Raw genomic sequence first — 72,089 nt, 5'->3', positions numbered from 1 at the left:
TGCATGGTGTTAGAAAATGTTCTAAAGTCCTTCTGTTAAATGTGGCTGTCCAGTTTTCCCAGCACTATTTAGTGAAGAGACTACCTTTCCTCCAATGTATGTTCTTACCTCCTTTGTCATAGATTAGTTGACCATAGGTGCTTGGCTTTATTTCTGGGCTTTCTATCCTGTTCCATTTATCTATATTTCTGTTTCTGTGCCAGTACCATACTCTATTGATGATCGTAGATTTGTAGCATAATCTGAAGTCAGGGAGACTGATTCTTCCAGTTCCCGTTTTTCTTTTGCATATTGTTTTAAGTATTCAACGTCTTTTGCGTCTCCATATAAATTAGTATTTTGTTCTAGTTCTGTAAAGAATGTCATTGGTAATTTAATATGGATTGCATTGAATCTGCAGATTGCCTTCGGTAGTATTGCCATTTTGACTGTATTGATTTTTTTGATTCAAGAGCATAGTATATCTCTCCATCTATTTGTGTCATCTTTGATTTCTTTCATCAGCATTTTATAGTTTTCAGAGTATAGGTCTTTTGTCTTTTATGTAGGTTTATTCCTAGATATTTTATTACTTTGATATGATGGTAATTTATCTTTCTGATAGTTCATTGTTAGTATGTAGAAATGCAATCAATTTCTGTGCATCAGTGTCACATCCTGCAACTTTACCAAATTCATTGATGAGCTCTAACAGATTTCTAGTAGTCAAATCTGGTACTTTGGGATTTTCTAGCTATAGTATCAAGTCATCTGCAGTGATAGTTTTACTTCTTCTCCAATTTGGATTCCTTTTATTTCTTTTCCTTCTCTGATTGCCATGGCTAGAACTTCCAAAACTAGGTGGGATAACATTGGTGAAAGTGGACATTCTTTTCTTATTCCTGATCTTAGTTTAAATACTTCCAGTTTTTCACCATTGAGGATGATATTAGCTATAGGTTTGTCATAAATGGATTTTATTATATTGAGGTAGTTCCCCTCTATGCCCATTCTATGGAGAGTTTTTTTTCAGGAATGGGTATTGAATTTTGTCAAAAGCTTTTGCTGCATCTCTTGAGATGATCATATGGTTTTTGTTTATCAGTTTGTTGATACAGCATATCACATTGATAGATAAATCCTACCTCATCATGGTGTATGATCTTTTTAATCTATATTTGGATGTGGTTTGCCAATATTTTGTTGAGGATTTTTTGCATCTATATTCATCCATGATATTGGCCTGTAATTTGGTGTGTGTGTGTGTGGGTAGTAACTTTGTCTGGCTTTTGTATCACGGTGGTGGGGGCTTCATAGAATGAGCTGCAATTTTTTGGAAAATTTTCAGAAGAGGTGTTAACTCTTCTCTGAATGTTTGATAGAATTCAGCTATAAAGCCATCAGATCCTGGAGTTTTATATTTTTGGAAGGTTTGTTAATCACATTTTGAATTTCAGTGCTTGTAATTGGCCTAGTCATATTTTCCACTTCTTTCTGTTTCAGTCTTGGTAGGTTGTACTTTTGTAAGAATCTGCCCATTTCTTCTAGGTTGTCCGTTTTAATTACATAAAACTTGCTAATTGTATTCTCTCATGATATTTTGTATTTCTGTGGAGTCAGTTGTAACTTCTTTTTTCATCTCTAATTTGATGGATTTGAACCCACTCCCTTTTTTCTTGATCAGTCTGGCTGTCAGGTTTGTCAATTTTTTAAAAGCTCTTCAAAGAATCAACTTTTGGTTTCATTGATCTTCTCTATTTTCTTTGTCTCTATGTTATTAATTTATGCTCTAATCTCAATGTGTTCTTTACTGCTACTAATTTTGGGTTTTTTCTCTTCTTCCTTCTCTAGATGTTTAACGTGTAATGTTAGGTCATTTATTTGAGGTTTTTTCTTCTTTCCTGAGATAAGACTGTATTGTTATAAACTTCCCTCTCAGAACTGCTTTTGCCGTGTCCCATAAGTTTTTGATTGTTGTATCTTCCTTGTCATTTGTCTCTAAGTATCTTTTAATTTCCTCTTTGATTTCTTCAACCATTGGTTGTTTAGGAGCATCTTGTTTAAACTTCCAGGAGTTTGTGTTTTTTGCTTTTCTTCTTCTAGTTGATTTCTATATCATAGCATTGTGTGTGTGGTAGAGAAAATACCATGCTGTTTTTGTTACCATAGTTTTGTAGCAAAATTTGAAATCCTGGAGTGTGATATAGGTTAAGTTTGTTCTTTTCCTAAGAATTACTTTGGCTAATTGGAATCTTTTGTGGCTTCATATAGATTTTAGAATTATTTCTTCCATCTGTGAAAAAATGCCATTTGGATTTTTTGGGGGATAGCGTCAAATATGGCAATATGTATATTTTAACAACAATAATTTTTTCAATCCATTATCACAGAATATGCCTCCACTTATTTGATCTCCATTTTTTTCAATAATTTATTATAGTGTACAAGTTTAACTTTTTTGGCTAAATTTGTTCTTGTGTATATAATTCTTTTGTTGCAATTGTTTTCTTAATTTCTTTTTCCTGCTAGTTCATTATTAGTGTATAGAAATGCAAAAGATTTTTGTGTATTGATTTTTATATTATGCAACTTTACTTCATTTTGTATTATTTCTAATAGTTTTTTGTGAAGTATTTAGAGTTTTGTTAAATAAAAATCATGTAACCCACAAATAGTGACAGCTCTACTTTTTACTTTCCAATTTGGATGTTTAGCTAGGCCTGCAATCCTTTCTTGAATAAGATTGGTGAGTGTGGGTATCCTTCTCTTGTTCTTGTTCTTAGGGAGATAGCCTTCAGTTTTCCCCATTGAGTATGATATTAGCTGTGGGTTTGTCATATATGGTTTTTATTATATTGAGGTACATTCCTTCCATACCCACTTAATTGACAGTATTTGTCATAAATGTGTGTTGAATCTTGTCAAATATTTTTTCTACAGCTATTGAGTTGATCATATAGGTTTTTAATCCTTCATTTTTTAATTCAATGCATCATGTTGATTGATTGCAGCTATTGAACAATCCTTGCATCCCAGGAATAAGTTCTGCTTGATTGTGGTGTCTGATTGTTTTAATATATTGTTGTATTCAGGTTTGGGGTAATTTTTTATGTATATTCACTAGAGATACTGTCCTTTAATTATTATTTGTGTGTATGTTTCCATGGTCTGACTTTGGTATCAGGAAAATGTTGGCTTCATAAGATTAGTAAGTAGTATTTTTTCTCTTTCAGTTTTTTGGAAGAGTTTGAGGCATAGAGGTATTACATTTTCTTTAAATGATAGAATTCCCCCTGTGAAGCTCTCTGGTTCTGGACTTCTGTTTGGGGGGGTGCTTTTTGATTACTGTTCAATCTCTGTACTAGTGATTGGCCTATTCAAATGTTCTGTCTTTTCATGATTCAGCCTTAGAAGACTTTATGATTCTAAGTATTTATTTATTCTCGGTTGTCCAGCTTGTTGGCATATAGTCATTCATAATATTCTCTTATAAACCTTATTTTTTGGAAAAGGGAAGAGTATTTTAGTAGGCTTTTCAGATAATCACGGATGTTCTTTGATATTCAAATTTTGACAGATCGAATTTTCTTCAACAGTCATTGCAAGGTAGAATCTAGAATTGATGAACTTTTCAAAATTTTGTTACCTTAAAATCCATGGGTTCACAATGCATCTTGGTTTTGGGTTTTTTAAATAATCATACTAATAATCACTATTATTATTATTATTCAAGTATATAGTTGATTTACAATGTTTCATCAAGTTCTGTGGTACAGCAAATTGACCCCATCACACATTTCACTGTCCTGTACAGTAAGGTTCCATTTTCAATCCATTCCATATATAAGAGTTTGCATCCAAAAAACCCCCAAAATGCCCATCCATCACACTCCCTCCCCTTTTCACCTTGGGAACCCCAAGTCTGCTCTCGTTGGCCATGATCTGTTTCTATTTTTTGAGTTTTGGGTTTTTTTTTTAGATAGGGTCATCTGTTCCATAATTTAGATTTCACAAATAAGTGATGTCACACAGTATTTGTCATTTATTTTATGGCTTACTTCAGTAAGAAAGTATGAGAGTTTCTAGTTTCATTCATTTTGCTGCAAATGGCACTAGTCTTTTTTATGGCTGAGTAATATTCCATTGTATGTATGTACCACTTTTTCTAAATCCATTTGTATTTATGTGGTATTCATTTTCACTTCTCTTTCATTTTTGACTTTATTAATTGGAGACATCTCTTTTTTTAGTGAGTCTAGAAAAGGCTTTTGAATTTTTTTTATCTTTTTAAATACAGATCTTAGCTTCATTGATCTTTTGTATTGTCTTTTTAGTCTCTATTTCTTTTATTTCTGCTCTGACTTTTATTATTTCCTTCCTTCTACTGATCAGGTTGTTTGTTCTCTTTTCTAGTTCCTCTAGATGTAAGAGAAGATTGGCATTTTTCTTTTTTGTTTCTTGAAGTCCTTTATTGCTATAAACATCCCTTGAACTAATTTAGCTATATCCCAGAGATTTGGATATGTTTATTTTCATTTTCATCTGTCTTTAGGTAGTATTACTAAATCTCTGATTTCTTCATTTACTCAATTGCTGTTCTGTAACATGTTGTTCAATCTCTTCATATTAGTGATTTTTCTAGCTTTCTATATATCTTGTAACTGATTTATAGTTTCATACTATTGTGATCAGAAAGATGCTTATTATTATTTCAGTCTTCTTAAATTTATTGAGACTTGTTTTGTTTCCCAACATATGCTCTATAATTGAGAAAGTTCTATGTGCATTTGAGAAGAATATGCATTCTGCTGCATTTGGATGGAATGTTCAGTACAAATTTATCATGTTTATCTGCTCTAACATTTTACTTAAGGCCACTCTTCCCTTGTTGATTTTCTATCTGGATGATCTATCCAGTGATATAATCGTTAAAGTCCCCTACTCTTATTGTATTGCTATCAATTTCTCCCTTTGGGTCTCAATAATTGCTTCATATATTTTGGTGCTCTTGTATTAAACACATATATATTAAGCACTGGTATGTCTTCCTGATGAGTTGTCCCCTTTATCATTATATACTATCCATCTTTGTCTCTGTTACATTTTTGGCTTGTGTCTTTGTTTGATACAGGTATTGCTATACCCCCATTTTCTGGCTGCCATTTACTTAGAGTATCATCTTTCATCTCTTCCCATTGAACTTATGTTTGTCTTTAGAGCCAAGATGAGGCCCCTGGAGTTAGCATATACTTAGGTCTTGTTTCCACCGAACCACTGTCTTTTAATCCATTTATATTTAGGGTGACTATTGATTAGTTAGGACTTAGTACTGCTATTTTATCTTTTGTTTCTGGTTGCTGTCTTATCTCCATTTTTTCATTTTCCTTATGGTTCTGCCTAATATTTTAGTTTGGTCATTTTCTAAGATGTTTTCCTCAATTCCCTCTTTCTTTAAGTTTTGTATCTCTGTTCTAGTTTTACATTTTGTTGTTACCATGAGATGTGCATACAATGTCTCATAGATAAAACAGCCATTTTTCCGTTGATGGCATCTTATCTACATCTACCTATATGGGTTCCATTCTTTTCCTCTTATTTTTTTCAGTTTTCTCAAGTTATCCCATTATATGTTGTGAATTTATTAACAAGTAGCTATAGTTATTTTTATTACTTTCTGCCTTTAATATCTGTGCTATAGTTATTTACCAGCCTATTCTAATACAGAGTTGCAATTCTCTGCTCTTGTATGTCTATTATCTTATTCAAATTTTGTATATTTTGCTCTTTTGCTTCTGTTAGAGAGCTCGTTTCAACATTTCTTGTAATGCAAGTCTGTATTGATGAACTCCCTCAGCTTTTGTTTTCCTGAGAAAGCCTTTATTTCTCAGTCGTATCTGAATTTTAACTTTAATGGATAGAGAATTCTTGGTTGACCATTTTTATCTTTTAGTATTTTGAGTATGTCACTCCACTCTGACCTGGCCTGTAGAGTTTTGGCAGAGAAATTTGCTAATAGCCTAATAAGGCTTCCTTTGTAGGTTACTATTCTTTTTTTCCCTAGCTGCCTTTAAATTTCTATATTTCTCATTGACTTCTGACAGTTTTCATATAATATTTCTTGGGGAAGGTCTTCTTGTGTTAAAGTAATTAGAAGTTCTCTTAACTTCATGCACAAGTATACCCAGTTTCTTCCATTGGCTTAGGGAATTATCAGCTATTATTTATTTAAATAAACTCTCAACTACCTTTTCCTTCTCTTTTCCTGCAGGAACTCTCATTACCCTAATGTTGACCTTCCTAAAATGGTCCAATATCTCTCATAGGATTTCCTCATATCTTGATATTTTATGTCTCTTTCCTATTCTACTGTGTAATTTCTAGATGTCTATCTTTGAGCTTTCTAATTCTCTCTTTTATTTGGTCTGTTCTATTTCCATTGCTTTCTGAGGCATTCTTCATCTCATGAATTGAGTATTTCAATTCCAGAACTTCTGTTCAGTTCTTTTTTAGAGTTTCCATCTCTTTAGTAAAGTACTCCTTCTGTTCGTGAATTCTGTTTCTGGGTCCATTGAACTAATTGCCTTTCTGAATTTTCTTGTATCTCATTGAGTTGCTTCATGACAGTATTTTGAGTTCCCTATCCGTTACATCACAATATTCAATTATTTTAAGTTTGGTTTGTGGAGAATTTTCATTTTCTATATGGGGTATAGTGTTACCATGTTTCTTCATGGTGTTTGATGAGTTGTTTCTTTACAGGTGCATTTGAAGTAGTGAACATCTTTCTTATTTAGGTAGGTTTTTATTTGTTTGTTTTGTTTTATTTTTGCTTGATTCAAATGATTCAACAGACTATTAATTAGTCACAGTTTTGGTTTCAGTAGGTGCCACTATGGCTCAGGTTTTGATTTCTCTTACCTGGTCTGCTTCTGGTTGTATTTGAGAATTGCCCCTCTCCACCCACCACTGCCTCCGTCATAGGTATTTCTCAGTGCCTGTGTTTCTGCTTGTGTCTTCAGGGTCATTAGTACCTTGCTGTTGCTGGTGTTGCTGACATAGCCACCAGACGCAACTTGGTGGTGAACATTTTTGCTATGTCTATGGTCTCTGGTTCTCAGGTTCTGGCACTTCAGGGGCAGGATAAAAGTAGAGGGGTAGGCAGGGTCACAGCTATTTCTGTACTGTGTTTGCCAGTTTCACAGGCACTGCCACTATGGGCACAAAGTGGTGGAGGCAGAGTCATGGGCACTTCTGTGGCTAGAAGGACCCACAAGCCATACTCCCAATGCTTCTCAGTTCCTTATAGCCATGGGCTCTGCAGAGACAAGAATACTGGCATTTGGTGTACCTATTTCCCTGATCCTACCTGGTACTCTGGGGCTACAGGCTTAGCTGCACCAACCAGGGGTCTATAGGATCACAGACACCACATTTACTCTTCTCACAGTTCCACCTCCTCTGTACCTTACAGTCTGCCCACCTTTAGATGTACAGATGTGTGAAAATCTCTTGTGTCCTGTTGTGTTGGGAAGAAGTACCTTTGTTGAACTGTGAATATTTTGCTGGTTGTAGGTTGAAGATTAAAGGCAAAGGAACATCTCACCCTTTCATGATGCTGACATCACTCCTAATTCTACATCCTTTAAGATAATATAAGGTTGAAAGCTTCCCTCGCAGCATTGTTTTACTAATTATTGTGACTTTGGGGAGAAAAACCTAGTATTATCACAGCGTCAGGAATCATAGTGTACTGTGTATGTGATTGTGCTTGTAGATATGTCAGTTTTGTGTGTATAAGTGTATTTTGTGGGGAATGAGCAGTTCTCAGGGCAGTGGTGCCCAGACCACATACATCAAAATGTGACCCTTAAAATGCAAATACTGGAATGTTAACCAACAGATGAAGATTTATACTCACAAGATTCAAAAAGTAATAAAGTACAAGGAACAATGCATAAGCTATGTACTCCCTGTGTCTTGAAGTTTCAGCTGTAGCAGGGAGGCCACTCCATTCCTCAACATTCTCTACCATTTCTCACTGCACTCTCTTGCTCATTCCCTCACCACCACACTGGCAAAACTTTCAGTTTTGAATATTTGAAAAAAAAGAGCCTTCCTAAAAGTCTTTTCTCTGGCTCTTTCCCTGACCGGAAATATCTTTCCCCCGACTTCCAATATCTTCCCCCAACTTCCAATATCTTCAAGTATCCAGCTTTCATTTCATCGTTTACAGGTCTTCTGAACTCCCAGTAAAAAAAATAGCATCCCCAACCATGGTTTTTAATACATAGTTTCTCTTTCTTCAGAGCATAGTTCAACATGTGACATGATATATGATATTTACTTTCTTATATTCTTGTGCTATCATTATATGCTTTGTTTTTTTTCCAGCACCCTATACTTTTACCTAGAAGATGGTCAATAGTCAACATATATTCCTCTAATGCATGAAAGCACTTCTCACAAAAACTAATAAATATATGATCCCTTGGGGGGAATCCGAGAGTTTTCTCCTCATTATAATCTATGTAGCATATCTACCTGAGCATTTTGTATCTTTTTCCCACTTTTATCTCTATCTTTTCTGTCTCTCTATAAGAGAATTACTAGCCATAGATGTCATGAAAAGTCTCTTAGAAGCAATAATTTGTACAAAATGCACAGATTTATTTCTTGGATGTAAAATACAAATAGCAACATTTCAACTGTTAGTAATACCCATTCCATTTGTGTAAAAATTAATCGTGTTATCTTTTCCATGCCTAGTAATCACCACCACCATATGGTTCCAGGCAACTATACACAAAATCCAGAATTTTTTCTTCAGGGATTATCAAAGGAACCAGAGTTGCAGCCCCTCATATTTGGACTTTTCCTCTCCATGTACCTCATCACTGTGTTTGGAAACCTGCTCATCATCCTGGCTGCCAGTTCAGACTCTCACCTCCACACACCCATGTACTTTTTTCTCTCAAATCTCTCCTTTGTAGATATCTGTTTCACCACCACAACAATCCTAAAGATGCTAATAAATATACACACCCAGAGCAAAGTTATATCCTATGAAGGCTGCATCAGCCAGATGTATTTTTACATACTCTTTGCAGTGTTGGATGATTTTATTCTGAGTGTAATGGCTTATGATCGCTTCTTAGCCATCTGCCACCCCCTACACTACACAGTCATCATGAACCCCCGGCTCTGTGGACTGCTGGTTCTGGTGTCCTGGATCATCAGTGCCCTCCATTCCTTGTTAGAAAGCTTACTGGTGCTTCGACTGTCTTTCTGTACAGACTTGGAAATCCCTCACTTTTTCTGTGAAATCAAACAGATTGTTAATCTTGCTTGTGACACTTTTCTTAATGATACAATTATGTATTTTACAGCCCTACTGATTGGTGGTGGTCCTCTGGCTGGTATCCTTTACTCTTACTCTAAGATCGTTTCATCTATACATGGAATGACATCAGCTGGAGGGAAGTATAAAGCACTTTCCACCTGTGCGTCTCACCTCTCGGTTGTTTCCCTATATTACTGTTCAAGTCTAGGAGTCTATCTCAGCTCTGCTCCTACCCACAGCTCCCCCCTAAGTACAACAGCCTCAGTGATGTACACAGTGGTAACACCCATGCTGAATCCCTTTATCTATAGTCTCAGGAACAAAGACATAAAGAGGGCTCTGAAAAAAGTCATTCAGATGGCAGTTATAAAAGGCAAGTTACATAAAAAAGAATGACATAATGCCATTTGCAGCAACATGGATGGAACTAGAGACTCTCATACTGAGTGAAATAAGTCAGAAAGAGAAAGACAAATACCATATGATATCATTTATAGTTGGAATCTAATATCCAGCACAAATGAACCTTTCCACAGAAAAGAAAATCATGGACTTGGAGAATAGACGTGTGGCTGCCCAGGTGGAGAGGGAGGGAGTGGAAGGGATCAGGAGCTTGGGGTTAACAGATGTAAACTATTGCTCTTGGAATGGATGTACAATGAAATCCTGCTGTGTAGCATTGGGAACTATATCTAGATAGTTACATCCCAACACAACAATGGGAGGAAAAACTATGTATACATGTATGTGTAACTTGGTCCCCATGTTGTACAGTGGAAAAAATTTTTCAAATAAATAAATAAATAAAAAGGCAAGTCATTCTGAGTCTAAAGAAGTGCCTTTGAAGCAGTCTCAACCATCAGAAGCAGAAATTACTATTCTTTGATCAGATTTGAGGTGTTAAACTTGCTCTTTCTATTTATTTCCTGCAATTTCTCTTTATTTGACTTTAACCCTTTATACAACTTATATAACTCACTTGTTGAAGCTTTCCACTCTTTCTGGTGTATAGGCAGGTTTCTCATTTGTTCATTTCCCTACTTTCACCAGTTTTTCCCAACTTTAGGGCAGAAATACTAAATATATATATCCATTTATTTTATGAGGCAACATAGATTTCTTAAGAATAATTACTTCTGGAAGTTACCATTGTGGCTCTGTGGTTAATGAATCCAACTGGGAACCGTGAGATTGCAAGTTCGATCCCTGGCCTCGCTCAGTGGGTTAAGGATCCTGCATTGCTGTGAGCTGTGTAGGTCGAAGATGTGGCTCAGATCCCACATTGCTGTGGCTCTGGCATAGGCTGGTGGCTACAGCTCCGATTAGACCCCTAGCTTGGGAACCTCCATATGCTGTGGGTGTGGCCCTAGAAAAGGCAAAAAGACAAAAAATATAATAATAATAATTTCTCCTCTGGAGTTTTCTGGTGTCTCATCAGGTTAAATATCTGGTGTTGTCTCTGCCATGGCTCTGGTTAATGCTGTGGCATGTGCTCCATCCCTGGCCCAAGAACTTTCCCATGCTGCAGGCATAGCCAAAGTAAATAGATAACTTCTTCTCACAGACTGTGGTTGCCAAGGGTAAGAGTGTTAGGGGAGGGATGGAATGGGAGGTTGGGGTTAGCAGATGTAAGCTATTATATATGGAAAAGATAAAAACAATGTCCTACTGTATAGCACAGAGAAAAATATTCAGTGTCCTATGATAAACCATGATGGAAAAGAATATTTTAAAAGAATGTATATAAATGTATAGCTGAATCACTTTGCTGTTCAGTAGAAATAAAATAAAAATTTAAAAATTTAAAAAAAAATTTAAATCATATATTTTATTACTATGAAAATATTTCACAAATTTTTCAGAAAATATTTCTTTTTCATGCCTGGAACAAACCTCAGTAGAGTCACATGATAATAGTTACTGAAATAATCTTGAAAAACAGAAAAATCTTGAATTGTGTCTCCAATATCAGAACACTTGGTAAAAAAAAAAAAATTAAGTAACAGATTATTATAATTGCTGCTAATTATTGTGTCGCTTAGCTAAGCTGCAAACAAGTGGTCCTAAATTAAATGGTTAAATATAAAGCCTTTATTATTGACTTAGATTATATGGTAGGGAGTTATTCTGATCTCTGCTTGAATATTCATGAGTCTTTAGTCAGCCATGACTCTCCACATTGTGTCCGTAGCTTATTCATGATGTTGTGTGAGACTACAGTTCCTTTCTGCCTTGAACTAATTTGTGTCAGTTTACTCTATTTATATGTGTAGGTTAATCTTATGGTTTAGAAAAAAAGAAGCTTATCGAATATGAATTGTCTCAATTTAATGCCACTGGTATTATAGTCCACATATGACATATTGCTTTCTATCCAATTAGAAGACATATCTCCCATCCCTATAAACTGTGATGCAATAGAGCCTACCTTGAGTCTTAAATTACGACATCTTTTTAGTTAATTTATTGTAGCATAACAATATGCAAAAATTTCACATGTTAATATACTAAATTTGCTGATGAAACCTTACAAAAATTACGTATACATATTGCTTATTTTCATTGACATATAATTCAAGAAAATGCACAAGAGTTTTAATTAACTGGTTTTATTATATAAAGGGATACCTCATTTTGCTATGGTTCACTTTATCTTGCTTCACAGATACTGCTTTTTTTAACAAATTGGAGATTTGTGGCAATCACTCATTCAGTTTTGTTAGTGCTATCTTTCCAATAGCACTTGCTGATTTTGTGTCTCTGTGTCACATTTAGGTAATTCTCACAATATTTCAAATGGTTTCATTATTATTATGATGTTATAGTTATCTGTGATTAGTGATATTCAATGTTATTATTGCAACTGTTTGATCCATGAACTACACCCATGTAATACCATGAATAAATGTGGGTACTGACTGCCCAAGACAACATATATTCCCTGATCTCTCTCCCTCTCCTTCTATCTTTCTATTTGCTGAGACACAAGATAATGAAATTAGTTCAGTTAATAACACTACAGTGGCCTCTAGATGTTCAGGTGAAAGAAATACTCATGTCTCTCAGTTTAAATCAAAAGATAGAAATTAATAAGCTTAGTGAGGAAGACATGTCAAAAGCCAAGACAAAAAAAAAGTTAGTGTTCTTGCACCAAATACCCAGCGTATTTATTCAAAGGAAAATTTCTTGAAGCAATCAGAAAAGAAAAAGAAATAAAAGGAATACAGGTTTTTTTAAAAAAGTAAAATTCGTACAGTATTTTTCATGTAAAAACATCTAGTTTTTATATTCCTATTTTGAATCAGTGGGTTTAAGAACCTAACTAATATCCATGAGGATGCAAGTTCGACCCCTGGTTTCACTCAGTGGGTTAAGGATCTGGCATTGCCACAGCTGTGGCATAGGTCACAGATGTGGTTCAGATCCTGCATTGCTGTGGCTCTGGTGAAGGGTGGAAGCTGCAGCTCCAATTCAACTCCTACCCCAGGAAGTTCCATATGCCACAGGTGTGGCCCTAAAAGGAAAAAAAAAATCTATTTTCCGCAAAAAATAATTTGGTTGTTTTTCAGATGCATTGTTGATTTTGTAAGCCAAAGATGCCAATATCCAAGCATCTTAAAAGCATAGGAAATGTCTTTCTCAGACAAATACTGTATGATACCACTTATAACTGGAATCTAATATACAGCACAAATGAACCTTTCCACAGAAAAGAAAATCATGGACTTGGAGAATAGACATGTGGCTGCCCAGAGGGAGAGGGAGGGAGTGGGAGGGATCAGGAGCTTGGGGTTAACAGATGTAAACTATTGCTCTTGGCATGGATGTACAATGAGATCCTGCTGTGTAGCATTGAGAACTATGTCTAGATAGTTACATCCCAACACAACAATGGGAGGAAAAACTATGCATACATGTATGTGCAACTTGGTCCCCATGCTGTACAGCAGAAATAAGTAAATAAATAAATAAAAGAAAAAAGAAAATGCAAAACAACCCACTAGCAAATTATTAGAATAAATGAGAAAATAAAAAAAATGTCTTTCTCATCCAAAATTATAAATGCTCTCATCATGGTCTTAATGATATTTTGGGAGTATTGTCTTGCTTCAGAAATACATTAAAACAGATGACAGTCAAAAGATTTCTTGGTACAATGAAACAGTAATCAGTGCTCAATTTATTGCTAGATTTTTTTTGGTCTTTTTAGAGCCACGCCCATGGTATATGGAGGTTCCCAGGCTAGGGGTCGAAGAGGAGCTGTAGCTGCTGGCCTACAGCACAGCCACAGCAATATGGGATCCAAGCTGCATCTGCAACCTACCCCACAGCTCACAGCAATGCCAGATTCTTAACCCACTGAGCAAGGCCAGGGGTCAAACCCATGTCCTCATGGATCATGGTCAGGTTTGTTAACCACTGACCATAATGGAACTAAAAAAAAAAAAAACCTAGATTTTAAGGCACCCTGGTATATATGAACATTTTTTTAATTTTACGTTACGTATTTCTGAATCCATTCTCCTGTGTGTATGTTGTTTTATTCTTTGGTTTATAGATTTGTGCAATATCTGGTACTAATGGGTCATCATCTGGACTAGGGTCACAAAGTAGAGAACACACAGACAATGAAACTTTTGATACAGCCAGGGGCCGGTGACCTCTGTGACCTCAGGATATTAAGCAAATGCTTCCATTACTCTTTGAGTTTGGATGGTAAACTTTTGTTGTGAAAGAAATCTTTGATGCTTTGAAAGAATAGTCTGTCGGTGGATGTACAGTGAGGAAAGGACTCTGCCTTGATATGTGCTATCAGGAGGCGCCATAATAGTTTCTTGCCTGTAGAACAAGTCATCTCCCACAAGTCCAGTGGAACAATGAGTAGGTGGGTCACTTTGTAGATCACTTAATTACTTCCTGAATCCACTTCAGTGCCATGGGTCAGGGAGGACATCAGGGACACTGGCCAACACTGGGGCAGCTGCAGAACTCAGGAGCATGGGACCATCACAGGTTCAGCTCATCAGCTACCAGGCTGGCTCATCCTCTTGGGTTCCTGGCTTCCTGCCCTCTCACTGGCTCAAGGCATCAGTGCTTGTTTTTAAGGAAAAATACTGTATGTGTTGCCTAAGATGTCAGTTTTAAAAACCTGTATTTAGATTTCATTCTCTTTAGGTCACTTTATAATTCATATTTTTTACTCTAAAGACTAAATATATTCTATTCACATGTGTGTCAACTTATTAATTTTTCCCATGAACAATATTGAAAAACCCCAATAGCTAAGAATGAAATGAATTAATTCTCTCCCTTGTCTTAGGGTATTTTGTAGATTGGCTATAGACTTCTTAAACCTGAAATGATCTTTACACTGTAATTCTCATTATACTGATTATGGAGAAACACTTGTTTTGAATTTGTTATGCTTAACTTTATTACATGTGAATTATTTGCACTGCTAAGTAGAAAGAAGTGACATGAAAACAACCCAAATATCCATTGACAGATGATTGGATTAGGAAGATGTGGTATATATACACAATGGAATATTATTCAGCCATAAAAGAGAACAAAACAATGCCATGTGCAGCAACATGGATGGAACTGTAGACTCTCAGAAAGAGAAAGACAAATACCATATGATATCACTTATATCTGGAATCTAATATATGGCACAAAGGAACCTTTCCACAGAAAAGGAAACAATGGACTTGGAGAATAGTCTTGTAGTTGCTAAGGGGGAGGGGGAGGGAGTGGGGTGGAATGGGAGCTTGGGGTTGAGGGATGCAAACTATTGCCTTTGCAATGGATTAGCCATGAGATCCTGCTGTGTAGCACTGAGAACTCTGTTTAGTCACTTATGATGGAGCATGATAATGTGAGAAGAAAAGAATGTGTACATGTATGTGTAACTGGGTCACCATGCTGTAGAGCAGAAAAAAAGTTGTATTGGAGAAATAATTTAAAAAATAAAATAAATACCAAAAAATTAAAAAAAGCAAAGTTGGATGTCTCCCATGTATTTATTTCAAACCACATTACAAAGCTATAGTAATCAAAGTAGCATGGTATTAGCATAAAGATGGAATATAGAAAAAGGGAACAGAATAAGCACCCATATATTAACCCAAGCATATGTGGTCCAATGATATCCAAGAAGAGCCTCAATCTGGGGAGTTCTCATGTGGGTTCAGTGGGTTAAGGATCTGGCATTTTCACTGGAGTGGCTTGGGTCACTGCTGTAGTGTGGATTTGATCCCTGGCCCTGGAATTCTGCATGCCACGGGTACAGCAAAAATAAATTGTTTTGAATCACTCAATTTGAAAAGAACAGTCTATTCAACAACTTGTGTTGTAGTAACAGGGTGTGGGCTCCTACATTACAACATGCACAAACATTAACTGCAAATTGACCACTTAACCACAAGAACTAAAACTATAAAACCCAGAGAAGAAAACAGAGAAAAAGATTCTTTGTATTATTCTTTGCAATAATTTCTTGGATATTTAGAAATGCAACTCAAAACTACAAAGAGATATTATGTCACACAACCTTGTCAAGGATATAAAGAATTGGAACACATGTGAACTGTTGACAGCAGTGTAAAAGGTGCAGCCACTATAGAAAACAATATGAAAAATTCTCAGAATATTAAAAATAGAATTACTATGTGACCCATAAATCCCAATTCTGGATATGTATCCAAAATAATTAAATGCAAGGTTTTGAAAAGATTTCTGTACACCTTTATTCATGGTAACATTATTCACAATAGTCAAGAGGTGGCAGTAACTCAGGTATCTAATGGAGGACGAATGGATATACAAAATATGATATAAAAATGCAATGGCATATTATTCTGCTTTAAAAAGGAAGGAAATTCTGTCATATGCTACAACATGGATGAACGTTGAGAATATTATCCTAAATGAAATAAGCCAGTTAGAAAAGGGCAAATGCTGAATGATTCCACTTATATGTGATATCTAAAACAGTCAAATTCATAGAAACAGAAAGTAGAATGGTGGTTTCCAGGGACTGGGGAAAAGCGGTTATGGACAGTTGTTGTTTATTCAGTATAGAGTTTCAGTTTTGCAAGATGAAAACTATGAGGATCCTCTGTCCAACAAGAAATATATATATACAACACACTTATTTTAAAGTTGTATTTAAAAAAGATAAAACTACAAAAGTAAATGTTACTCATTTATTTTTTTTAGGGCCACACCTGCAGCATATGGAAGTTCCCAGGCTAGGGGTCAAATCAGAGCCACAGCTGCTGACCTACACCACAGCCACAGAAACATCAGATCCAAGCTGTGTCTGTGATCTACACCATAGCTCATAGCAATGCCAGAACCTTAACCACTGAGCAAGACCAGGGATTGAAACCACATCCTCATGGATACTCGTTGGGTTCATTTCCACTGAGCCACAACAGAAACTCTGAAATGTTACTCAGTTGTACTTTATTAAGATGAAGGATTTCTTCGACTCGTCAAAACACACCACTGAGAGTGAAAGAACTAGGATGTAGTTTCAATGCCAATATCCAAAATAGAACACCAAAATACACAAATAACTCCTGTGAACATAAAATAAATACAACCAAAGGGAAAGTTGAGAAAAGCCTTTCTTCACAAAGGAGGATATACAAAAGATCAATATATGTTTTTAAAAAGATGAGAAACATCATTAGTCATCAGAAAAGGGAAAATGTAAACCACAAAAAAAGCTCTAAATGCAATGTAGTTTCTTGTATTTGATTCTGAAAGAGGAAATAAAATCAGTGAGGGGAAATGGTAAAATCCAAATTAAGTCTGCAGTTTACTTAGGAATAACATATTTCCCATGATTTTTATCAATGTTCATTTTATTTTTTTGCTTTTGAGGGCTGTATCTATGGCATATGGAAGTTCCCAGGCTAGGGGTCAAATTGGAGCTACAGTTGCCAGCCTACACCACAGCCACAGCCACAGCAACGTGGGATCCAAGCCACATCTTTGACCTACACCACAGCTCAGAGCAATGCCAGATCCTTAACCCACTGAGGTAGGCCAGGGATTGAACCAGCATCCTCATGGATCCTAGTTGAGTTTGTTAACTACTGAGCCATGAAGGGAACTCCCCAATGTTAATTTATTATTGACAAAATTATTATAGTTATGTAAGAAGTTACACAAAAAAAGCCTGAGTGAAAGACCAATGGGAATTATTTATACCCTCTTTGCAAATGTTCCATACATATAAAATTATTCCAAAATTATGATTATTTGAAACTTTAACAAAATGAGAAGCTACCACACACCCACTACACACCAAAAAGGATAGATAAAATTTTAAAGATGGAATGTAGTAAGCATTAGAGAACATGTGGGAAACTAGTACTTACATATTGATGATAGAAATAAACACTTGTAGGACCTCTTTAGAAAAATGTTTAGTGCATTTACCAAAATTGCATCCACCCTCTCATCAATCAATTTCAATATTTTTTATAGGAGTAGAGTGGCTTTACAACATTGTGTTAGTTTCAGGTACGCATCAAAGAGATTCAGTCATACATATACATATATTAATTCTCTTTCACCTTGATCTCCCATATAGGTCATTACAGAATAGTGAGCAGTGTTCCCTGTTCTATACAGTAAGTCCTTGTTGGTTATCTATTTTATACATAGTAGTGTGTATATATTAATCCCCAACTCCTGGTTTAGCCTTTCCCCACATTTCCCCTTTGGTAACCATAACTTTGGTTTTAAAACCTGTGCGTCTTTTTTGGTATTGTAAACAAGTTCGTTTGTCCCATTTTTATTAAATTCCACATATATGTGATGTCACATATTTATCTTTCTCTGCCTCATCAGTTTTACTCTTATAAACCAAAAAGAATTGAGGGCGTAAGTGCACAAAAATGATAAATGAGTGTTCATGGCAGCTTGATTTATGAAAATAAAAAGTAAAACTAGAAAAAATCTTAATGACCGTGGACAAGATGAATACATAAATTGTATTGTTTTCATGGAGTGTTACACTGCAAAAGGGGGGCAAACAATAGTACGTGTTAACACATGGGTAAATCTCACAAACATAACACTTAATAAAAGAAACCAGACACAAGAAACACATTACATTCAATTGTAAAAGGTTAAACAAACAGGCATATTCTATGGACTTAGAAAGGAAAAACATGGTGACCTTTGTGGGAAAAAAAGGACAGAATATGCATTAAAAGGAGGAATAAGGGAGGTCCCATCATGGCACAGGGGAAACACATCTGACTAGGAACCATGAAGCTGTGGGTTCAATCCCTGGCCTCACTCAGTGGGCTAAGGATCTGATGTTGCTGTGAGCTGTGGTGTAGGTTGTAGGTTGCAGGCACAGCTAGGATTCTGCATTGCTGTGGCTGTGGGGTTGGCCAGCAGCTGTAGCTCCAGTTGGACCCCTAGCCTGGGAACTTCCAAATGCTGTGGGTACAGCCCTAAAAAGGAAAAAAATAAAATTTAATTAAAAAAATAAAAAGAGGAATAGGAAGAGCTTCTTGGATAGTGTCCATATTCTTTTCCTGAAAGAATTTTGATTATGTATGTTTATGATGTGATAACTTGTTAACTTGATACTTATAATACCTACACATTTAAAACTGTGGGATATATTTAAATTAAAGTTTATTTTTATTTGTTTATTACATTATTTTTACATGTACAATATTATATTTCCACTTCTATATGTACTACAATGTGATGACCATTTGTTCTCCACACATTACCGCACAGCTGACTCCCTTTACATACTGCATCGCACCTACTCCCCTTGGTAATCATTACTTTATTGTATGTATCTATGTGTTTATGATGGTATTAAACTTTATTTCAATAATTTTAAAAAAATAAATAAATGAAATAGGCAAATCTTAGAAACCATGATTCATTACAATTAATACAAAACAATATAGAAAATTTGCAACACTATAATTTTCTCCAAACTTATTGAGATATAGTTGACAAATAAAAATCATATATATTTAAAGTGTACAACATTATGCTTTGATGTATGTGTACATTATGAAATGATTATCCCAATCAAGGTAATTAACATATCCATTGCCTCACATAGTTCCTTTTTGAGAACAAATAAGATCTCCTCTCTGGGCAAATTCTAGGTGTACAATTATAAAAAAACCATAGTGTACATCAAGAGAACTTATTCTCCCTGCATAACAAAACTTTACACTCTTTAAAAAACAAGATTTCTCCATTTCCACAATTCCCAGTACCTGGTAACAACCAGAAATTCCCTGCTTCTAGGAAGCAGAAATATTTTTTAATTTCATGTATAAGTGAGGTCATGAAACACTTATATTTCTGTGTCTGGAATATTTCACTGAGAATAATGCCCTCCAGATTCATCCATGTTGTCAAAATTGACAAAATTTACTTCTTAAGGCTGAATAATGTCCCACTGTGTACCACTGTGTGTATGAGTGTGTGTGCCTAACCTCTGAACAACATGGGTTCAAAGGCACTGAGCTCACACAATCAAAAAAATGAAAAATGAGAAAATGAGAAGGCAAAGGAAGTGTCAATTAAAAGAGCAAGAGAAAAGCCCTCTTGAAGAAAAAAAAAATAGAACACAAGAAATCTGGCAGATAAAGCATTCAAAACATTGGTAATAAAAATGTTAACTGGGGGGAAGAATCAAGATGATGGAGTAGTAGGACATGGAGCTCACCTCTTCCTACAAATACAGTAAGAATATATCTACATATTACAACATTATAAATCAGCTATACTTCACTAAAACTTTTAAAAATGAAGAAAAAAAGCGTATGTCTACAAATGGGACAATTCTCACAGAATACCTACTGAACACTAGCAAAAGACTTCAGACACCTCAAAGGATAAGAAATAGTTCCATGTAACCAGGAAGGATGGTAGGAAGAAGAGGAGGAGGGGAGTGGGATGCATATCTGGGAGGTAGCTGAAGAAGATAATCTCATGCACCCTGGGAAGCCCTTTCTCTGATGGGGAAAACAGCTGGGACAGAAAAGCAGCTTTGGAGGCTCAGAGGAAATAACAACAATTTGTTTGTGGCAGGCAGGACAGAGTAAGACCTGCACAGATGGCCCATGCCACTAACTTGCACACGCAAGCCTAAGATGCATGACCACTGGTACAGGCAGGGCCTGGGTGTTGGAATATGGGGTCAAGAAAACAAACCTGGTGAGGGGGGTTTACCAACATGGCTGAGTGGTAAGGAATCCAACTAGTATCCACGAGGATGCAGTTCAATCCCTGGCCTTGCTTAGTGGGTTAGGGATCTGGCATTTCCATGAGCTGTGGTGTAGCTTACAGATTTGGCTCAGATCTTGCATTGCTGTGGCTGTAGCATAGGCCAGAATCTACAGATCTGATCTGACTCCTAGCCTGGTAACCTCCACATGCCATGGGTGCAGCCCTAAAAAACAAACAAAAAACAAAACAAAACAAAAAAAAACAAAAACAAAGCAAACTGGTGATAGGACTTCTGTTGGCTGCATGGAGACAGCCTGGAGGAGCAGGAGTGTGGAAAACTGCAACTAGGAATGTTTGCAGAAGTCTGGGCTGCCATGTAAACAAAGCACCACTGTTAACTGGCGTGCAAAGAGTGTGACCGCCATTGGATCCTCTTTTCCCATGCTCCTGCCCTGCCACCAAGGTGTCTAGGAAAGGCTCCGGCCTGGGTGAGCATGTGCACCCCCAGGTGCTGCCCAGTTCCCTCCCACAATCTCTGGCTGATGCCACTTACATACTCCCACCTGGGTGAGCTGAAGCATGCACCCTAGATGCCACTTTGCTCCCTCTCACCTGGGCAAGATAGCTTCAGTTATATCAGAAGCAGACACTGCTGTTAGGTTGCCCATGCACAGAGGTGGGAAGGAAATCACACCGGAGTCTCAAGGACCAAGTGACTTGGGAAGAAGTGTTGAAATCTCTCCTTGTGGATATGTGACCTATGGATTTTTACTTTCCCTGCTGTCTCAGTAAATTCAGTGCCTCTGGAGTATCCAAATGGCCAGTGAGTGCTCCCACAGCTGGGACAGGTCTGGCATTAGAAGCTGTGGGTTTCATGGGCATGTGCACATGGAGGCGGGACCAGGCAAGTGTCTGAGATGCCACCATCATGCCCACAGTGGGCCCAGGTCCATGAATACTAAAGTTCTGTGACCTGACCTCAATGGATCTGTGCTGGTGGCCTGGTGAAAACGCCTGAGAGAAACAAGGGCTCATTGTCAGCATAGACATGGTTGAGGTGGGGCCAGTGGCAGTGACAGCAGTGTATTTTATGAGTTCACATAACAAGTGAAAGTTGAGAAAAGAGAGCACATTCGCAGCTCCAGTGAAGGAAGAGTCAGTAGCTCCTCTCCCAGGAGGAGCACTCAAATACCACCTACTTGCACCACCTATCATGGATGCACCTCAGAAACATCATTTCTGAGGGTTTCTACACTCACAATTAGGGAGAAGATGCTGCCCCTCACAGGCTGTGACAACGATGGAGCATAGAGGAGCCCCACTTAACATCCAGTGCAGGCTCTGTTCACAAAACCTCAGTCACATGTTGTATCAAGGGGATAATGTCCAGCATACATTGAAGAAAGAGATGGTAGGAATCCATGCTAAAAACAGCCTTCATGGCAAAAAATATAAAACACACGCTGGCTACACACTGACGTTCCACATAAAAATAGCCCTCTAAAACAATCTGATGGTTTGGTATTGGGAGAAGGAACTCCCAGAGCACTTAGTGTTGCAAGCTGGTGGGACTTGAGTGTAGGACATCCACAAAGCTGGGGAAAGCAGGGACTTCACTCTTGGAGAACTCACACAAGATTTCATGAGACACACCACAAAGCAGTAACTCAATAGGAGCCTAGGCTAGACCTTCTTACAGGTCTAGGAGGATCTCCTGGGGAGGAGGGTCAGTTGCCGTTCACTGCAAGAACAAGAACACTGGTGCCAGAGGGCTCCAGGAACTGTTGATGAACATGAGTTCTCTCAGATGTCTCTGTTATGGCAAGTAAATCTGGCCACATCCAAGAGACAGCAGACTCCAGTGCTGGAACACTTCAGGCCAAACAACCAGCAAGATAGAAACACAGCCCCATAAATCAGCATAATGGCTGTTCAAACTTGACCTGAACTCACATCCACTTCTAAACACACCCCTTGAAATGACCCAGCTCCACCCGCAAGTGGGCAGGAACCAGTCCCTCCAAATAGGAAGGCTAAACAAGCCTCTGGAAAAAATCTCATCTAGCAAAAGGCAGACACCAGAAACAAGAGGAACTATGATTCTGCAGCCTTTGGAAAGGAGGTCACAAACAGAGAAATTTAGACAAAAATGAGATAGCAGGGAAATATGTTTCACACAAAGGAACAGAATTAAAAAAAAAAAAACACAAAAACAACTAAATGAAGAGGAAATAGGCAATCTACCGGAAAAATAATTTGCAGTAATGATAGTAAGGATGACCCAAGAATTGAAAAAAGAATGCATGCACAAACTAAGAAGTTACAAGAAATGTTTAGCAAAGAGCAAGATTTAAAGAAGAAACACATATGAACAATGCAATAAGTGAAAGAAAAAGTACACTAGAAGAAGTTAATAGCAGAAAACTGAACGGTAAAAATGAATAAGCGAGCTGGAAGACAGAGCGGTGGAAATAAATGCTATGGAAAATAGTAAAAAAATTAAAATAAAATAAATGAGGACAGTCAAATATACCTCTGGGACAACATTAAACATGACAACATTCACATTAGAGGAGGACACTGACGGAGAAGACAGATAGAAAGAATCTGAGGAAATATTTGAAAACATCATAACTGAAAACTTCTGTGACATGGTAAAGAAATATTCACTCAAGTCCAGGAACTGCAAAGTCTCACACTGGATAAATCCAAAGACGATCATGCCAAGACACATATTAATCAAACTGACAAAATTAGAGAGAATCAAAGAGCATTCATTCTAAGATAAGGAACAAAGCAAGGATGTCCACTCTCATCACTTTTATTCAACATAGTTTCAGAAGTCCTAGACATGGTAGTCAGAGAAGAAAAAGAAATAAAATGAATCCAAATTGAAAAGAAGAAGTAAAAGTCAATGTTTGCACATGACATTTTACTATACATAGAAAATGCTAAAGAAGCTCCCAGAAAACTACTGCACCTCATCAATGAACTCAGCAATGTTTCAGGATATAAAATTAATACACAGAAATCTCTTGCCCTCCTATATACTAAAAACAAAAGATTCAAAAGAAATTACATCAACAATCCCATTTACACTCACATCAAAAATAAAAGGCTTAGGAGTCTCTTCTTCTCCTTCCCAGCTGTGCTGGGAGCGGTTTGCTTTCCTGTTATGAAGACTTTGCTTGCTTGCTCCCTGTGTGTTCATGAAGTTCATTCTTCGGCTCCCTGAACAAGAACCCAGATTCTGGTAACATCTTCCAGTGTCATATTTTGGGGTCTCATCCAGGATCTAGATCCAATGCACCAGCGTGCCCAAGGTAAGCAGCAGTCAACTTGTGCTTTTGCTTTCTGCTTTATTCAGTTTCATTTGCCTCTGAAAGGAGGGTAAATGCGTGAATGAGTGTGCAAGCATGAGACGTGTCCTGGACACAAAGCAAATGTGGAGTCCCCATCCGCAGTTCTGTTTAAGCTCCTGAGGGACCTCATAGGGCTAAAAGTGGCCCTCCTGAGTCCAATTGAGCTAGCAGTCTGGTCAAGGTTTTATACCATCCTGCCATATGCCAAAAAGCACCAAATGGAGTGTTCCAAGAGAGAGATAGCCAGAGACGGATGAAGCAAGTCATGAGGCAAACTTTCCTTCCCATTCCCCCACCCTGAAATCTCCTCTCTATTTACTCCAGCCTTTGAAAAGCATTTGTGAAATTACAGGTCACCATATTTCTGAAGGTTAGGAATTTTTGAAGTGCATGTGAGAAACAAAAATGTGGTTTTTTGTGAGTTCTTGAATGGTGAGTTACGAGTAACCATCTCTGACCCCTTACAAGACTCTTGACTCCACCTTCACTACTTCCTACAGCATGTTAGAGCCAGCATTTCACAGGAAATTATGTTAGTTGAGTTGCTGGGGTCCAATATTTTATGGAAATCCATCTTTTATTGGGGTCCCTAAGAGGACAAGATGCAAGGAGACCTCCTGCACTGTGGGAAAAAAAAAGCATAAAAGGCTTTATGGCCAAAAGTCCTCATAATCCAGTTCTGTAAGCTTGGGGATTTTCCCTGGGCATGGTCAGTCTTGCTTTTTGCTATTTACTTTCACCCTGGTTGGAGAAACTGACAATGGATTCATCCAATATACCTATTACCTGTAGCTAGAGAACTTTCCTAACATTAATAGAGGGCACGTCACAGTGAGCGTCTTAGGATTCCGAACCTTGGGACACCTGCATGTCTGGGTTAATTCACCTCTGTCCAGAGAAAGGTAATGGACCGACACTATGGGAGAAAAGACTAAACTGGTAAGGGAGTGGTTAATTCCAGTTAAGCTAAGGTTGGATGGGACATTTTACCGCTAATGTCTACCTGCTCCTTACAAGAGAGGGGATGCCCTCACATAACTGAGAAAGGACAATAGGCGCTGGACACTGGTCTTTTCTCTTTTTCAAATGGGAGCCACATCCTCGAGCCTGACTTAAGGCTCAACAGCAACTCCTCTGACATGTGCCTTGAAAAATGGGAAAATTTGACCCTCAGACTCCGAGAAAGAAATGTTTCATTTTCTTTTGCATGAAAGCCTGGCCTCCATATAACCTGTCAGATGGAGAGCGATGGCCATCTGAGGGCTTTCTGGCTTTTATAACTATTCTCGAATTAGACCTGTTTTGTAGATGAGAAGAGGTGCTTTATATTCAGATCTTCTTTACAATGAGGGAAGGCACTAAACTGAGGAAGGCTTGTGGATTTCCCCAGTGCATTATGCCAAATCCCTCAGGGCCAAGGTGCCCCCTGAGTCCTGGCTAAATTGGGTCAGACCCTCCCAAAGTTAATCGGCCTTCTACCATACTACTCAAGGCTCCTCGTCTCCCCTTCCAGTGCCAAAGTTATATACCTCTTTACTCCCTTTGCAAGAGGTAGCAAATGGACAGTGGGGACCAATGCAGGTCCATGTGCCTTTTTCTCTTCAGGATTTAAGGCAGATAAAAACAGATGTGGGAACATTTCCTGATGATCCAGATAGATACATCGAGGTCTTTCAGGGTCTCACACAGTCCTTTGAGTTAGCCTGGAAGGACATCATGTTATTACTAAACCAGGTATTGACTCTAAGTAATAAAATAAATAAGTAAGGTCTTAGGAAATTCTCATGGCTGGGGAGATGAGTGGTATGCTGTAAACGCCAGAGGCAGATCAGAAAAGGAATGAACCGATTCCCCACAGGGTGTCAAGCAGTTCCTATGAGTGACCCTAATTGGTCTGCTGATCAAAAGGATAAAGACAATTGTCATAGGATTCATTTTATTACTTGTATAGTTGAGGGACTAAAAACTGCATGAGTAAAGCCCACTAACTACTCCAAACTATTGGAGGTTTGTCAAGGGGAACAAGAGCGTTCATCAGCTTTCTTAGAAAGTCTCAGACAAGCAGTGAGAAAGCATACAGCAATGGACCCAGAATGAATGGAGGGCCAAATAATTCTTAAAGACAAATTGATAACTCAATCAGCACCAGCTATATGGAGAAAGCTCCAAAAATTGGCTTTTGGCCCTGATCAGGACCTGGAGCACCTCCTTAGAGTAGCAACTCAAGTGCATTATAATAGGGGCCAGGAAGAATGAAAGGGAAGAAAAAGAGGAGAAACAGAGAAAAGTTTGAGGCTCTAGATATAGCACTACCGGGAATCAGCCTGGGAGCTTCCAAGGCGAGAAGATTATGGTAGAGACCTAAGCCCAGAATCTGTTTCCTCTGTGGAAAAGAGGGACAATTTAAATGAGAATGCCCCAAGACTCAGACCCCAGCATGTAGGCCTTGTCTCATATGTTGGGGAGATCATTGGAAAAAGGGACTGCCCCTGAAGATGAAGGTCTCTGGAGTTGATCCCTCAGGCCCAGGATCAAGAATGACAGGACCCGCAGCTTTCCACATTGGCTCCTGCCCTTATCACCACTCGGGAGCCCCAGGTGGCTCTAAATGTAGGAGGACAGACTATTGACTTCCTTCTGGATACAGGAGCTGCCTTTTTGTCCCTCCTCTCCAAACCTGGGGCCCATCAAATAAATCTGCCACTATTCATGTTATTTCTGGCAAGCCAGTTATAAATTCTATTAATTGAATGTAACAGCCCTTGTAGCCACCCTATATTGTGAATACAAAAGCCTAATGGGGATTGATGCCTAGTGCAAGACCTTCATCTAGTAATTGAGGCAATGATCCCTTTACATCCAGTGGTGCCCAACCCCTAAACTCTCCTCCCTCAGATTCCAGAAACAGCATCCTGGTTTACTGTATTAAGTTTAAAAGATGCCTTTTTCTCTATTCCCTTAGCTAAGGCTTCACAATTTGTATTTGCCTTTGAGGATCCCTCAGATTCATCCACACAACTAACTTGGACTCTCTTGCCTCAGGGATTTAGAGACAGCCCTCATTTACTTGGACAAGCATTAGCCAGAGATTTGGCAAACGTTAAGGCTTCTAAGCCTGTTAAAATTATTCAATATATGGACGACATTTTTGTCTGTGCTGATACTGAAGAACAATGTAAAGTAACTTTCAGTTATATGCTGACCAAGGAAAGAGCATATATTTCATGGCCAAACAAATATTTCATGGCCAGCCAGAGAAATCAGAAGAATCATACAGGTTAGAGGTATTTTAATCAATTTTATCATATATGGGATCAAAATATACGGATCACTCCTGAAAAGGGTTATTTGACCCAACCTACATCCATTTGCTGGGAGCAAAATAAACACGTCAGATTTGGTAGGTGACCCATATCCTCTAATGAGCTAAAATCTTTAGGATATTTACCAACTGAACATTGTTTACCAATCACCCAGGTCACATATAATCCAGATAAGACTCCCATATGGCCTGGAATGGACTGGGGATCTAATCCTGGACTATGCTGGCTAGCCCCAAATGGAAACTTATTGGATATGTGGAACTCATCTGTGGCCTTGACTACCCCCAGGGTGGATAGGGCGCTGCACTCTGGGGTTGGCTTCTGCTCATGGCAACATGATGAAAACTCTGAGGCAAACACCAGCCAACCTTCCCTATTTACATGCTAGACGGGCCAGATCAGTGTTCCACTGGTATGATTACTTAGTATCAATATTTGTAACTTCATTAGGAACTACTCACATAATGCTGAGGGTGGAAGCCTTAACTAATTTTACTCAATGAACTCTTAACGGTACTGCAGAAGCTATTCATACCCCAAACATGGAACAACAACAAATAAGAAAAGCAGTGCTACAAAACCGAATGGCCTTAAGTAGACTCACTGCAGCTCAAGGAGGTACCTGTGCTATTATAAAATCTGCATGTTGTGTCTATATTCCTGATTATTCACAGACTGTGTCTGATTCCATGAAAGGTCTCTGGCAGCAGATTCATAAGATTTCTGATCCACATCCAGGTTTTGGAGCTGCCATCTGGAACTGGTTGACCTCCTCCTCCTGGTGGAAATATTTGCTCAACATGGTCATCATTGTGATCTTGATCCCTTTATTCAGCCTGTGTATAATTAATTGTATTTCTCACTTTATTACATCCCTATTAAGAGCTATCAACCTTCAAATGGAGGTAGAAGAGGTACCCAATGTCATGTATAGAAGCCCACTCAACCATCCCATGAAAGGAGACCTAACTGCTTCTTCCTAATGACACCCCTTGTCAGCAGGAAGCAGAGTGGTCATTGACCCTTTCCCCCCACAGTTAGAGTCTCCAATTCTAGAAGGGGGGGATTGAGGCAGAACAGTAACTCATGTAGTCGGTGTAGAAGCATGGGCTTTGATGCATTCTTTGATATGGCTATTGATTAACATTTGTGCCCATGAGGGCTCCAGAGAATAACGTCCCCACAGGCCTTGTTACTGCAGAGAGTGTACCTATGCTCAGATGGACATTAATATCTAACCTCCTGTGACTCAGTCTGCAGGAAGAGAAGGGCAAAGAAACCATGAGGCTTATGGGGAGTTTCCATCCATAAGACCCCAATTGGACAAGGACTGATATAGGTAACTGGGCAAGGCCAATGGGAGAAAACCACATCTTTCTGGACCCCACGTTGGTAACCCCCATTTTTAAGGGATAAAACCTATATAGGACAATAGCGAGAGGGACTCGTCATCCCCTTCCCAGCTTTCCTCAGAGCTGTTTGCTTTCCTGTAATAAAGACTTTGCCTGCTTGCAATAAATAAATAAATAAATAAATAAATAAATAAATAAATAAGGGATAAACTTCTGAAGGAGGCAAAACTTGTACTCTGAAATCTATAAGATGCTGTTGAAATAAAATGAAGATGACACAATCAAATAGAAACATATACCATGTTCTTGGATTGGAAGAATCAATACCATCAAAGTGACTATACCCAAGGCAATCTACAGATTCAATGCCTCCCTATTAAATTACCAATCGTATTTTTCACAGAACTAGAACAAAATGTGTTAAAACTTGTGTGGAAGCGCAAAAGACCCCGAATACCCAAAGCAAACATGAAAGAAAAATGGAGCTGGAGGAACCAGTCTCCCTGACTTCAGACTATGCTACAAAGCTGCTGTCAGCAAAATGGCATGGTACTGGTACAAAAACAGGCATATAGATCAGTAGAAGAGGGTAAAAAGTGCATTAATAAACCCACACACATAGTCAACTAATTTACAACAAAGGAGGCAGGAATATACCATGGAGAAAAGACAGTCTCTTCAATAAGTCCTGTTGGGAAAACTGGACAGCTACATGTAAAATAATGAAATTTGAAGATTCTCTAACCCCATACAAAATATATTAAAGACCTAAATGTAAGACCAGATACTATAAATCTCCTGGAGGAAGACATAGGCAGAACATTTTTTGACATAAATCATAGCAACATCTTTTTTAATCCACCTCCTAGAGTAATGAAAATCAAAACAAAAGTAAACCATTGGGACCTAATTAAACTTAAAATCTTTGCCCAGCAAATGAAACCATTAGGAAAATGAAAAGACAACCCACGGAATGGGATAAAATCTTTGCAAACAAACAACCAACAAGAGATTAATCTCCAAGATATAAAAACACCTCATACAGATTTATATCCAAAAAGCAAGCAGCCCAATTAAAAATAGAAGATCTAAATAAACACTGATCCAAAGAATACAGACAGATGTCAGAATTCTGGGTCTGAATGTCTGAGAGGAAGGAAGAGAAGTTGAATGGGATAACGGAATACTCATGAGTTACTGTCTCTCCTTACACCCCTGGCTACATCAGCAAATATCCTTGCCCTGAAGCTGTACATGCTAGATGTGATAGCATGCCTAGATTTGATGAATCCATGTGTTCCAAGTGCTATTACCCTTTAAGTTTACATTATCTTCCACCTTCAATTATTTCTGACAAGAAGTAGACAGAAATCTGTTGTTTCCCTGCATGTGACATATCAATTTTCTCTGGCTGCATTTGAGATTGTCTCTTTATCTTTGATTTTAAGCACTTTGATTATTATATGCTTAGTTGTGCTTTCCTTTTCTTTTCTTTCTTTTTTTTTGTCTTTTTGGCTTTTCTCTGGCTGCTCCTGCAGCATATGGAAGTTCCCAGGCTAGGGTTCGAATTGGAGTTGCAGCCACTGGCCTATGCCAGAGCCACAGCAATGCAGGATCTGAGCCACGTCTGCAATCTACACCACAGCTCATGGCAATGCCAGATCCTTAAGCCACTGAGAAAGGCCAGGGATCAAACCCACAACCTCATGGTTCCTAGTCAGATTCGTTAACGACTGCACCACAATGGGAACTCCAGCTGTGCTTTTCTTTGTATTTATTATGCTTAGGGTTTCTGAGCTTCTTGAGTCAGTAAATTAAGTCTTTCAATAAATGTGGAGAATTTTTCCATTTTCGACTATTTTCCACTCCATTTCTCTCTTCTCTTTGAATACCAGATGCTTGGAGTCTTGGAAAAACTCTAAAAAACATTACTTTTAATGCTGAAATATATATTTTTCCTTGCACAGTAGATTATTTGTAATTTTCTAATTTAATTGGCATGAACGGCTATCAATGTGCACTCATATATTCATAAAATGGCTTATATTTTGGACTGGGTTATGGTCTTTGGTAAAGACGCTATGAGCCTCGTGGTGGGATCACAACCAACACAAGAAAGACCATGTTAATGCAGAAGTTTCAGGGGGCAAATTAGGGGAGAGAAGAGAAAGTGGGATGCCACAAGAGACGATGTGGGCCTCAGCCAAATTGCTCTACTATTTATTTTTTTAAATTCTTTTTTAAATTTAATGATTATTATTTTTTCCCATTATAGCTGGTTTACAGTGTTCTGTTAATTTTCTACTGTACAGCAAGATGACCCAGTCACACGTACATATATATACACTCCTTTTTCTCACATTATCATGCTCCATCATAAGTGACTGGATATAGTTCCCAGTGCTATTCAGCGGGATCTCATTGCTTATCCATTTGTTCTACTCTTTAAAAAGGCTAATATTTTAAGAGAAGTTTAAGGTAAATAGCAAAATAGAGAAGAGTACAGTGATTTCCCATATCCTCTTGCCTCCACACATGTATAATCTCCACTGTTATTAACATCACTCACCAGAGTGGTACATTTGCTACAGTTGATGTACCTATATTGAGACATCATAATTCCCCAAAGCCCATAGTTTATATTAGCGTTCACTCTTGGTGTTCCACATTTTATTGCTTACATTTTATTTAGCCTTTTACTGTTGTAAATTTACTGCAAAAAAACCTTCTTGTAACGATCTTTCTATGAACAAGAAAGTTTTTCTTAAAGGTATATCAAAAGAAGCAGAATTTTGGGGTGTGTGTGTCTTAAATTTTTATAGGAAGTAAAAATTGCTGAATAAAGTGTTTATATCAGTTTATCCTAGAGCCATATGGGAATATCCATTTCACCCTTATCTAACCAATACTGAATGTTATTCAGCCCTGTAGATTTTTTCAATCTAATGTTTGGCAATATTATCTCCTTGTTTTATTAATTTCAGTATTTTTATTACATGTATTTTTAGCAAGTTGCTTTTCTTTTTCCAATAATTACCTATGAATTTCTGTCTCCAATATTTTGTTAGCCTTGTTATTATTGAATTTTAGAAGTTCTTTGTACATTGTAGATATTCATTACTTATTAACATTGAAAATATTATAACTTGCCTCCAGGCTTTGTTAATGGTGTTTTTTTTTTTTTATCATCCATTATGTCATTTCTTAGGGATGGTTCATTTCAGTGGTTTATGTTTTCCTCTTACAAGTCTGCAGCGGGGAGGTCAGTCTTCTTGCACACCATGCTTCAGAGGTTTTAGAGCAGAAACTTCCTGTTGTGTGGTAGATGAACAGCATGCTAGGATTCAGCCCCCTTTCTGCTAATTGCCAGAAGTTGTTATCCTTAGGGTCTGGAAACTGGAAGTTTGAGGCTAGAGGAGTCTGGGAACCAGAAATCCTGACTTCCTGTAATGGAAATCAGAGACAGTGGATATACCCTAAATGGAATCAAAATTGCAGTATTGGGCTTCTGGGGATTCAGGGGCATGGCTCAGGAATCCAAGGCTTAGGCATTGAGTATTCTGAGAACCTGGGAAATAGTGGCTTATGTGAGAAATTGGAAGAATGTAGAGCTTAGAAAGGAGCTGGAAAGAGTCAAAGATTGGGGGACACTATTATGGACCTGAATTTTTTTTTGTCTTTTTAGGGCTGCATCTGTGGCATATAGAAGTTCCCAGGCTAGGGGTTAAATTGGAGCTGTAGCCTCCAGTCTGCACCATGGACACAGCAATGTAGGATCTGAGCTGCAACTGCAAACTAGACAACAGCTCACTTCAACACAGGATCCTTAACCCCAATGATCAAAGCTAGGGATTAAACCTACATCCTCATTGATACTTGTCAAGTTCATTGCCACTGAGCCACAACGGGAACTCCTTAGGCTGAACAGATCAGCTAGATGGCAGTGGAGTCCAGATGAGAAAATGTGAAAGAGTGATGATGAAAAGGGCTAGGTGGGAAAATCTGATGCAGCCCTATAGAGAACTGGGGGAGAACAGGATAAGGTTAAGGATGAGGAAGCTCAGACATATGCTAGGAAATAATTTGTTTAAGGTGAATAAATGGGAAACAGATGAGCTAGTGCTTAAACTGAGGTCAGTACAAACTGAATTTCGCAGCTGTGAAATACCATAAGGGTGTGATAGGAGGCAAACTAGGATTACTGCTTGGGCCATTGTTTTGTAGTTCCTTGGGACCCTTGTTTTTAGGAGGTTTGCATGTTGGACAAATACTGTGAACTGTCTTCTTCAGAAAGTAGTTCAAGATTTTTAAGCAGCGAAGTCAATATAGTATACTGGGTGTGACTGGGTGTTGTTTACAACTTCTCTTCATTTCACATTCAAAGGATATTGTATGCTTTGGGAGCATTAATGGTTTCTGGAGGAGAGATGAGTAATTGGTATGGAAAATACAAACACACCAAAAAATTTTAAACTTCCCCTATAATCCAGAGAAGGAATCCCCTCTAGATGTGAACACTTAAGTGAGAAATGGCTAATTATCCACATATATGAATTTCTTTCTTTTTCTTTGTAACATCTTAGAATTTTATTTTTATTTTTCAAATCATAAAATATGATTTTTTGTTAAAGGAGTTAAACAATATATGTTTGCAGCAAAACATGAAAAGAGTTCCCTACTCCACAACTTATTTCTTCAACACATGGGCACATGTGGACATACATTTTCTTTCTTGTTTACAAAGGTACTCATGATTTATACTTTGTAATGTACCTATTAATTTCTTTTTTTTTTTTTTTTTTTTTATTTTTATTTTTATTTTTTTTAATTTTTTTTTTTTTTTTGCTATCTCTTGGGCCGCTCCCGCGGCACATGGAGGTTCCCAGGCTAGGGGTCCAATCGGAGCTGTAGCCACTGGCCTACACCAGAGCCACAGCAACGCGGGATCCGAGCCGCGTCTGCAACTCACACCACAGCTCACGGCAGCGCCGGATCGTTAACCCACTGAGCAAGGGCAGGGACCGAACCCGCAACCTCATGGTTCCCAGTCGGATTCGTTAACCACTGCGCCACGATGGGAACTCCCTATTAATTTCTGTATATTTTAACACAAGACATGTATGTATCTACCTATTTAAAAAATCTTGAATCAAACTATCCATAAGATTCTGTGACTGATTTTTTTTTTGCTTCATGTTTTTTCCCCCAGAGTTATGTAATTGAACTCTGATTTTTTTAACTGCTCCTTCTTAGCAAATATTTTAAAGAAAGAATCACAAATTTGGAGTGGATTCAAGCTGATTATTTGATAGGTTTATGGACTTGCTCTCTAGAGTAGAGAAGGGCAAAGATCCCATATCTGTCTTGAAATCCTTGCTTGCTATTACCCTGGTATGCAAAAAGCAAGGCCCATGATCAACTACAGAATACAGGGCTTCAGTGTTGGGAGGCAGAAGAAGTTGAATAGCTTAAGAATTCTTCTTAAGGGGAAGGGAGAAGGTGAGTCTATAAATATTCTTATCTTATGGTTCCCCCTCCACCTACAGCATCATGGCCTTACACTAAGGTGAGAGCAGTGGCTCCATATAATCACACATATAAGACCTGGGGAAAGTGGCACCCCAGAGCTGCCTGTGTTCCAGACTACTTGCTCTTCTTTATAAATTTTAATGATATACTTTTTTTTTGCATTTATCTTTATCTTCACCTCAAACCAAAAATAAGTAGTTACTAAAATACTGAACTGTTTATCCAAACATCTAGAAATTTCTTATTCTTTATGCCATTTATTGTGAAGTACACAAGCACTATGTGCTTATGTTGTAGTTTTAAATACTGCGTCACAAATGAGAGATACTGCCAACTTTCTTCTAGACCTCTATCCCAATCCCTGTACCCTTAGCAGAAATATTATTCATTATGAATAGAATGTGTATTCTTCCTTACAGATTCAAAGCAAATCCTTATAACTTTTAAATCACATTAGTAGTAATATATTCTTGTTGCAACATCTCAGATATAACAAAGAAGATACTAAACCTTTAATTACTGCCAGCAAACATAAGCTCTTGACTTTGCAAATCTAAAATATACATTACTCTTTTGAAGAATAATCTAGATAACACTGTGCATGCTATGTTTCAGGTTGCTGTTTTCTTTCGCTTAACAATGTACATGGGAGATATTTTCATGTCTTTATATAAGCTATGCTACATATGCATTTTATTCTTTTTAATTTATACAGATAATACCCCCATTTATTTTTTCATTCATTATGAGTTGATGGCTACATATTTAAAACAAATTAAGAAAAATTTCAATTAAAAATTAGAATCTAAGTAATTGAAAGCAGAACCAATTGAAAAATTTTGATGTTTTACATCTGACAAAGCATCCTTTTCCATGAAATCTAGGGAACTTCAATTATTAGCAACATACTGCAATGCAATAACTTCCCAATTTTGATGAAAGAATATGTTATATATGTAAATAAAACTTCAAAAAAGTGAAAAAGCAATATACACTTTTTTAAAACCCAGATCAACCTACACAGTGTGAGGATGTAGAGACTCTATTGACCGGGTTCCGATTTTATGCTAACTGAAGAAAGTGTTTTATTTTTATATGTAAGCTCTCTGAAATCAGAAGCTAGATCTGTTTTAATTTGTGTGCAGCACATGGTAAGTAATAAAATACATTTTTTCTAATGAATAAATTAGTAATGTTAGAAATGGAGAGTAAGTTGAAGCATGATGCATGGAGACCAACTGTCCTAGGTTGCATGTAATGCAGGTGTTGCCTAGGACATAAACCAAGAAAAACTTGGTAAACCAAACTCATTCTTTATCCCATAAGTAGGTATCTGAACCTTATTGACTCTCATATGGTATTTTAAGATAATCATTTGGGCTCATTTTCCTTGTCATATATCTTCAACTTGAAGAATTTCTTTGTAGAAAAGTGGTTGAAGCAGATGATTTAATCCAAGACAACTGGGGAATTGGGTAATAGGTACTTGACTGCCAGAAGTGAGGTGAGCATACCATATGGAGCAGAAAACCAGAAAACTCCAGTAACTGAATGTGAAACCTTCCCTTTGTCCTTTCTTCCTCAATGGAGCCTCGGAATTACTTGTAACGAACATGAAAAAATATTATTATTATTATTATTATTTACTTTTTGCCCAAAGATAACAGTTCAGAATTTTCCTCATCATCTGCCATAATAGATCATCTTGTTCAGATGTTGGTTTAATTCTCCTGAGAAGGAATGTGTAAAAAAGATACTATGTTAAAAAGTGCAAGACTTTTACACTGAAAGTCATAAAAAATTGTCCAAAGAAGTCGAAGAAGACCCAAAGAAATGGAAAAAGTCCCATGTTTATGGATTGGAAGACAATTTAGTTAAAAAGGCAATATTCCCCTAAAGTGACCTACATATTCCACACAATCCTTATAAATATCTCAGTACATTTCTTCTCAGAAATTAACCAGCACATCTGAGAATTTATACAGGACTTCAAGGGGTTCAAAAGAGCTAAAATAATTTTGAAAAAGAACAAATTAGTGCAGTCAATCTCCCAATGTCAAATTTACCACAAAAACTACAGGAATCAAGAGAGTTGAAAGGAAGAGCCATGTTTTCATATGAACTTATTTTGACAAGAGTGTCAATACAATTCATTGGGGGAAAGAACAATTTTTTTCACTAAGTGACAATGGGAGAACTGCATGTCCACATGCGAAAGAATGTGGACTTCACACAAAATTAGAAAACTCAAACCATTAAAAAATTAACCACACATGGATCATAAATCTGTATGCAATTACTAAAACTATAGAACTCTTAGAAAAAACATATGAGCAAATCTTTGTGATCTTGTAAAAGGCAATTTAAATCAATTGACTTTACTGAGGATGTTTTGTTCACTTTACTATGTGCTGAGCTTTGTGCATTGTAAATAACAATGGCAAGATTTCTGTTTTCTCAAACCTTAGAGTTTAGTGGAAATGCAAATACAAATGATCTGTTATTATATTTGTGACCTCTGCCTTGGTCCCTCAAATGATATTCCTATCTCTTCTCTATGAAATTACCTAGACCATGCTTATCCCAGTCTGTTCATTCTTTGAAGGTTTGAGGAATGCAAAGGACCCCATAATCTCTTAGGAGATGTGCTATGTGGATAATGAACTTGATTTCACCAGGTGGAGCAGTGTGTAAGAACAGAGGGAAGAGCGTATATAATGTTTTGGACACGAAAGGACATGCTGGGTTCTGGTCAGGTATGTAATTTCCTAAATGGTTAATAAAGATGTAAATGTTCTCAGGACGTTTATCATAGGCCATGGAAGTATCAGAATGAAGTCAATTCTCTGTGGCAGAGCTAGTTTCATTCTCGAATTATAGACGAATGGAATGTTTTGGCTTTGGTTTCAGCAGCAAAACACAGTATCTGAGCTGGCTGCCCAGGAGGGTGGCTGCACATCCCTGCTCAAGCCCCCCCCCGCCAGAATTCTCATGAAAAGTTATCAGGAGCTGGGCACCACGTGTCCTGACTCCTGGATCATGCTTTTCATGGGGTGTGATGTGTACTTCACCTAGTGTTCCAGAGAGTGGACACATCACTGTTGAGTAAGGAGAGCTTGTTTTTCAGAATCCAGAAGGTTATGAGGAAGACTAGATTAATCTGCAGAAACACCATAAGACATATTGAATTCATCCACCTTTGCTAACCTTTCCTCCTGCTTCATCCAACACATAACCCAGCAGGCGGGGAGTTTTTGTATTTCACCATGGTCATAGAAAACCAGACCAAGCTCCTAGTAATTTAAGCACGTTCTTGTCCTGTAACAAGGGTGGCCAACTTGTCCCAGTTTGCATGAGAACTTCCATGTTTCAGCATTGAAAGTTGCACATCTTAGGAAACCCCTCCATCCTAGTTTTAAAATGTAAATTCTTGCATCCTGGGAACACCTCATCCCTCAGCAAACTGGAATAATTGGTCATCCTGCCTGTAACCTTCCTTATACCCATGTTCTTTGACTGGCTCTCAGCTTGGCAGGTGGAATGCTCTGTGTCATCCATTACTCACAGAGAAGATGTAAAGACAGAACCAAGAAAGGTCCATATAAATCCTTCTTCTGTGTGGAGCCAGCATCTGTGAAAGAGATGGGAGGAGATTCAAGAATATTTTGGCCTGTGTAGTCAAAGCATTGGTCAATAAACATATCCCACTTCCCCAAAGTTTTTTCTGCCTCTATCATTATTATTATTATTATTATTATTATTATTATTATTATTATTATTATTACTTTTTTGGTGAGAATATTTCACATAAGTTCTACCTGCTTGGCAAATTTTAGGTATACAATATTATTAGCTAGAGGTGTTAGGCTCTATAGTCCATCTCCTGAACTTATCTATCTCGCATAATTGAAAGTTTGTAAATGCCATTAATGTTGATGAAGGTCCATGTGTATACTTGTTCCCAATTCATTGAGCTACATACACTAATTATATATAGCTTTTACATATAAGTCACCTTCAAATGTGGTTTACAAAAGGTAAATTCCTTTTAAGTATCTCTTCTAAGTTTTGGCCCTCAGACCAATGAAAATAAACTGTTTTAAAGAAAAATAAAATTAATATAGAAAGTAATTTATGCTTTATGGGACAAGGGTAGAGTTTTTCCTCTCATATCATGATCCATACTTGGCTCTGAACACCCAGTTGTGATTAAGACAGAATGTTACTTGTCATCAGGGAGTTCCCAGCTAGATGGGCAAGTGGACAATTAGACAATAGATGATGAGTTTTATGATGAAGTATGAGGAGCTGTGGGAACATGTAATTGGCCCCATAACCTAGTTTGGGTTATAGGAGATTGAGATATTGAGAAGGGTTCCCTGAGAGAACTGAATGGTGTTTAAGCTGAGATGTGAAGGAGGAGAAAGACAAAGTATGATTTCATACCAATAAATGAATAAATGAACAAAACAAGCCACCCCTCCTCCCTTATTTCAGAGAACAGACTACTGGCTATAAGAGGGAAAGGGATGGGTATGTGTGGAGGTGAAATGGGTAAAGGATCAACCGTATGGTGATGGTGATGGATGGAAACTGCTCTTTGGATGGTGAGCAAGTTGTAGGGTGTACAGAGGTAGAAAGAGAATGTTGGACACATGAAACTTATACAGTTTTAGAAACCAATGTTACCTCAATAAAAAATAACTTAAAAAATGAAGTGGTATGTTGGTACTATGATGGCCACAGTCATGCTGGGGAGGATAGGAACAGAGGGAATGTGCTTTTACCGGCTGGATGTTCCATAGAGATGAGGCTGGGTTGCTGCAGATATGGTCACAATCACAGCTGGGACTCCCTAGCACACAGGGAATGTGAGCTTCTTCATGAACCTGTTCACACTGGAGTAGTTGACCACCATTAGGTTGCATGCAGTTAGGAAAAGGTGCAGGCCCTCCAGCAGCATCCAGGTGAAGGAGGCCAGGTAGAGATAGTGTAAGGCACCTGCGATGATGCTACACAGCACCTGGGGGAGCAGTAAGGTGTTACCAGGAAAGGTTTTAAGTATGGGGCATGGCCCCAGAACCTCCTTTATACCTTGCCACTAGGGAGAATGCTGATGTATATGAAGGGGTTGTCAGTGGAGTGTCTATCTTCTAGTTGTGTGTGTTACTGTGAAGTTGGATACTTACCCATCTAACCTTACCTAGATCCCAGGCCATTTTTTTAAAGGTGTCCAAGGCAGCATGACTTCATGAACTCAGCATCCCCTGGGGCAGGGCAGTGGCATTTTGGGGCAGTATAAGTACCTTGATCTCAGTTCTGTCGATGGCTATTCGGAAGAGCAGGTGGGCCAGGAAGAGGCAGATGGAGAGCTGCAAGTGGAGTGATATGCTGGTGTTCTGGATGACTTTGCACAGCAGGAAGGTGAGGGCCACCCCAGGAGAAGGCACAGCAGAGAGAGGGTCAGCCCGATGTAGGTGATCACATTGAGTGAAGTATTCTCTTCCTGGGACCCAGCGGAGAGCAGATCACCGTCACACTTTCCTGCTCTTGGGTAATGTCCCTTCCACCATTTTTATTTTTATTTTTATTTTTAAGCAAAGGATAATCAGGAATGGAGGATCCAGCTAAATTTATGATATTTAGAATGTTGGACTCCAGGTTTAGAATGTTAGTTTTAGGGGTCTGAAATGACTATTTCTTTTCCTGGAGGAATTGAAGTACAGGATAGTCTTTAGTCAAGACAAAGTCCTGGTACTCACAAGTATTTATTTTCCAGTAGACTTTTGGGCATTTCTAAAGTTTTGGTCCCCCTGAGAAGTTCACTGAGGCATGAGGCTCCACACGTGGAGCACCATCCTTCATTCCCATCATGTGCTGATGTCTCTACCTGGAGACTTGATGTCCACGTATCAACTCCCCAGCATGGACTCCAGTGATCTCATCTTTGCAATACTTTTTTCTTGGTGTCACTAATCCTTAGAGATTTAGAGCTTGACAGTTTGATAAAGGGGGAAACGCTTACACTGGCAATGGTGTTGGCTAAAAATTCCTATTTTCTGCCTCTTTTTGAAAATCACCATAGATCCATGAGGAGAATGAAAAGAAAGTACCCAGCAATGTCATTTCAGTGAAAGTTGAGCAGAGGGAGGGAGGGAAGGAGAGAGAAAGAGAGACAGAGGGAGATAGAAAACAGGCAAATTACAAAGAAAATGGAAGTAAAAATGTTTAAAGTAGATACATCTAAATAAAGAGCAATTTGGTATTGTTGGTATATTTTAATTTTGGAAACATCTATCAGTTTGACTTTGTTTAGGAGTAAAGGGTTAAAAAATAAATCATGATTTTGGGAAAAAAAGGGTGTATACATGTATGTGTAACTGGGTCACAATTCAGTGCAGTAGAAAATTGACAGAACACTGTAAACCAGCTATAATGGAAAAAATAAAAATCATTATATACATAAAAAATTAAAAAATCATAATCTGTCCAGTTGATTTTGATGCATCATAAATTTTGAGAATCTTTGGTTTCACAAATAAAATATAAAAGAATTTCCCAAATCCATGAGAAATATAAGAATAAGCAAATAGAAAAATATACCTACGTTGTGAAAAAGTTTTTCCAGAGCTGGAAATACTAATGTCTCCTAGATAAAAATGTTCCATTCTTCTAATCATAAAAAAGTCGCATTTTTCCCTAGATATGATATTTAACTCTTAAATGTGTAAACATGGAAAAAATTGATAGTCACCTTGGGGGAAGGGTGTAAGAAGCACACACCTTTATGTAAAACTGAATGCAGTGTTCACAGGTATGACTTAGATGTGCTGAAATTTGGAAAACTCTATTAACATGCAATGATGAATTTGACACAGCATCCATCCTAACTGCATATTCAAACACAACAACAGTGAAGTAAGTCTAAACATTGCATCATTATTGGTAATAGCAAATGATCTAACAAAAACATCCACTGTGAGAGGCCTTGATATATAATATATATATATGTAGCAAATTCCCCCTAAGAATGCAATGTGGCCAAAGAGTGATGGAGAATCTCTTTGTAGAATCAAAGGACTAACTTACCAGGTGTGTGAAAAAAGGACAAAGGAAGAAATACAGAATTATTTTTATATGTATAAAATATCCATAAAAATGTTCAGGAGAAACTAAAAACTTTGCTTGTTGGAACCAGAGGAACTAGGTGTCTAGTGTTGGGCTTGGGATGGAGAATCTTCAGTGTTCACTCTCTTGTTCTATTGGGATTCAAAACTTAACTATCTTAACTCTATAATAAATAGGAAGCATTATACAAGTAAAAGTATGAATATCATGGTATTTAGTGACATAGCTGTAGGTCACATACCCTTGGAGTATTGGTCAAAATTCTGGGGCTCGTATGATGTCTGACCATTGCTGGGATACTTTTCATGCCTCATTTCATGTGGGTGCCACATTTATTTCAGTAAATACTCTATTCCTTGAAATCTCCAGAGTTTTTGGTTTTGGTGAACCAGAAAATTTACCAGCTCCCGTGGCCAGGTTAGGAGGCAAAGACAGCTCCTGACTCTCTGTACTCACTAGCTCCCCTGGTCCCCTGTCACCTCTGCCATCATCAGAGTTCCATTCTGCAACCCATGAACAGTCCAGTCCAGAATACACTGGTGGTCAGCAGAAAAATATATACCCTGGGGTACAAATGAACAGTTCTAGCTTTGAAGTCAAACACCCATCTAGGTGCTGCTGTGAATTGATCTTGCAGATGGAATTCAAGTTCTACAACTGACTTTAAGAAAAGTCTATCATTCTCTGCAGTCTAATAGACACTGAGTTCAAAAAGGAGGTAATGATTATACTGAAGGAATTAAGAGCAGATATGAACTGTAATGCAGTTTACTTTAGAAAGGAGTTAGATACTATAAGGAGGAGGAAGGAAAAATTAGAAAATTCATTTGCAAAGACACAAGCTGAGTTAAAGGAATTGAAGAGAAGAATGAATAATGCAGAGGAATGAATAAGTGACTTGGAATGTATAATAATGGAAAGTACCCAATCAGGACAGCAGACACAACACCAAAGGAAAAAACATGAAAGCAGTATAAGAGATCTATGGAATAATACAAAATAGGCCAATCTACACATAATAGGTATTCAAGAAGGAGAAGAAAAAGGAAAAGGGATTGGAAATATATTTGAAGTAATTATGGATGAAAACTTTCCAAATATAAAGGAAATAGACATCAAGATACAGGAAGCACAGAGGGCCCCAAACAAGTTGAATCCAAACAGATCTATACCAAGATATATTATAATAAAAATGGCAAGATTAAATATACAGAGAGGATTATATAGGCAGCAAGAGAAAAACAAAGCACTTATTGTAAGGGAACCCTCATAAGGCTATCATCTGATTTTTCTACAGAAATGCTACAGGCCAGAAGAGAGTGGCAAGATATATTCAAAGTTCTAGGAGTTCCTGTCGTAGTGCAGTGGTTAATGAATCCAACTAGGAACCATGATGTTGTGGGTTTGATCCCTGGCCTTGCTCAGGGGGTTAAGGATCTGGCATTGCTGTGAGCAGTGGTGTAGGTTGCAGACGTGGCTCGGATCCCTCGTTGCTGTGGCTCTGGCGTAGGCTAGTGGCTACAGCTCCAATTGGACCCCTAGCCTGGGAATCTCCATGTGCCCTGGGAGCAGCCCTAGAAAAGGCAACAACAACAACAACAAAAAAGACAACATTCTAAAAGGGGAAAATGTGCAGCCTAGAGTACTCTATGCATAAAGAATATAATTTAAAATAGGAGAAATAAAGAATTTCTCCAACAAACAAAATATAAAAGAATACAGCAATACTAAAACCACTATAAAAGAAACTGAAACGTGTCCTCTAAATAGAAAAAAAGAAGATATAGGATAGAGGAAATCGGAAATGGAAAGTAATCACTTAAATAAGTCAGTATACAGGGCTAAAAGGAAAAAAGCCGACATATTTGTAAAAGTGACACAAGGAACAACAAAAGGATGAACATGATGATGTTGAAAAAGGACTTCAAAATCATAAAATGTGGGATGGAAAGTAAGAAAATCTAGACGCTTTTTATTTGGGATGTGTTTGCGCCTCTATGACTATCAGGCTAAAGCAAGCAGATATAAGAAGGGGTTAACATACTTGAAAAACAGGGCAAGCACAAATCAAAACCAAATAATACATTCACAAAAACTAAAAATAAGAGGACACATTCATAAAATAAAAGGAAATTATCAAACCAGAAAAGAAAGGAACAAAGAGAAACATAGACTGAACTGGAAAACAAGGTTTAAAGTGGCAGTAAATACATATTTATCAATGATTACCTTAAATATCAATGGGCTGTATGCTCCAATCAAAAGGCAGAGAGTGGCAGACAAGATAAAAAAAACAAGAACCTACAATTTGTTGCCTACCAAGAGACTCATCTTAGGGTAAAGGACACAAATAAATTGAAAGTGAAGTGATGGAAAAGTATATTTCATGCAAATGGAAATGAGAGGAAAACAGGAATTACAATACTCATATAAAAAATAGACTTTAAAATGAAGGCCATAAAGAAAGACAAAGGACACTATTTGTTGATAAAAGGAATATTTCAAGAAAGGGATATTATATTCATCAATATATATGCCCCTAACATAGGAGCACCCAAATACATACAACAAATACTAACAGACATAAAAGGAGAAATTGATGGGATCACAGTAATAGTAGAAGACATTAACACCTCACTCAGGTCAATGGTCAGATCCTCTAGATAGAATATCATTAAGACAACAGAGATCCTAAAAGACAATAGAACAGTTAGACTTAATTGATATTTTTAGGACATTGCATCCAAAAAAACCCAGAGTATGCATTCTTTTCAAGTGCACATGGAACATTATCTATGATCGACCACATACTGGGGCGCAAAAATAACCTCAACAAATTTAAGAGTATAGAAATTATTTCAAATATCTTCGATGACCACACTGGCATGAAACTAGAAATCAACCATAGGAAAATAAATCAGAAAAAACTAACTACATGAAGACTAAACAGTATGCTATTAAAAACCCAATGGGTCAATGAGGAAATCAAAAAGGAAATTATATAAAACAATGAACACAATCATTAAAATCTATGGGATGCCACAAAAGCAGTTCTTAGAGGGAAGTTCATAGAGATACAGGTCTTCCTCAAAAAAGAAGAAAAACCTCAAATCAACAACCTAACATACCACCTAAAAGAATTAGAAAAAGAAGAACGAGCAAAACCTAAAATTAGCAGTAGGAAGTAAATCATAGATCAGAAAGCAAATCAATAAAATTGAGATTAAAAACAATAGGAAAAATCAATAAACCAAGAGCTGGTTCTTTGAAAGGCTATACTAAATTGACAAACCCCTGCCAGACTCACAAAGAAGAAGAGAGAGAGAACCCAAATAATCAAAATAAGAAATGAAAAAAGAGAAATCGCAAGTCTGGGAGATATGCCCCCTACTTTGCTTTTTTGTCCTTAGGATTGATTTGGCAATTCTGGGTTTTTTTGTGTTCCATGTGAATTTTTAGATTGTTTGTTGTAGTTCTGTGAAAAGTATCATAGGTAATTTGATTGGGATCACATTAAATCTGTAGATTGCTTTGGGTAGAATGGCCATTTTTACAATATTGCAATGACATATTAGAAAGGGAATATAAAAAACAATACCTTTTAAAATCACACCCCCCAAAATTAAATACCTAGGAATAAACCTAAGGAGGTGACAGACTTATATGCTGAGAACTGTAGAACATTAATCAAGGAAATTAAAGAGGATTCAAAGAAATAGAAGGATATACCATGCTCCTGGATTGAAAGAATTAATATTTTAATTTAGGTATTTAATTTTGGGGGGTGTGTTTTTTATATTCCCTTTCTAATATGTCATTGCAATATTGTAAAAATGGCCATTCTACTCAAAGCAATCTACAGATTTAATGTGATCCCTATCAAATTACCTATGATATTTTTCACAGAACTAGAACAAACAATCAAACACTTATATGCAACAATAAAAGACCCAGAATTACCAAATCGATCCTAAGGATAAAAAAGCAAAGTAGGGGGCATATCTCCCAGACTTCAGACAATATTAAAAAGCTACAGTAATCAATACAGTGTGGTACTAGTACAAAAACAGACATACAAATCAATTGAAGAGAAATGGAAGATAGTATGAATAAAAGAACATATATATGTGTATGATCAATTGGGTCACTTAGCTGTACAGCAGAAATTGACAGAACATTGTAATCAACTATAAAAAAACATTAAAAATGAAATGAAATAAAAAACTAAAATACACACGGACAAACAAACAAAGAAATGTACGGCCTAGGTGGGCTTGACTTACTCAGAAGAGCTCTTAAGAGATCTTGGCTCTTCCTGGTGAAAAGGATTCTAAGGACAAGAGAGTTTTGATATAAGGGATCTTCTCTTGCTAGTCTCCAGATAGCACCATGTAAAAAGGAATGTGGGCAGCCCCTAGGAGCTCAGTCTAGTCCCCTTCTGACAGCAAGAAAAGAGACTTCAGTTCTTCTACCACAAGGAACTGATTTCTGCCAGCTTTCAGGGAGCTTAGATGAGGACCCCAAGCTTCAGAGGAGAGGCAAGACTTGTAATACCCTGAAAAGACAGCCCATTTTTTGACCAGAAGAAACTGCAAGGTAATATAATTTTTTTTTCTTTTTTACTTGATACATGTGGGTGGATATGTTACACAGCAGGAGATATTGAATGCAGCCCCTCTCAGAGCTCTCACCTGTACTTCGTAATGAGCCATGAGGATGGCAAAGCTGCTGAGGTGGGTGCACTGGCAGATGGTGCTATTGTCTTTGGTGCCCACCATCCTGCAGCCATTGGTGGCCCAATGACCACTTCCATTCTGGCTATTCTCCCAGAAGACACAGAACACTTTCTGCCTTGGCCCAAGGGTCACTGACTGTAGGAAAAAGAAATGGGTTTGAGCTAGTTGTTCTAATGCTCAGAAATGATCACCCAAAGCTTTCTTATGGAGGGCTTTCCTGAGGGCGTGGTGAGCTCCTGAAGGAGAACCCTGAAGCCCAAGACTGTGCAGGACTCAGGGCTCTTCCACACCCACAGCTCCATCCCACCAGGACTCACATGCTGAAAGATGAAGGTAACTGGGGAGTTGAGGTTCTGTGTGTTATTGCGGTTGATAAAGGCGGATACCACATTTGACAGCAGGATGGGGGAGATTTCCTGTCTCAAGACCATTTGCATCTCATGCAGAACTATCTCCTCCTCAGTATCCAGGACCAAAGAGACATTGGCAAGCAATTTTCTCATCCCTGGTGTAGAGACAAGGCCCACCACAATAGGACCTGCAGTACAGGAGCAAAGTTGACATCTTGGGGTGCCCAACATGACCTCTTCTTTAGATGGACTCTTTCATTTTGCCTCCCATATACCACAGTTCTAGTTAAACTTCATTTTTTTGGTCACATCTTTGCAAACTTGTCCCACTGTGAAGCCTCAGTGTCCTTTATCTCCCTTAACTGTTACCTGAATCACTAGATTTGTGCAGTGTATCCCAGGTCAGCAGCATCTTTGTCTGATTTTGAGTCAAGGTGATATTCCTATCTTCTTCCTCCATAACCTTCAGGGAGAATTCTAAAAGTTTATGGGGTTATACAAGGAAGTTAGGTTAGTAATTGTGTGAGCAGTGCTTGACATAACAGTGTTTTATGCATATATATTCATATATAATATAATACATAAATACTCTCTATATTACATAAGATATTATATATAAATGATAGTTTTATTTGTTATACATAATAACATTTTTTTCCCTTTAGGGCCACATCTGCAGCATATGGAAGTTCCCAGGTTAGGGGGTGCTTGGGTTTGAATTGGAGCTGGAGCTGCAAGCCTATGCAACAATCACTGTGGGTCCTGATCTGACCCACATCTGTGACCTAAGCCATTGTGCAATTCTGGATTCTTAACCCACTGAGTGAGCTCAGGGATCAAACATGCATTCTCATGGACACTTTGTTGGGTTCTTTTTTTTTTTTTGTCTTTTTGCTATTTTTGGGGGCCACTCCCGTGGCATATGGAGGTTCCCAGGCTAAGGGTCTAATCGGAGCTGTAGCCACTGGCCTACACCAGAGCCACAGCAACGCAGGATCCGAGCCGTGTCTGCAACCTACACCACAGCTCACGGCAACGCCGGATCGTTAACCCACTGAGCAGGGGCAGGGATCGAACCCGCAACCTCATGGTTCCTAGTCGGATTCGTTAACTGATGCGCCACGACGGGAACTCCACTTTGTTGGGTTCTTAACCTGTTGAGCCTCAAGAGGAACCCCTGCTATAAGTAATAACATATGATACATATAATGCAAGTTTATCATTTGCATTTACAATGGATCATAACACTATGAGCAATCATTCAACAACATGTTAGGAAACCTAGATGAAATGGAAAAATTCCTAGAGACACACAAAATGCTAAAAATCATATAAGAAAATAGAAAATTGGGGAAATGAGAAGAGGGCAGAGTAGTAGGGCTTCAAGCTCACCTACTCCCACAAATACATTGAAAATACATCTACATGTGGAATGATTCACATAGAAAATTTGCTGAACTCTGGAAAAAGACCTCAGCATTCTGATTATGCAAGAAAATCTTCATGAAACTGGGTAGGGTATAAGATAAAGAAAAAAAGGAAAAGAGAGAAAATGAGAAAGGAAGTGGGATGGGACTTGCACAGATAGGAAGGAGCTTGTACAAAAGAAAAGCTTCTGCACTCTGGGAAGTTCTCCCACCAGCCAGGAGATCAGCTGGGACAGATGAGGAACTTTAGAGTCTTGGGAGAGAACAAAGGAATCAATCTGAAATAATTAAAATGAAAAGAGCCCTCCAAAAGTGGTAAGTGCTACTGCTCTGAACTTCCCAATCATCTGCTGGTGCATGCAGGGTTTGGCAACTAAAACTCAGGCTTTGGAGATCATACTCAGAGAGAGAACTGGAACTGGCTGAATGGGAAAAAGCTGGCATTGGCGGCAGAACAACAGCCTGGAGGAACTAGAGTCTAGGGCTATTACATTTGAGGATTAAAGCTGAGGAAACCCAGATGGGCTTGGGGGCCAGGCACCATTGTTTGGGGGGTGCTGGAGGGAAGGGGTGGGAGCCTCCACTATGGCCTTAATCTCTGGGCATGGTCTCAGGAGGCAGGACACTATGGGCTCCACCTCCAGGAGCCATAGCAGGAGGAGCTGCTGGCTAGCAAAAGGAGGAAATCATATAGAACTACCATATGACCCAGCAATTCCACTCTTGGGCATATATCCAGAAAAAACTTTCATTCAAAAAATACAGGCACCTGTATGTTCATAGCAGCACTATTCACTACAGCCAAGACATGGAAACCACTTAAAAGTCCATCGACGGTTGAATGAATTAAGAAGATGTGGTATATGTTTATACAATGGAATACTACTCATCCATTAAAAGAATGAAATAATGCCTTCATCAGCAACATGTATGCAACGAGAGAAGTGAAATAAGTAAGTCAAAAATAGAATGATAAATACCGTATGATATCACTTAAGTATGGACTCTAACATACGGCACACATGAACCTATCTACAAAACAGAAACAGACTCACAGACATAGAGAACAGACTTATGGTTGTCAAGGGAAAGGGGAGAGGGAGGGGGACGGGCTGGGATTTTGGGATCAGTAGATGCAAACTATCATTTAGAATGGATACGCAGTGAGGTCCTACTGTATAGCACAGGGAGTTATAATTAATCTCTGGGGATAGATCATGATGGAAGATAAGGAAAATTATATATATGTGTGTGTGTGTGTGTGTGTGTGTATGTGAGAGAGGCTGGGCCACTTTGGTGGGCAGCAATGTAAATCAACTATACTTTAATAAAAAATAAACCAATGAGACAATTAAATTCAAAACCTTTGCACAGCAAAAGAAACCAGGAAGACAACCACAGAATGGAAGAAAATCTTTGCAAATGAAGCAACCAACAAGGGACTAATCTTCAAAATATACAAGTATAGTATACAGTTATATCAATAAAATAAGCAACCCAATTAAAAATGGTCACAAGATCTAAACAGACATTTATGTAAAGGAGAGACAGATGGCCATAAAGAACATGAAAAGATGCTCAACATTGCTAATTATTAGAGAAATGCAAGTCAAAACTACAATGAGGTATCACCTCACACCAGACAGAATGGCCATCATTAACAAGTTTACAACTAACAACAAATGCTAGAGAGGGTGTGGAGAAAAGGGAACCCTCTTCCAATGTTGTTGGGAACTTAAGCTGGTGCAACTCTTTTGGAGGACAATATGGAGGTTTCTTCAAAAACTACCTATAGAACTACCATATGATCCAGCAACCCTACTCCTGAACATATATCTAGAGAAGACCATAATTCAAAAAGATATATGCACCCCAGTGTTCACTGCAGCACTATTTACAACAGCCAAGACATGGAAGAAACCTAAATGTCCATCAACAGAGGAATGGATAAAGAAAATGTGGTACACTGATACAATGGAATATTACACAGCCATAAAAGCATGAAATAGTGCTGTTTGCAGCAACATAACTGGACCTAGAAATTACCATACCAAGTGAAGTAAGTCAGAGAAAGGCAAATATCCTATGAGATCACTACTATGCGGAATCTAATAGAAACGATGCAATAGAACTTAGAAAACAGAAACAGACTCAAAGATTTCAAAACCAAAGGGGAAATGTGTGTGTGAGGGGGAGAGGGATAAATTTGGTGGTTAGGATTGATATATACATACAACTATTTAAAGAATAGGTAATGGGGACCTACAGTATAGCATAGGGAAATTTACTCAGTACTGTGTGCAACCCATATGGGAAAAGAATCTGAAAAGGAATGGATATATGTATTTATAGAACTGATTTACTTTATTGTAAATCACCTGTAATTAACACAAATTTGTTGGTCAATCATATTTCAATAAAATAAAAAAATAAAAAATACTGTATGATATTATTAACTATTGTTACCATTCTGTACATTACACCCTTAGGACTTATTTATTTTATAACTGGAAGGTTGTACCTTTTGACACTTTCCCACTTCCTGGGCTCTCATCCTGGTCTCTGGAAACCACAAATCTGCTCTCTGTATTGATGAATTTGATGATTTTTTAAATCTCACATATAAGAAGGATCTTATGATATTCATCTTTCTTGGTATGATTTATTTCAGTTAGCATAATTTTTTAAAATTAATGTATTTATCTTTTTAGGGCTGCACGTGTGGCATATGGAAGTTCCCAGGCTAGGGGTCCAATCAGAGTTGTAGTCCCCGGCCTATGCCAGGGCCACAGCAACGAGGGAATCAAGCTGTGTCTGTGACCTACACTACAGCTCATGGCTATTTTTAAAGTTTTATTTTTATTTATTTAGAACTTGAGACACAAGCTCTGGTAACTTGGCTCCAGTGAGGCTATGAAAGGAATGAGCCCAGAATGGGCAGAGGGGAAGCCAGAGGGCGGTCCCAGGTACTTACCTGTGCCTGCAGATGAAGTGAATGTCGCAGACCCATTGTGCAGGGCCTTGCTCAGCCCTCTTAGGACATTCTCCAGGCCAAAGAGCAGGTTAGTGGCCACAGAGTGCTGCTCTGTGGGGGCCAGGTTTCCCAGGTCCCCGGGGCTCTCCAGCATTTCATCCACTTCCTGTATGACTTCCTAGAGTTGGGGGGATGAGAACATAGATCCCATGCACCAGAGAGGCTGCATGAAAACAGTACCCACTCAGCCACAGAGAATGACCCTAGAGACTGGGTGGTAAATGTGGTACCAGATGGAATTCCCTGGGTGGTCATTGCCCCTGGAATCCAGTAATTCAGAAGCCAATCCTGGTCATGAGTGCCAAGGATAACTTAAGTCCAACATCCAGAAATAGCAAGGAGAAAGGTCATAGTAGGTGCACATGGTGTCTATCCCAGCACAAATACCTCCTTCCCCCTCTTCTGACCCACCCTGGGAAAGGTGGGGCCTCAGAACTGTGTGTAATTATGTCAGGGTGTCGTCTCCTCCCAGATCAAAGCTTCCCCAGGGCTCTATGAGATGTCTCTACCTCCTGTGGTCCTGGCCTTACCTGGACAGTGCTCTGGACAGAGGCTGAATTGAAGTTTCTACTCAGATACTGGACCCTGTCAAAGAAGCGGGAGAACCTCTGGGAAGAAGGAGATGAGGGTGTCAGAGAGATTTATGTGAGGGTGGGGGAGCCTGGGGGAAATGGGTAGGCTGTGCAGAGGGATTTCATACCTCCTGGTTTCTTCTGGGGGCACTCACCTTGCTCTTGACTCTTGAGGGTGCAGCCCAGGTGGGGAAGATGATCCCTGCAGGGCACAGGATGGCACTTAATTAGGTGTAGGTGCACATGTGTGTTTGTATGTCTGTCTATGTGTTGAAGACAGGGTCTAGGGTCAGATCAGACCAGGTAGCATCCCAGACATTAATCCCTGAATATTTGGTTATTCAACCTCTCCATTTTGGTATAGAGGCATCTGGAAGACCTCATTGTATCCTTCCTGGTGAGTAGGAACTTTTTCCTATTCACATGGGGGCTTCCCTAAGTGAGCGTGGTGGCTTAGATGCTCTGTTGTCCAGATGTGGATGGACTCAACCTGAGTCCTACCAGTCTGTCAGCCCAGGTGTGGACATCATGGCCACCCATGTTCTATCCTGAGCATTTGGAGAAAGGCCAGAGTGGGTTGTCTTGGGAAGTGAGTGCAGGAGAAATTCTGCATTTCCCAGCCAGGACCCATTTTTGCTCCCAATAATGGCCTTTGTACTTATCCCCAGAATGGCTGCTCACTGGCTGAATTCTCTTTGGAATCTCAATGACTCTTTCAGGGACATGCTGTCCTATCCATACTGACTCGGACAACTCAATAGAGATAGACCAAGAAGTGTACCTGATCTAGGCTCCCCAAGGATGAAACTATAAGGCAAGAGCAGGGAGAATGAAGAAGATGCTGGAAAGGCCAGGGCCATCCAGACAGTGCACTATATCAAGTGGGGAAGTCCTGGGTGCCTTTTTTTGATCCCCAGGGAGGCATCCCCTGCACAAGCAGGAAGTGGTGAGAATCCACGCATGAAGAATGTCAATGGTGGGTGAGGGCAGGCTGGCTGGAGTGGGGAGAAAGGTCTGATGGGTGAGGGGTAGCAGGTGTTTGTGTCATATGGGCCCTTGTGCTCCACCAGGGATACAGACCTTTGGCTTCTTGCCAGTGGGGCTTAGCCTTCTTCTTCTGTCCCCCATCAGTCTGGCCCCCCATGGAGCCTGGTTTGACCTCCTTGGGAGAGGTTTGGCCCTGTGGCAATGGTTCCTTATGATGATCTCTCTTGCTGTCTGGTCCAGATGGGAGCCTCTTCTGTTCATCCAGATCTCCAAGTGTGTATGTTGGGGTGTTCTTGTCATCCTGCTCAGGTCTGACACAACATTTTTCTGAGTCCTGATCCTTTGTGGTATTCTCAGGCTTGACAACTGAAATTATTGAGATGTATTAGGGCAGAACTTTGTGTGGGAAATAGAGACAGAGTGGTTAAGAAGTAACGTCAGGTTGCTGGTGTTGTTGGCAGGGACTGGGTTGCCTTGGGAAGGTGGGCACCCTTGGACATCCCCACTCCGTGGTTTGAGGTGTGAAAGAATGCCTGGTATGGCAGAGCCTGTATGGGATTCAGTGGGGAAATGTCTCTCCTGGTAGTCACTGATGATGGTTAAGAGGATATTTATTGTGCTAGAACCAAATGGGCTATGACCTCCTGGGGTACTTTGAATGACATCCCTGGCTTTTGTTTTGTGAAAATAAGATGCCAGGGGGTCAGATGGATATTTCAAAATTCTGGAAGTGATACTTAATGTTCATAGTGGATGTGTGACTGAGTAGGTGTCCATGCCAGCTCTTTGATACATTCGAAGTCCACAGAGGAGATAGAAGACACAGGTTGGCTCTTACCTTGACATGTGTTCTCACTTTCTTTCCTGAACATCGTTGCCCCAGAAACAAGTTGGTATCCTGGGCTGCATGTGCAGTAGTAGCTCCCATCTGTGTTCCAGCACTGTGCAAATTTTCCACAAGACACTGTGGAGGGGGGTTCACACTCATTGATGTCTGGAACACAATAGGACAATGTTCACCTCGTGATGGTGTGAAGGCACATGGTAGAGGCTATGGTCTCTAGCCTGATCCTATCATGAGGACTGGACAGACTGAGCTCCCAGGAGGTACTCATCTTTCTTCAGAAAGATTGCTGACTTCTATGCTCATCTCTCCACACTAGCTGACCCAAATGGACCTGAATTTAGACACTCAGCTGCTTCAGGATGGGAAAAGCATGATGGAAGCCTGCACCCCATTTCTAGGCCTTGAGGGGTAGATGGAGGCACTTACTGAGGTGTCAGCCCCTCTCCTATGGTGCTCTTTGCACTATCATGGCCCTGTGTGTGTTATCCCAAGGTGGGTAGTGGCAATGAATTATGCCCCTAAGTGGAGGGAGTCATGGCCAGGCACTTTCCAGTGTGAAACTCATTATTTACAATTTAGGATAAATCCAGGAGATCTGGCCCCTTGCCATTGATGGCTTTGACCTACTATTACTCACTGGGCCCAAGTATACCCCCAAATCCTCATCAATGTCTCAAAGTTAAACCTTTTCAAGAGGGAGTCTTGCTGTCTCCACCCCTGGGGGAAGTCCTCACTGATCTAATGCAGTTGGGGATTTGAAATCATTAAGCAGTACAATCGTTCTCACAGCTGAGTCACTGGGTGTTTTCTGGCAACTTCGGTGTCTCTGTTCTCTGAACATAAAAGGAAAGATGCTCATGAGCCAGATTGCCTTTGAGGAGCTCAGGGAACCACAAAGTAAGGGCTGAAAACTACTGGCCAAAAAGAACAACAGTTTAATAAGCACGACAGACACAATAATGCATCAAAATGAAGAGACAGAATGTTCTACCCTGTACTTTCTGATCAGGGAATCAAAGACTTTAGGGCCTTGGACTCATGGCATTGTGGTGAGTCAGGGCAGACAACTGTTTTCCCTCAGATCCGAGTTCCTTCTGCACCTGCAGATTTAGTTTCTAAGGCCCCATATCCAGGCTGTGGTGTCAGCTCTAAGACAGGACAGGATTTGGGAGGGATGCACAATGGAAGGATTCATGTTCAGCTTCTACCTGGTCACTGGGACATCCTCCTCTATTCTTATATGGTGGTGATAGTTGGAGATCTGTCTTAAAGTTTGACTGTGTGGGGTGGAGTCAAGTGGGGGAGAGATGGAATGGAGGAGGAAAAGATATGAGGATAGGAAAGTCTTCAACCAGAAAACTGTGCTCCCAGCAAAGATCTGAGATCCAGTAATATTAGCTGGAGGATCTCCTCTCCATGTTCAACAGTCTACAAATTTCTGTGAGACACATACACATGCAAACGCACAAAGAATTCCTTAGGAATTTCTCTAGGGTCATGGAAGGGCTAAGTGTTAGTCACAAATCTGTTTTCCCTTATAAAATTTAATTTTCTTCCAATTGTTAAGTAACGCATAGATACTTAAAAAATGAAGAAAATGTAAAAGATGAAAACAAAGAAAATTGTCCTTAGGTCCACTGGACAGAGTCCTAGAAAATTTTAGTTATACATTTCATTGTCTCAAATATATTAGGAGTATTTTTACTTATTAGCAATAAGCATGCATCTAAAACTACTATGAGTAGATGAAGAGTATTTATTGTTTTAAAAAATCATATAATTTTATCTTCCTCCCACTTTTTAATTGTTTAAATTATACATAACATAAAGTTTACCTATTAACCATTTAAAATAATGTTATTTCCTTTTATGATTGTGTGGTGTTGAAAAATAAAGTATTTAGCTTTAGACCTTGAGCTTGGTTCTACCACTTTATTGTTAATTGTTTGGATAAATAAATCAAAATATTTGTGGTCAATTGCAATCATTTAAAAATGATACTACTTTGAAACCATAACATTCCTAGAAGATAACATACGGGGTAAACTTTTTGACATTGGTATTGGAAAAGATATTTTATATTTGGCTCCTGAAGCAAAGGCAACAAAAAAAGAAATAAATAAGTAGGACTACACCAAATTAAAAATTTTCCAAATAGTGGAGTAAACCATCAACAAAATGAAAAGTCAATCTGCAACTTGAAAATCAAATATCTGACAAAGAGATAACATCCAACATACAAAAAGGACTACACAAACTCAATAGAGACAAAGTAAAAAAAAGGTCTAATTTAAAAATGGGGAGAGGATCTGAATATATATTTTCCAAAGACTTCCAAATGTCCAATAGGAACATGAAAAACTTCACAATATCACTAACAATCAGAGAAATGCAATGAAAACCACCGTGAGATAACGCTTCATGCATATTAGAATGGATATTATGGGAAAGACAAGAAATAACAAGTGTTGGCTAGGAGGGGAGAAAAGGGAACACTTGTGTACTGTTGGTGGGAACAAAAATTGGTGTATATACTATGGAAAACATTATAGAGTTTCCTGAAAAAGTTAACAATAGAACTACTATATAATTCCACTTATGGGTATTTATCTGAAGAAAATGAAAACACTTACTTGGAAAGATATCTGCACCCCCCCATGTACATTGCAGCCTTATCTACAACATTCAAGTCATAGAAAGAACATAAGTGTCCACTGAACATGAATGATAACAAAAAAGTGGTATATATGCAGTGGAATATTATTCAGACATTAAAGCAAAGGAACCTTTGCCATTTGTGACAATATAGATGGACTTTGAGGGCATTATGCTAAGTAAAATTAGTCAGATGGAAAAAGTCACATGCTACATAATATCACTTGTATGTGGAATCTAAAAATCCCTCGAACTCATGGATACAGAGAGTGGTCATTGTTGGTGGTGAGGATTGGAGGTTGGGCAAAATGATTGAAGGTGGGAAAAAACCCACAATCTTGGCTCTGCTTGCTTCCTGGGTCTGCTGTGAGGACTGAGGTGGGAACCGTGATTGTGAGTGGGCAAGCGTTCTTGGAGAACTTGAGCTACTAAAAGAACCTGAGCTTCATGGGCCTAGGAGTTTCTTTCATTTCATTGGTGCCATTATTTACCCCTTTTCTTTGTGCTATAAAAAATAGTAACTGTAGTAATGATGATAGTACCTTGCATTTGTTGATGATTTTCTCTGTATTATACTTTACTTTTTCCTCAAGAAGGTAAATATTAAATCTCAGTCCACTGGCTAACCGTTATGTCCTCTTTGAAGAAATGTCTATTTAGCTCTTCTGCCCATTTTTTCACTTCGGTTTTTGTTCTCACTGTGGTTGAGTTGTATGAATTGTTTGTAAATTTTGGAGATTAGGTCCTTGTCTGCTCCATTGTTTGAAGAAAACTTTCTCCCATTCTGTGGGTTGGGGTTATTAGATGTAAATTGTTACTTTTGGACTGGGTAAGCAATGTGGTCCTACTGCACCGCACAGGAAACTATGTCCAGTCTTTTGGGTTAGAACACGATGGAAGATAGTATGATAAAAAAAAAAAAAAACTCAGTCCATGGATGTGGGATCAGTACAATGAATATCCTGACTATATAGACAAAATGAAGCAGAGACATGAAAAACAAGTTCCTAAATATCAGGGAGCCAGTGTCAGAGCTATACTTTGAACATAGGCAGCCCAGTTCTGCTGTGTAAGATCTCAACACTCCACCTACTAAAACCTGATTTCCTATTCCCCTCATACTTCCCTGAGCTGTTACCTCTCTCTTACCCTTGTTAAAATGCTTCTGTGCTGCTCTCAGGGATGAGGACTCTGGAGGCCCCACTATCTCCTCCCACAACTTTGGTATGCCACCCTCCCTCCAAACCTCTGTACCATCACAACTCTCTGAACAGCTGGTGATGATTTCTCCAGATGATGAATTGAACCCCAAAGTGCAGTGTCAGATGTTAGCATTGACACATTTGGAGTTTGGAGGGCACCACTGGGCACATTCTGTGGGGTCAGAGGCTGTGGGGAGAAACCGTAGTCAGAAGACCCAAGAAATAGAGGAGGCCAGATGCAAGCTGGAGGCCCAAAAGTAGAGGAGGGGAAAGAAGAGAGGGATGGCTACCAGCAGAAGTGGAAGAGTTCAGAAAAATCTGGACATTTGGGGAGGAAGTAACAGCTTCTCTTATCCTTAGAGGACCATCACTGAGTCTCACTTGCAGAATAAGCCTTCCTCCCCTCTGTTGTTGGTGAGAGGACCCAGACCATAGCAGGCACTCTCCAGCGTATGTCACTTATGGGGTTGGGTAGGTAGACTCACCTTTAAGCTTTTCGGCTGCAGTTTTCAATGTTATAATCAGCAGTGCCTCTAGTCCTAGGCAGATAGACAGAGAGATTACAAAGAGGGGAGAGTTGAGCTCCAATTCCAACCACATATGCATTGGCCATCGCCTTCTTACTAGGTGGCTCTGGCCAGAAGAACACCACTCAGCAACATTTCTGAGACCCCTGTACTTTACTTGGAATCAAAGAATTAACCTTTCCACTCCATTTCCCCAACCCCTTAAGGAGTTATGGGAACAGCCCCCATGGATCCTTATGTGCTACAGTTATGGGACAGAATATTTCAGGAACACAGTGAGAAACTCCATCTTCTCTCACAGATTGATGTGTTTTATCTTGTCCAGAATTTTTGTTCTGTGGAAATGGCTGAAATCTGCTTTGAGATTTCCCTGCTCCTTTGTGAGCAGGTGTCTTTCTTATTCACATGGGCTTCATATGGATGAATGTGGTGGCTTAGATGCTCTGTTAACCAGATGTGGATAGAAGTGCCCTCAGTCTTCCCTGCCTACCAGCTCTGGGGTACTCAGCTTCCCTGGACAGCTCCCAGGTGGGGTAGAGACATCATGGCCACCTGCATCCAAAGCTGAGATTTGGACAAAGGCTAAAGTGGCCTTCCTGGGAAATGATTACTATGGGAATGCTTATTTCCCTGAGAAGGACCCATGGTGTCTCCCAGTGATGGCCTTTGCTCTGACTTCCCCAGGGTAGCTGCTCACTGCTCTAGTTCTTCTTGGAAATCCATTGACCCTGGAAAAACAGCAGTCTCCCATGTATTCTAACTTTGAGACTTCAGTTCCACAAAGCTGGACCAAGACCCATCTCTGATACAAGTTGCAGAAGGGCGTGCAGAAGGGGGTGCAGAAAATGAAGATGATACCAGATTAGTCAGGGCCAACTGGAAGGTGGGGATCAAGCAGGATACAGTAGGGCCTATTGCCAGTTATGTAGCTTTGGGGCAGTGAGGATGTATTTTATGTTCCCAAAGAAGGCATCCTCTGAACCAGCAGGAGGTGGTAAGAATCAATACCTGAGTGAGGCAAGCCTTGTATGAAGGCTGGGTGGCTGAAGAGGGAAGCAGGTACTGACAGATGAGGAGTGGTATGTGTTTCTGCCTTCTTGGCCCTTGGCCTCCCAGCAGGGGTGCTGACCTGTGGGCCTCTGCTAAATGGGCTCAGTGTCCACACTGCCCTCAAGTGGTATGGGTCAATATGGGGCCTGTGTTGACTTCCTTAATAAACTAAGGTTGGGCTAGGACAATGGTCCTCAGTGATGCACTCATTTTTTATTTGCTCCAGATAAGAGCTTCATTGAATGTACTTGGGTTAATCCACATCACCCTATCTATTCTGACATAACATCATCCCAGGCCCCAGTCATTTGAGTTGCCCACAGGCCTGTGAATTGAAATTATTGGGCAGGGGCAAGGTGGAACCTTGCATGGGGAAATAGACAAAGGCTTAGTGGCCAAGGAATTGGGTCAGGGTGCCAGATGTGGTTGTTGGCCAGGGGCTGGGCTGGTTGGGGAAGGTGGGCCCAGTCTCAAATCTCCCCCTTCCTGTTTCTGGACAGGATTCTTGGGTCTATCATGGCAGAGGAGTCTCGGAGGGCTCCTGACTTGGCCAAGCTTTTGTGAGCTCCAGTGGGGGAGGGTCTTATCCTGGCAGTCAGTGATGAAGAATACAGACAGTATATTGGAACTCATTGCACTGGAAGTCAACTCCTGCAGCATGTTGAATGCCAACCTCTCTGTTTGTTTTAAGAAAACAAGATGCTAGCTGGCAAGAAGGCCATCCCAAAATGGCAGAAGTGACATTCTGTGAAGGGTTCTGACCCTCAGGGTTTGGAGACAGGGGGGATATCAGGCAGATGCTCAGAACAGTTCTCTATCGCTTGGAGAAAGTGGGCTGGGTGACCACAAACTTCATGAATGACGGGATGTAAGAAAGATGTGGATTCCTTCTTACCAGAAGTCATGCTTCTACACTCATTCACAAACATTTCACGAGAAAGAAGACTGTTTCCTTTTTTGCAAAGGGAGTAGCTCTCGTTAAAGTCCTGGCAGTCTATATGTATTTCAGAGGACACATTCCAGGATGGTCCACACTCTTTGATATCTGGAACACAACGAGACAAAAGGTCACCTCCCAAATGTGTGAGTCCCCACAGGGCAGAGATACTGACCTCCATCCTGAGTTTGACACAAAGACTGGATAGGATTCAGCTTCTGAGTGGCATTCCCGGGGCTGGTCTGGACTGGAGCCAGCTCCTTCAGAAAGCCTACTGGTTGCCCTGCTCATCTCTTCTCTGTCTGGGTCTGAAGGCACCTAGATTAAGACACTGCTGTGCCTGATGGGGCTGGAAGGAGGTCTGTATCCCCTTTGTAGGCCTTTTGGGGTAGACAGAAGCAATGGCTCCAGACCATCCTCTTGGTTGCTGTTTGTGCTATCAGGAAGCAGGGGAGACATGTCTGAGGGCTTTCCAGTATGACACCCATTATTCACACCTGAAGTAAAAACTAGGTGGTCAGGATCCTGCCTATTGCTCACTTCCACCTCCCCTTTACTCACAGTGGCCCTGGTACACCCCACAATCCTCAACAGGCACTCCACCAGCTTCCAGGGTAAGGACTTTTCATTATGCCCCAGGAGTCTCTGGAGGAGTCTTGCTGTCTCCAGCCTAGGGAAATCATATTTTATCAGAGTCTGTCATGGATGTTAAATGAGGAAGAAATAAGAAGCTGTTCACAGCTGAGTCATTGGGAATGTTATCTGACATCTTATTTTTCCCTGTTCTCTAAACATGGGAATAAAGAAGCCATGAGCTAAGTCCCATTGGAGTAGTTTGGAGAACTGTAGACCAGGGGTCAGACACTATTGCCAAAGAATGACAACTTGGTAAAAATGCAGAGGCAAAATGTTCAGCTTTTGCACATTCCAAGCAGGGGATCAAAGACTTTTAGAGCATGAAATAATGTACAAAGTCATGATGAGTCAGGGCAGGCAACTGTCTCCCCCAGAGCAGAGTGTTTTCTCTGAACTCAAGGATTTCCCCAGACCCAAATTGTGGGTGAATGTACCGGGACTTTATAGAAGGGGGAAGGATGTACACTTGAGAGATTCATGTTCAGACCCCACCTGGGCAATGGGACTTCCTTGTTTTCAGATGGTGGCAATGTCTGCAAATCTGTATTCAGGGCTGTTAGGTTGAGATGGGGTGGAGTTGGGGGTAGCTGGGAATGGAATGATGCATGTGGGAGGGGAGAGCATGAGGATGAGAAATTTCTTAACCAGACAAGTGTGCTCCCAGGGAGGAGACAGAATCCAGTTAAATTAGCAGCAGTATCTCCTCTTCATGTTCATCTAGTATATAAATCTCCATGAGACACTCACACGCAAAAGCACAAAGGAAACTTTAGGATACCTTTTGGGTCATGGAACGACTGTGCAGTTATCGCATCTTTTTTTATCTGATAAAATTTACTTTCCCTTCAATATTAAATGACACACGTATACTTAAAAAACAAAGAAAGTGTAATAAAAATGAAAACAAATAAATTCACCCATAAATCCACTACACAGCTTCCTAGAAAATGTTAGGAGTATTTTTCACTCATTTTTTAAAGCAATAGGAATATTTATGTTACCAATAATTATACATCTAATACTATTTTGAGTAGAAGAAGAGTCTTGATGTCAAAGCTATTTTCTTTTCTCTCCTTTAAAAATGGGTAAAATACCTAAAACAAAAATTTCCATCATAACAATATTTTTTTTGTCTAAAAAGAGGGCCACACCCACAGCATATGGAGGTTAGGGGTCTACTCGGAGCTGTAGCTGCTGGCCTACACCACAGCCACAGTAATGCCAAATCTGAACTGTGTCTGCAACCTATACCACAGCTCACGGCAACACCAGATGTTTAACCCACTGAGCGAGGCCAGGGATGGAACCTGCAACTGCACAGTTCCTAGTCAGATTCATTTCTGCTGTGCCACGATGGGAACTCCCATAACAATTTTTAAGTATTATAATTTTATTTTGGTGATTCTGTTTTGCTGAAGAATAAAAACTCCTTAGCTTTAGACCTGGATCTGTTTCTATCACTTTATTTGTTGTGTGACTTTGGAACAAGTCACTCAATCTCTTTGAGCTCAAATTTGATAATTAAAAAAATAAGGCTACCTTGAAACCTCATAAAACTATAAACTTTTCATAGCCTATAAAATTAAAAGAAAAAAATTAACTCTCTATCTACTCATCATGCAAACCTGATTGCCCATTTCACTTATACATTCTTATTCTAAAGTCTCTGCTTTATTGAAAAGTGCCTCCGTTCTTCTCTTAGGGTTGAAGGCTATGGATGCACCACAATCTCTCCCCAAATCTGTGTGAGCATTTCTATCACCCCAAGGCTCTGTACCATCACAACTCTCCAAGGGGCCAGTGAAGATCACCTCAGATGAAGAACCAAATCCTGGAAAGCAACGGCAGTTATCGGCATTGATACATGGAGGTTTTGGAGGGCACCACCAAGCACAGGCTGCGGGGGCAGAAGATGTGGGGTTAGAGACATAGTCAGAAGATCAAGGAATGAACAAACCTAGCTGAAAGCTGGAGGTCCAATAGTAGAGGAAGAGAGTGGATGGATAGTTGGCTGCCATTGGAAGAGGAAGAGACAAAAATCTCTGGGCATTTGGGGTGGCGGGGTGGGGGGGAGACATAGCTTCTCTTATGTTCAGAAAATGTTCTCTGAGTCTTACTTGCAGAATACGCCTCTTTTCCCCCCTTGTCGGAAAGAGGACCCAGACCCCAGCATGTACTCCAGAGCTTATGTCACTAAAGGGGCTGGATGGGCAGACTCACATCTTGTTTCCAGGGCTGCAAATCCCAATGGCAAAAACAGCAGCAAGAGTCCTGAGGCTAAAAAAACAAAGATGACAAAGAAAGTAGAGTCGTGGTCCAGCTTTAACTCCTGTCCTCATAGCCATTGTCTCCTGAGGAGATGGCTCTTGGCCCTTCATCCTTCAGCTTTCCAGCAGCAACGCCCAGGCTCCTGTACTTTACTCAGAATTGAGAACTCAACCTCTCAGCTCCATCTTTTAGGATTCCTTGAGGAGTCCATTACCAACATACACAGGCCTCATGGAACTTAGGTGCTGCAAGTAAAGGACAGAGTATACACAGACAGCTGATAGCAGAGGCACATCTTAGATACTCCAAATTCTACCAATAGAGGGGTCAAATTGTAGAGGAGAAAGTCCTTTAGATTGGTATGCTTTTGCCCATACCTAGGTTCTTTGTTCTTTGGCAATGGCAGCAATCTTCTCTGAGGATTTCTCTTCCAGGATCACTCCTCTTATTTAACACTCATATTTCAGGGCACTGGAGTGAAAGAGCCCCCAGTTTGAGACCTAGCTCACAATGATGTCAGCAGGGCATGGAGCCCTGGAATCAAGAGATAGGGATTGAGGACAGTTGGTGAGTAAGAACTTAGGCACCTGCAGGTAGAGACACTATCTGCTGGTTAAGTGGCTTCCCCAGGTACAACACCCATGGCTTCTAGTGTTCCTTCCAAATGAGTTCCTGGCCCTCCTACAGTGCAGACTTTCTCCTTAATCTCCCAGTTTGGTCCTGAGAAAATGAGTCACAGACCAAACGTGTGGTATAAAAACCACTCTGGGTGCAAAGGAATGAGATTTACCCTGCAGGCTATAAGTAGACCATCTATTAGATTCTCTCATCCCATTCATGTGAGGCAATGACCCTATGAAAGTCTTTTCAGATTGGTGAGTCTGTACAGGATTTTCCCTCAATGGGCCAGCATTAAAAAATCTTACTCCACAAATGGTCACTGCATGGGGATGACATGATACTACATATAGAAAACCCTAAGGACTCATCCGAAAACAACTTGAACTGATCAACAAATTCAGCAAAGTAGCAGGATATAAGATTAACATTCAGAAGTCAGTCACATTTCTGTATACTAACAATGAACTATTAGAAAAGGAATACAAAAATACAATACCTTTTAAAATTGACCCCCCCAGAATCAAATACCTGGGAATACACCTGACCAAGGAGGTAAAGGACTTATATGCCAGGAAGTATGAAGCATTAACCAATTAAATTAAAGAAGATGTAAAGTAATGGAAAGATATTCCATATTCCTGGGTTGGAAAAATTAATATTGTGAAAATGGCCATACTACCCAAAGCAATCTTCAGAAATGCAACCCCTATCACATTACCCACGACATTTTTCACAGAATTGGAACAAACATTGCAAACATTTCTATGGAACAACAAAAGACCCAGAATTGCAGTAGCAATTCTGAGGAAGAAAAATCAAGCAGGAAGCATAACTCTCCCAGACTTCAGGCAATATTACAAAGGCACAGTCATCAAGACAGTGTGGTACTGTACCAAAACAGACATAAAGACCAATGGAGCAGAATAAAGAACCCAGAAATAATTCCTGATACCCATGGTCAGTTAATCTTTGACAAAGGAGGCAAGAAGATAAAATGGGAAAAAGACAGTCTTTTCAGCAACTCTTACTGGTAAACCTGGACAGCTACATGCAAATCGATGAAACTAGAACACACCCTCACACCATGCACAAAAATAAACACAAATTGGTGGAAAGACTTCAATAGAAGACAAGACAGCATCAAACTCCTGGAAGAGAACATAGGTAAAACATCCTCTGACATCAGCCTTACAACTGTTTTCTCAGTTTAGTCTCCCAAAGCAACAGAAATAAAAGCAAAAATAAACCCATGGGACCTCATCAAACTGACAAGCTTTTGCACAGCAAAGGAAACCAAAGAGAAAACAAAAAGACAACTTACAGAATGGGAGAAAATAGTTTCAAATGATGCAACTGACAAGGGCTTAATCTCTAAAATATACAAGCAACTTATACAACTCAACAGCAAAAAAAGCCAACAACCCAGTGGAAAAATGGGCAAAGACACGAAGAGACATTTCTCCAAGGAAGGTATACAGATGACCAACAAGCATATGAAAAAATGCTCAATATCACTGATTATTAGAGAAATACAAATCAATACTACCATGAGATACCACCTCACACCGGTCAGAATGGCCATCATTAGTAAATACACAAATAACAAATGCTGGAGGGGGTGTGGGGAAAAGGGAAACCTCCTGCACTTTTGGTGGGAATGTAAGCTGGTACAGCCACTATGGAGAACAGCCTGGAGGTACCTTAGAAATCTTTACATAGAACTATGATATGACCCAGCAATCCCACTCTTGGGCATATATCTGGACAAAACTTTCCTTAAAAAAGACACATGCACCCCCATATTCATTGGATCACTATTTGCAATAGCCAAGACATTGAAACAACCCAAATGACCATTGATAGATGAATAGATTAGGAAGATGTGGTATACATACACAGTGGAGTATTACTCAGCCATAAAAAGATCAAAACAATGCCATTTGCAGCAACGTGGAACTAGAGACTCTCATACTGCGGGAAGTAAGTCAGAAAGAGAAAGACAAATACCATATATATCACTTATATCTGGAATCTAATATACAGCACAGAGGAACCTTTCCACAGAAAAGAATATCATCAACTTGGAGAATAGACTTGTGGTTACCAAGGGGGAGAGGGAGTGCGTGGATTATGAGCTTGGGGTTAATAGATGCAAACTATTGCATTTGTAATGGATTAGCCATGAGATCCTGCAGTGTAGTGCTGGGAACTATGTCTAATCACTTTTGATGGAGTGTGGCAATGTGAGAAAAAAGAATGTATACATGTATGTGTAACTGGGTCACCATGCTGTACAGTAGAAAAAAATGTATTGGGGAAATAACAATTAAAAAAGAAAAGAAAAGAAAAAAAAAGAAAAAAAAATCATATTCCACATATCAGATAATAAACATGGCTACTTTCATAAAAACCAGGAACCAATTTGCAACCAATGAAGACAACATAGAAGGAAACAATTAACTTACTAGCAACAGGTAATATCCTAAATATTGAAGGAAATAAAGACTAATCATAGTTATGCTAACTTTGTTGGTATTTTTTCCCACCGGTTAACAGTTATTTTCCTTCAAATCATTTCATCCCACATAGAGCCTATAGCCTAAATAACAGTGTTTCTCTTACCACATTAGAGCTTTCAAATAGTTTATCTATTCTTCTGAAAAAAAAAAAAACATATTTTTTCAATTTGTCTTAGCCATAGTACCCATATATTTGGTCAAATACCAGTTTAGATATTGCTGTGAAGGTTTATTTTTTTAATAATATTAACACTTAAATCAGTAGACTTTGAGTAAAGCATATTACCTTCCATTATGTGGGTGATCCTTGTCCAAATGGTGGAAGGTTTTGGAGAAAAAAGACGAACCTTACCAGGGAAGCGGGACTTCTGCTTTCAAATTGCTTTTGAACATGAGATGCAACATCAGATCCTCCCTGGGTTTCCAGCTTGCTCCTTTGCATGCATGTTTTGAACTTTCCAACCTCTGTAGTCTTATGAACTAATTCCTTAAATAAAACTCTTCCTGTCTCCATAGATATACATCTCAGTGATTCTGTTTCTCTGGAAGAACTGAACTAATACTGGTAGTAAAGTGAGAAATCTTTGTAAAGTTCTCAAGTTTGCACTAAAAATAAATATCACCAGCTTTCTATTTTGAAGATGACTACAAATGTGCTAATATCCTTAAAATTTTTACACTTGTCCCATAGAGACAGTTGGGAAACAAGTAAAATATCCTGACAAAGAGACAATATGCTCAAACTGGATAGAGTGTCCTCACATAGATTTACTCGTCTATCTCATTGTTATAATCCCACCTACATGGCAGCAACCTTAAGTATCTATTTCTCATTGTGTGGAGACCAGCAAGCGCAGCCATGGAAGAAGTCTGATCTGGGTCTCTGTGTCTTGAAAAAAGTTTGTTTGTTAAGTACATCTTCTGTCCTAGAGGAGCTGATTTGTAAATTGCTGGTCTGGATTTTTTTTCTTCCTCCCTAATCTGTCTTATGATCAACTTCTCAGAAACTGCAGTACTTTTTAAAAGTATTTGCATAGTATAAATAGTATTTATACCAAAATGTCCCTTGAGGTTAGTTTTTAAATATTTTTATATAGAGCTATGTGATCCTGTGTTATTAGAAAACCTCCCCATTATGAAGAAACGCTACTGGTCTTTTCACCATATGAGGGCCTTAGGTCAGAGTGAACAGAATGATATATTTATTAATGGACACTTTAAAATTGAGGTATAATTGACATACAACATTAGTTTCAAGTGCAGAACTTAATTATTTGATATTTGTATATATTGTGGAAGGGTTGCCAAAATAAGTCTAGTTAACATCCATCACCACACATATTACAGTATTTTTTTGCTTGTGGTAAGAACTTTTAAACTTTGCTTTGTTAACGATGTTCAAAGATGCAGTAGAGTATTATTGCCATCATAGTTGCCATGCTATACATTACAGCAGCATGACCTATTTATTTTATAACTGGAAATTTATACCTTTTGACTCCCCTCACCCATTTTACACACTTTCCCTCTCTGGTCTCTGTTCTCTGTACTTATCAGCTGTTTTTTTGGTCCTATCTTTCTTCTCTCCACATTTTAACTCTAATTTTATCTTACATATGTATATTTTGTTGTTGTTGGTTTTGTGTGCGTCCACAGCATTCTGAAGTTCTTGGGCTAGGGATCAAAACTTCCTCACAGTAGTAACCAGAGCCATGGCACTGACAATGCCAGACCTTTAACCTCCTCTGCCACAAGGGAACTCCATCTTTTAAAAATATTTATTTTATATATATAGATGTTTACATATATTTCAGCAGAAAATGTGTTCTAACATAAAATTTTTCATGCTACAAACTTTGTTCTCAACTTGTCCTTTAGTCATCAATTTCTTGGGGGTTTATTTAATGGCACTGCATATAAATTTACATTTTTCTTTTCATCTGGATTATACATTAAGAAATTATTATTCTCTGTTTTTATGCACATTTAGATAGCCTCCTGTTTCCCACTGCTGCAGTAATGCTACAGTGAATATCTCAAAAACACCATAGGGAAAACATTTGTTATTTTCTTTAGAATAGTTATCATGTGGTTCTAATCTTGGGTTGTGTATATGTTTTATTTTATTTATTTTTTGTACTGCACCTTTTCTTTTTTTCTCTCAATGAATTTTATTACATTTAGAGGTGTACAAGGATCATCACAACCCAGTTTTATAGCATTTCCATTCCAAACCCCAGCCTAACCCCCAACCCCATGTTTTACATTGTAAGAAATTCTGCAACGTTTCTATTTAATAGAACTGTATCAAATTACCAGGAGCTATAGGAGAGGATAAACTTACTGTATGCAAGCAACACTATTGCTACCATTTATTTTTTTATGTTTCATTTTTAATATAAAATTTTTGTTATCATTTGGCTTAAGTGACTTCTATGCCCTGGTCTATCATTTATCTCATTTAGAAGGAAATTAATAGAATAGGAAAGACACAAATATTAAGAAAGATATGAATATTAGTTACAAACTTACAAATATTAGAAAGTTGCATTCATTATACATCTGTGGATAGGGAAAATGTCAAAACCTCAAGATGATGAGTCAGTTTCTCTGAAGGGAGCACAGGTTCTTTGTTCAAAAGAATACAAGGACAGTCTATATGATTCATAAAGAACCTTTCAACTTTACTGTTCTAAGATTCTATAAGACTAGCCTTTAAACATTAGGAGACTTAGGGAATCCCAGATGTCTTAGTATCTTGAAATTATCCTTTATCAAATGTTTTCACTTTCCCCCAATGTGATGGTAGATAATTTATCTTAATGTCAGACAAATTTGTGCTTCTTTCACTACCAGTGTAGTTGAGATTTTCATATATTTTTGTTTTTTCATGGTACTCTCTGTTTTCATGCACATAAAAACATGAATTATGAATTATGTACTCATACCTTTTGCAAAGTTCCTATTTTATTCATTGTATTTACTTATTGATTTTAAATTATTAAGAATATATACACGTGTATGATGGTGTATATGCTTTATGCATGTATACCTATGTGTCAATTTTTTTTAAAAGCAATGCAAAACTTTTAATTGTATCACATGTCTTCAAACGCTGATTATGATGTCTTTTGTCACCATAATTTTTTTTTACTGTAAAACTGTTACCTGCTTTATTTCTGAAAAAAGATAAAGGAAGGAGAGAAAATATTCACTTGAGGAGTTCCTGCTGTGGTGCAATGGAATTGGTGGCATCTCTGCATTGCCAGGACTGGCCCAACACAGCTGGTTAAAGCATCTAGCATTGCCGTAGCTGTGGCAGAAGTCACAACTGTGGCCTGGGAACTCAATATGCCTACCAGTGGGGCAGGCAAAAAAAATTCACTTGAATTTGAGAGGCAGCTATGTTGGAAGCAATAGTATCAACACTTTTAAGCCTCTAAGAATATTCTGATCAGTAAGAGAGTGCTGATACTTCCTTATTTAGAGATCTGAGCAGGATTATTCATTTTCACTGGGATAAGAGAACAAAAACTCAATAGGATGGAATAGGATTTCAACACAGAAATTAGGGCCAGGTTACTCCTTTCAAATGCAGATTTTAACATATATATGTTTTGTCAGAGTTGTATTATCTCTGGATTCAAGCCTTCTCCTACCCCTAGCAGGAGCCCCAAGGACCTCAGGAACATGTGCATTATTAACCAGCCACTCCTTCCTTACTGAGATCTGATTACTGATAGACCTGCCTATCAGGAATAATAATTGGAAATTAAGTTGGCAGGGAGACAGATAATAAGGATGCACCAGTCAAAGAGTTGAACACTAGGCAATGGGTTCAGGATGACTTCCACACCCTGTTCACTGCACATTTTCTGACCTCTATGGACAGAAGTATCTTGGAACACCAGGCTCACTTGATGATGCCACATGTTTTACTCACACTGATAGTAAACAGGGTAAATATCATTCCTATTTCGATTGTAATAAAAATGAAGTTGAGAGTGGTGTCACCATAAATGTTTATTTCTATTTCCATCCAGTTTTTAAGTTATTTACTGTATGGATTTTGCTTTAGTCTTGCAGAGGACACTGTCTTTAATTTCTAATATTTAAAAAATTTTGGTAGATTTTTAATATTCCTGGAATTTATTCAGTCAATTTTTCCTGAATGAATAACCTATTATCCTGATGTGATTTACTGGAGAGACTGCTGTGATTTCCCTGATTTCATGTGCCATCTTTTATATACCAATTTGAAATGCCATATCTATTGAACATTAAATTACTGTACATGACATACTCTTTATTGTTTTATTAATCTATTCCCATTCCCAGATAATACCATGTTTATAAAATGCTATAACTTTATTTTTATAGATGTGATGATACAAGTCTCTGTATTTTATGTCAAAATACAAATCTGATTGAATAAGGAGAGACTTTAATCAGTAAGTCTGTTGCAATAGGGAGAAGGCTCTGATCTCAGAAATCTGTGAGAGTCTCAAAATCATACAGAAAAAGGTTTGTCTTTTGTAGGGTAAAGGAGGAAGTAGGCAGAAATAAGCTTAATTTTTGAAAGGGGAAGCTGGACAAATAAGGGGAAATGATCAATGATTTGTGATAGGAAATTGATCTCACTGTGGTCAGCTATTTCTTGCGAGAAACGGAAAGTGAGGGCATCGTCTACATTATTTTTGTGCTTGCTCAAGCTTGTGGCTAAGCTCATATCAGGGGTCTGTAGAAAAAGAGGTCTGATTAAAGTTTGGTCAAGAAAGAGCTTTGGTGAACATATGGTAACTTATTCTTTACAACAGTGCTGTTTCTTCTTTCACGTTATTTATCTTATACATAAACTTTCTAGGTAGTGTACTAAATTACTGAAAAATGTCTTAGGACCTTGTTTGTGATTGCACTAATTGTGTAGATTAATTTGGTGGTGACAGCTTTCTTGTTAAGATTTTTCCACCCCATCAATAGGTTTTGATTTTTTTTCAGTTAAACTTAATGATACCTTTTTGAGAATATCATGCATTTCTTGGAGGATTATTCCTAGGTATTGCTGAAGTATTATTTGTAAATTTATTTTTTTAAATTTTTTTATTATCCCACTGTACAGCAAGAGGGTCAGGTTATCCTTACATGTATACATTACAATTACAGTTTTTCCCCCACCCTATGTTCTGTGGCAACATGAGTATCTAGACATAGTTCTCAATGCTATTCAGCGGGATCTCCTTGTAAATCTATTCGAAGTTGTGTCTGATAAGCCCAAGCTCCCGATCCCTCCCACTCCCTCCCCCTCCCATCAGGCAGCCACAAGTCTCTTCTCCAAGTCCATGATTTTCTTTTCTGAGGAGATGTTCATTTGTGCTGGATATTGGATTCCAGTTATAAGTGATATCATATGGTATTTGTCTTTGTCTTCTGGCCCATTTCACGCAGTATGAGACTCTCTAGTTCCATCCATGTTGCTGCAAATGGCATTATGTCATTCTTTTTTATGGCTGAGTAGTTTCCATTGTGTATATATACACCACATCTTCCGAATCCAATTGTCTGTTGATGGACATTTGGGTTGTTTCCATGTCCTGGCTATTGTGAATAGGGCTGCAATGAATATGCGGGTGCATGTGTCTCTTTTAAGTAGAGTTTTGTCCGGATAGATGGCCCTTCCATATGGCAGGGTCATATGGAAGTTCTATGTATAGATTTCTAAGGTATCTCCAAACTGTTCTCCATAGTGGCTGTACCAGTTTACATTCCCACCAACAGTGCAGGAGCCTTCCCTTTTCTCCACAGCCCCTCCAGCACTTGTGATTTGTGGATTTATGAATGATGGCCATTCTGACTGGTGTGAGGTGGTATCTCATGGTAGTTCTGATTTGCATTTCTCTTATGATCAGCGATGTTAAGCATTTTTTCATGTGTTTGCTGGCCATCTGGTTATCCTCTTCGGAGAAATGTCTATTCAGGTCTTTTGCCCATTTTTCCATTGATTCATTGCCTTTTTTGCTGTTGGGTTGTATACGTTGCTGATATATTCTAGAGATTAAACCCTTGTCTGTTGCATCATTTGAAACTATTTTCTCCCATTCTGTAAGTTGTCTTTTTGTTTTCTTTTGGGTTTCCTTTGCTGTGCAAAAGCTTTTCAGTTTGATGAGGTCCCATGGGTTTATTTTTTCTTTTATTTCTATTGCTTTGGGAGACTGACCTGAGAAATTATTCATGATATTGATGTCAGAGAGTGTTTTGCCTATGTTGTCTTCCAGGACTTTGATGGTATCCTGTCGTATATTGAAGTCTTTCAGCCATTTGGAGTTTATTTTTGTGCATGGTGTGAGGGTGTGTTCTAGTTTCATTGCTTTGCATGCAGCTGTCCAGGTTTCCCAGCAATGCTTGCTGAATAGACTTTCTTTTTCCCATTTGATGTTCTTGCCTCCCTTGTCCAAGATTAATTGACCCTAGGTGTC

At 38.9% G+C, this 72,089-nt stretch overlaps 2 protein-coding genes and 1 pseudogene across 2 annotated transcripts; 1 reads left to right on the top strand and 2 right to left on the bottom strand.

The window, feature by feature from the left end:
• Window positions 1-8,761: 8,761 nt before the first annotated feature.
• LOC100521249 (olfactory receptor-like protein OLF4) lies at window positions 8,762-9,587 on the top strand (annotated as a pseudogene).
• A 28,094-nt stretch (window positions 9,588-37,681) lies between these two features.
• Window positions 37,682-53,311, bottom strand: LOC110259630 (adhesion G protein-coupled receptor E2-like). The gene is given in 12 exon segments (XM_021085113.2): window positions 37,682-37,751; window positions 38,908-39,143; window positions 39,427-39,555; window positions 39,558-39,626; window positions 45,940-46,119; window positions 46,302-46,522; window positions 46,704-46,811; window positions 50,736-50,913; window positions 51,326-51,403; window positions 51,523-51,569; window positions 52,448-52,720; window positions 53,193-53,311. Coding segments are annotated over 12 exon segments (1,623 nt in total). The 5' UTR covers window positions 53,227-53,311.
• A 3,799-nt stretch (window positions 53,312-57,110) lies between these two features.
• Window positions 57,111-66,530, bottom strand: LOC100737270 (adhesion G protein-coupled receptor E2-like). Its single transcript, XM_005661224.4, has 6 exons — window positions 66,420-66,530; window positions 62,429-62,485; window positions 61,986-62,105; window positions 59,531-59,680; window positions 57,544-57,597; window positions 57,111-57,245 (listed from the first exon to the last, which is right to left on the bottom strand). The coding sequence occupies exons 1-6, from the start codon at window positions 66,475-66,477 to the stop codon at window positions 57,178-57,180; spliced, it is 507 nt and encodes a 168-aa protein (XP_005661281.3). The 5' UTR covers window positions 66,478-66,530; the 3' UTR covers window positions 57,111-57,177.
• Between the last annotated feature and the right edge of the window lie 5,559 nt (window positions 66,531-72,089).

The sequence above is a fragment of the Sus scrofa genome, chromosome 2 (assembly GCF_054392235.1).
Source record: "Sus scrofa isolate SSC_HxYL_T2T_F1_AM1 chromosome 2, Sscrofa_HxYL_maternal_Yorkshire_Landrace_v2.0, whole genome shotgun sequence".
In the NCBI taxonomy this organism is placed as follows: domain Eukaryota; kingdom Metazoa; phylum Chordata; class Mammalia; order Artiodactyla; family Suidae; genus Sus; species Sus scrofa.
The sequence above is the reverse complement of the archived record's forward strand: the minus strand, read 5'-3'. Positions and strand labels throughout refer to the sequence as shown.

Bases quoted from the DNA above. Each gene is read 5' to 3' on its own strand.
- LOC100737270 (XM_005661224.4), bottom strand. From the start codon at position 66,477: ATGGCTGCGCTTGCTGGTCTCCACACAATGAGAAATAGATACTTAAGG. The intron at 62,486-66,419 runs GTAGGTGGGATT...TTGTTTTTTTAG, and splicing joins ATACTTAAGGTTGCTGCCAT to CCTCAGGACTCTTGCTGCTG. The intron at 57,598-59,530 runs GTAAGAAGGAAT...CTATCTGCCTAG, and splicing joins GTGTAGAAGCATGACTTCTG to GACTAGAGGCACTGCTGATT.